This window comes from Rousettus aegyptiacus, unplaced genomic scaffold (genome assembly GCF_014176215.1).
Source record: "Rousettus aegyptiacus isolate mRouAeg1 unplaced genomic scaffold, mRouAeg1.p scaffold_m13_p_10, whole genome shotgun sequence".
Lineage (NCBI taxonomy): Eukaryota > Metazoa > Chordata > Mammalia > Chiroptera > Pteropodidae > Rousettus > Rousettus aegyptiacus.
Genome location: NW_023416285.1, coordinates 64,602,747 through 64,674,835, shown reverse-complemented (window position 1 = coordinate 64,674,835; position 72,089 = coordinate 64,602,747). Strand labels below are relative to the sequence as shown.

The 72,089-nt window shown below is 34.4% G+C and overlaps 1 protein-coding gene across 2 annotated transcripts; it reads right to left on the bottom strand.

The window, feature by feature from the left end:
• Positions 1 to 21,982: 21,982 nt before the first annotated feature.
• CHIC2 (cysteine rich hydrophobic domain 2) lies at positions 21,983 to 60,691 on the bottom strand. Of its 2 annotated transcripts, none has more exons than XM_016124284.2 (6): positions 60,289 to 60,691; positions 44,612 to 44,666; positions 44,310 to 44,465; positions 27,304 to 27,360; positions 27,078 to 27,137; positions 21,983 to 23,751 (listed from the first exon to the last, which is right to left on the bottom strand). In XM_016124284.2, exons 1-6 carry the CDS (start codon positions 60,405 to 60,407, stop codon positions 23,701 to 23,703), a joined length of 498 nt encoding a protein of 165 aa, XP_015979770.1. In that variant the 5' UTR covers positions 60,408 to 60,691; the 3' UTR covers positions 21,983 to 23,700. The 2 variants fall into 2 exon arrangements, with proteins under 2 accessions (XP_015979770.1, XP_015979771.1); XM_016124285.2 differs by having other exon boundaries at positions 44,394 to 44,465; positions 60,289 to 60,456.
• Positions 60,692 to 72,089: the final 11,398 nt, after the last annotated feature.

Here is a 72,089-nt window from a genome sequence, read left to right as displayed (position 1 = left end):
ATCCAGATATGGAATCACAGACATGTACTTCGGGGGCCTAGGTCCCCTAAGCAAATACCATCAAACAGTTCTCTGAATTTGTTGAAGCCTGTGAGCTTTAAATATAATGCAGATTGATGCAATTTGATTGTAATATAGCAATTTGAGTTCAGGAGCCAATGTTATGTTTAAAATGTAAGAATGTGGTTAGCATTTAGTGTTTAGTATTTAGAGGGATGACATGTCTTTAAAAGTGTGTGCCTGGCAAAACCAACCCGTCTTAACAAGAATCAGCAATGCACATAGGTGACCCCTTAAATGAGGCCGAATAGTTTATTTGTTCTGAGCCCCTGCAGTATTTGCTTAGGGAGCTCCAGCCCCCCAAAGAGGATGTCCTGGGGCTCCCTAGATAGTACTACCACACATCATTGTTTGGCGTAGGTACTTGGAAAGTATTCATTGTATTACGAATGACTGCCTTGAAATGGAATCTCTATCTTTTATTCCTTTTCCTCTTTCACCTGCTGAGGTCTCCTAAAACAAGTGCTATCTCTCCCTTGACTAGATGAAGGAAGCTGTTTCCCTAGGGACTAATCAGTGGCAAGAACAACCACACCTTCCTCTGACATCAACATGCAGGCCCCTGCCTGGAGTGCTGAGGAACTATAATTCTTAACGTTTCTCTCCAGCCAGGATTCACCTCCTGTTTTTTCATCTATGCATCAAGAAGAGTAGAGTGGGATTAAAGCTTGCTTTGTTTTATCCATCCCTGGGTTTGCAATGCACAGGCCTACCTCTGGAACTATAAACTCAACCTTTAGCTAGCCTAACACAGGTAGGCTCTGAAGAAGAAATGTAATGTGGAAACAGTCTCCTCCCCTCCCAATAGATGAGTGAGAAAATGAGACAGGAGTTTGGGCATTAAAGAGATACACACTGGGTGGCAAATGTAGCATTACCATAGGACCACTGAGGAAGAACACCCCCTAGTCTGGGGAATGAGGGTGGAGGTGGGGCCAGGAAAGACTTCCCTAAAAGTTATCACCAAAGATGCCTATTAAAGAATGGGTAACATTGAGCTAAGCAAAAAGGAAGAGAAGGGTGGTGAAAGCACCTTGAAGGACAAAAGCCATGTGTCAAACAAGTTTGAACAAATTGTTGAATCAAACCCAAATCCAAGTGGCAATGCAACTGGATTTGCAGATGGAAGCTTCAATAAAATCCCCAGGGCCTTTTTAGATTAAAACAAGTGTAGCTTATCATTATTTATAGAAAAGAACTAGAATAAAAAATTCCATTCCTTAGTTTTGGAGTTTTGCTCCATTCTTTACAATTGTGCTTACTTCCAGAAAGTGAATTCCATATTAGAAAGCTTCCCTAGGGAATATGTAATAATTGGACAAAGCTGGGCTGATATTTAACTACAAAGAAAGGATTTGCTAAGATAATGAATAGAGCAACTTAAGCAGGGAATGTGCCTAATCTACTGCAAGGACACACTTTTTTCGGTATTTTGAAAGTGTACTATATGACAATGATATTATGCATTGAATTAAAAATCAACCTCATTCAGTCAACAAAGCATTTTGCTTAACATCCACTGGGAAATACTTAGCCATTATAAAAATGAACTTGAATCACACAATTCAGTGTTTCATAAATTTTTACTTTTATTAAAATTTTGTATTAATTCAACCTGAACTCCTAATTTATCTGACCTGAGAGCTTTCACCAAATTTGATAGATGCTCAATTGCCTGTGATTGACTTCTGTTCTTCTTAGCCTTGCACATGGAAAGTTTCTAAATTCTTCTAATGTTATCAGTTTAAACAGAACTATAATATTCAAACAAAATAAGCTCTTTTACTACTATAAAATTTAGGCTCAGGCTCTTTACCCAATTATCTTATTTATTAGTAAAAAAAAAAAATTATTTTTAATGTTCAGAAAAAGGTATCAAGGAATCACAAAATGTTCACCTTGAAAGTAGCTTATAATTTTTCAAACTTAAAGTCCTCTTTTTATATTGAAATAACTGTCTAGAAAAATGAAACAATTTCCCTTAAATTCACAACTCTTTGTCAAAATATCAATAAAGGTGTACCTTCCATTGTCTGAAATTCTGAAATTTCAAAGTCTCCTAAAAACAAAAGTTGTTTGTTTTTAAGTTTAGTGCCAAAACTTATTAAACATCAAAACCTGACCTAAGCCTACATGAAACTGTGTATATCACTTAATATAATTATTCATACATTTTGCTGAAGCAATACCTATGTGTTTGATTATGAAAGCTTTCCAAGACCTCAGTGGAGATGTGAATGTACCACATAGCATTTCTAAAATCTGAAGAACTCTAGGTGATAAAACATACCTAGCATCAAATGTTTTAGATAAGGTATTACAAACTCCTAAAAACAGCTATCCGTTATTGGGCATTTGCTTTGAACCAGACTGTGTCCTGATTTTAAATGCATTTCCATAATCTTAATTTGACACAGTGCACTGACTCCACCTCCTGTCTCTCTAGCCCATTGTGTTTAGCACCCCAATTCCTCCAATCCTAAACCATGGGAATCTCAATCCATTGGTCCTTCTCCCCATTTTACTTGAGGTCCTATCTTCTTTCCTTACACAGTTTAAATTTTGTGATGAATTATCATGTTGTAATTACTGACTTCGGAACCCCTGAAATTCCTTGTCCCTTTCGCTTTGTGTCACATTCAGTTAGCGAAAACACAACCCTGACAAACCCCAACTCTCTGCTTATGTAAGAATGGTTGAATACCTCTGGTGAAAAACTCAACCATGCTGACTGGACTCATTTTGAATTCAGGATCGTTAACCCTTAAATGGGCTCTTAATGCTGCCTGATTCATAGTATGCTCCCCCAGCCCATTCATTCACTCTTTTGTTCTCTGACAAAACAAGTTCATACTTTCTTTTCTCTCCTTCCTCTTCGCTGATTACTTTACTTCCTACTTCTCTAAGAAATTTGAGAGAACCAGAAAAAGACTCCACAGGTTCCCATGTCTACCAACCAGCGAGTCCACTCACATTCTCTGCTGTTTTGCCCATTGCCATAGTCCATCTAGAGCTGATCCATCACCTACTCGAGTGCATCCCTCTAGCAAATTTTTCTCCTCTTTCCTGAATCATCAGTATTCACCAAACTGTATCATTCACACAACTGGATCATCAACACACAAATCTGCTATTATTTCTTCCGTAGCCACACTCCTCCCCTCACTGCCATCAGTGACCTGGTCAGACAGGCTCTCCATTTCACTCCAGGTTCTGGCAATAGCCTCAAGATCCTATACAGCCTACTCTGCAGTTGCTTCCCCACTCCAAGCCACACAAGCTTCTTTGTTCTTTGCTCTCAAACGTACTCCTACCCTCTGGCCTTTGTAGTGGCTGTTCCTTTTGCCTAGAACATTACGTCTCTGGATATGGCTTACTCTTTCACCAAGTTCAAATCCTTGCTCAAGCATCACCTTCTCAGTGAGGCCTACCCTGTCCAGTCCTGTCCGCCCTATAATCGAACTGTGACCCACTCTCACTCTCACTCTCCCATGCCACCCAACTCTGCCTCTGGAACACTAGTAGTACCCTACACTGTTTCCTTAGCAGATAGAACTTCTAACATATCATACACTTAATTATGTGTATGGGGTTCTTTTTGTTTGCCTCCTATCCCTCAACCCTTGCTAGACTACGAACATTACAAAGACAAGGATCTTTATTCTGTTCACTGATATGTCCCAAACACCTAGGACAAATGCCTGGTACACAAAATATGCCCATTGAGCATATAAAATATTTTACTTAAACTTCACAATAACCTCATTAGATTTTATATTATCCTTATTTTACATATGAATAAATGAAGCTGAGAGAGGTTTAAAAATGTACCCATGGTCAACAACTAGGAACAACTAGGAACCCAGTCTTTCTGACTCCATAATCTGCTTGCTAAATGGCCATATCATGCGGTCTCTTATATTGTGCCTGTCTCAGGGTTTGGAATAAACATGTTGAATTATCCATCACAAAAACAAAACAAAACAAAACAAAACAAAAACACCGCCATCCAGTGCCACACAGTGTCTTATTATATATCCCCTTGTAGCACATGACAATTTTGTAGTTTGGATCTAAGACCAAATGCTATTCAATTTACTTCCTTAATCTAGAAGACAACAGACTGAAAAGCCAACCAAAGGAATTGGTTTTCATTCATTTATCCACTCATTTAGTCAATGTGTTTTTATTGAACACCAGTGTCCTGAGGCTATACTGAGGACTGTTGGTTTGGATGAGGGCAGTAAGCCAAATTTCTCTCTTAAATCACCAGGAAGGGAAAAATGCCCCAATCATTTTTGGAACTAAATCTACAGATTAAAGATGATCTTTTCTTTGACTCCATCAGAACTAATAGCCCTCTCCTCAGTCAAGGAAGAGCCTCCAGCCTAGCCCCCGTCATGGGGCCTCCATGCCAAGAGAAGTAAAAAAGCAAGTCCAAGGGGGCCAGGTCCAATGCATCTGCTGTGACATGGCTGATGGCTTGCTAGTTCTGCATAACCTTGTGCCGGAATTTGGAAGTAATGTGTATAGTGCTCAATATGAAGCTCAGTTTGGCTTCAGGGACCATTTTAATTAAATTAATTATCTCTAGAAGAAACACTTAGAGCTGTTTAAGCCTAAACAATAGGTGCTTGTTCTCCTTTCTAATAGGAGTCCCATTGTGCACAGTTCTCTTGATGAGCTGAGGACAATACCACCAACAGATATGTAAGAAAGGCCTTCCCCTCATGCTTCCTCTCCCCTTCGTTTTTGCTCTCTTCACACATAGTGAACGGGTTTTCAGAGAAGAGGGATGCAGAGTCTGTGAGGCGAGATGAGACAAAAACATCTGGAATCTATGTAAATGTTCTACTGCTTCATTGACTTCCTAACTCATCCATGTCATTTGCTTCATTTGTGCATGCTGAATTATAGTGCTTTGCTCTGTCTGCATTTCCAGAAAAAAGGTTCCCATCTTTAGTGGCCCTTGTTGTCGCCCTATAGGAATAAGTGTCACCACTTTTCCATTATGTTCTCCCCTGCTCCATTTCATAGTTTCATTATTTTCAAGAATTCTAGATTGATTTTTTAAAAATAAATAATGTACACCTGTCTCATTGCAAAAAAAAAAAAAACAACAACAACAACAACAGCAACAAAAAACAATATTTGATCTGGCTCATTAGTTCCATTCTATCTGTTCTTTTTTTAAATTGCAGTGAAAGGAAGTTAGTCATACCTCCCCTACTTCAGTCTCATCCCCTGCTCCTCCCTGCCAGCCATCCCCCACCACCCTGTCACTAGAAAGAGGAGAGTTGGGGAAGGTGTCCCTTTACCTTCAAAATTCACTCTTCAGACCTATGTATGTCTATCAGGGTGTATCACTCCATAGTGGGAAGGCCTTGCTACCATGGGCTTTTATTTTCCTTTTCATTATAATTAAGAGAGAGAATGTTTAGCGCCTTTCTGTGCTGTGCTAAGCCCTCCTTCCGGAGCCTTTCCTCTGTGTTTGATTTACCATTAGCAGAACCATAAGATGCTTTTATTCTTTGGTGGCTCTCCGAGTGCCTGGTGAACATGGTACACAGCAGAGAACTCTAAAAGCAGTCACTACTGTACAGTGACTGATGTGGCAGCATTAAGTGCCATAGGGACTGGGTTTGCTGGAATGAGTGCAAAATAAGGATCAGAGCTTATCAGATTAGCTGCACAACATAATAGCGTGCAACTGGGGTTGGAAGGGATGGCTAAAGTGCAAGCTGCAGGCTAATCCGGTCCCAACCAGTTCTGACTAACTAGAGTTATTATTTAGCAAGTAGGACTTGGTTCGAGTAGAAGTGGCAACTCCACTATTCTTGCACTAAAGTGATAAGTAATAATGACACTCAGGATTACTTTAAATTTACTTTCGGTGTATTCTAATTCATTAATAATGGGCAAGTAATAGAGAAAAGAAGAAAAACGGGTTTATCTTCCATAGTTAAAAAAAAAAGTTTTGGAATTAAAATCTCATGACTTAAAATGTGTATCTTTTCTCTTTTTCTTTCTTTTCTTTTTTTTTTTTTTTTTCTAGAATGACCCTGTTCCCAACCTATTTGGCAAAATTTGTTCCATTGTTTGGAACACAGAGTAAAATTCCAAATCTTTTCAGCTTCAGTTGTTTACAAGTGGGAATCAAGTGCAAATAAATATTTTTAAAAGATTTTCTACTCTGCCTGGGCACCATTTTATTTTGTACCCTAATGACATTGACTAGAACATTATCCCCTTCTACAGGTAAGGAACAAGCAGAGACCTAGTAAAAATTAACAGCACAAGTGAGCATGGTAAAGATTAGATTACGACAACCCTTAATTCATGAATTGCTAAACTTTAATTTAGCCCATTAGCAACCTGTTCCCTAAGATTTAACTATCTTAGGATACAGAAGAGTTTCTGCATTTAAAAACAAATTTTGAATAAGGAAAAAAAAAAGATGAGTAAATAGTAGTCATACTCTGCACTTTTAAATGCTTAGTAAAGTTCACTCAGCATGCACGCATTCTTACATTAGGAAATACGTTTGGATTAAGACTTTCATTGTTTCAGTCACTTGAGAAAAAAACACCATTTCAAGAAAGTATTTTGTGGTTGGAAAAGAGTATTACTCTCCTGAGACTATTTTCTAAACTCTATTTTGGACAAACACAAAAAGGCAGGAATGTTTATGCTACTATTCTTTTCTGTGTTTTTCCTCACTGGACAGTCTGTGTGTGGTCTCAAATCATGACCTACCAGAGATTTACATATTTTCAAAGAAGACTCAAGCCTCTGTCTTATTTCTCTTCACATCACACGATATTGTATTACCTTTTATAAGCCACATCAGTACACTTGTTTATTTAAATTAAGGGTCAACCCAAATACTCAAGTGTAGGAGAGATTTTTATGAGTATCTCTATTGTTTGGTTTTGGCCTATATTGATAATTTACTGATGCGCTTCCTCACTAATGTTTATTCAAAAATACTATTATCCTTCTTTTCATTCTGAAGGGGATTAGAGACTAAAATTTTAACAGTGGCTGATGTAGGTGAACAGAGTTGCAAAGCTTCTCAAAGTGAGAAATGAGGTAATAAAGCCAAGGACACAAGGTCATGAGAAAAATAAGGCACGTTTTTCCTAGAGTCAAAGTTGTGGAGTAACACAACAAATATTTATTGAGGACTTATTATGTGTCAGGCAATGTTCTTGGTGCCAGGAATACAGTGTTCAGAATTAAATGGCCAGGAAAGGTCCACAACTTCATGGGGCTGATACTCTAATAGAACACATACCAAATGACAAAAATATGAATAAGATAAATACGGAGAGTGAAAAGTATAATTAAGAAAATAAAGGGGGGTGGGCGTGGAGAGGCTGGGTGAAAAAGGTGAAGGGATTAAGAAGTACAAATCGGTAGTTACAAAATAGTCACAGGGATGTGAAGTACAACATAGTAAGAGGCTATGCAATAATTCAGGTAAGAACTGACAGAAGATATTAGAAGCTTAGACAAAAGTGAAAGCAATGATATGAAGAAAAATTAATGTTCTGAGGATATATTTCTGGTAAGAGTATGGCGAGTATGGAAAATTGAGGGGATATGACAACTCCTGGTTTTTTGTCTTAAATAAATATCTGAGTGAAGTGAGGTGTGATATACTTTTGTGAGAAAGAATGAAGAAAGAACAGGGAGCAAACCAAGATTCCTGCTTTCAGTCAATTTAAGTGGAAATGCCTATTTGTTACTCAAGTAGATAAGTGTAAAGCTGGCATTTAGACAGCTAAATGTATAGCTCAGTGCAAAGGTCAGAGTTGACAACATGAAATTGAATATGAACTTGCATATGGAAAGTATCTAAACCATGGGATTAGAGGAACTAGGGTAGACAAAAAGAGCTGAAGTTAAGTCCTAGACCTGAGCCCTGGAGCACTCTAACATTTAAGAATTAAGGGAAAAAAGGAGTAAGAAGTTGGGAGAACATTCTGTTAGAGAAACTAAGAAAAAAGGGGTATGAAGAGGATGGAGTGGTCAATGGAGTAAATACTTTAGAATAACACAGAAGAGTGACTACTGATTTGGCAAAGTGAAGGTGTTTGGTAATCTTGACAAGAGCAGTTTCAGGGGAGGGGATAACCAAAACCTAGTAAGTGTCAACAGAGGAAAGTTGGAATGTGAGAAAGCTTTTAAGAAGCTTTCTCTGAAGTGCGAGGGGCATGGCAGAAGGGGATATGAGGTCCAGGGAGAGTTTTGTTTAAAGATAGGGGAAAAAAAATGTTTGTATGCTAATGGAAAGATCCAGTAATTAAAGAAGGTGCTAGACATTTGGAGAAGTGAAGGTATGACGAAGAATTGTGAAGAGTAAGAGAACAAACGTGTTTGTGAAATGCAGTAAGATATTTGGGTAGTACCTATTTGACATGAGTGGTAATGAACTAAAAATGAAATTAGCACTGGTTGGAGGTTTTTTTCCAGCCCCATTCAGCTGTTAGGTGCAAGCATAGAGTAGGGTGTAACTGTGTTCAAAACAAGTTGAGGTTCCCAGGTGACTAACAGGGAGAGTGGATGAGGGAGCTGATGAAATTCCGAAGCAGCAAGTGCTAATGACAGGCTTTGATATGTTGAATTCCCACTGCAATACAAGACGAGTGTTTATTAAACATTTGATGAATGACACAGATCCGGAATTAAGCTTTCTCATTTCCTAGAAGAGAAAGTTGCTTAACTTCAGCTTAAGTCAAAGCTTCCTTTGCAGGATGGAACTACCCTTTAAGTCCAGGATTTCATTATGACTTTTGTAAAGTGACAAAAATAGTACCTGGCATTGAGTTTCCACTTGATATATGTTAGTTTCAATTCTGCTTTCCAAGAACAATTTCTTTTTTCTTCCTTCTTCAGTTATTCAACAATCATTTCTTCAAAACTTAGGCTGTGCCAGGCACCAAGTACTAGGGATGAAGTAACCAGGCTAACGGAGACGTGCTTTCATGGTGTGTCAGGGCATACAGGTATTACGCAAATAACAAATATTTACACTTATAATAAACATTTAAGTTCGGTCTTGATAAATACTATAAAGATGGGCCAGTGTTATACTTACATAAAATGAAGATGTTAGAATGATTAGATTTTTAAACTGTCCTTCAATTAAATTTTTGTAAAAGTGTTCAAAAAAATCTGTTGTTAGAGGTTTAACATTCTAACATCCATTTTGAATATGAAAAATATTAACTCAAAGTAAAAGTAATAGATAAGAAAAATCTATTCACATAGAAAAAGAGTGAGAAGGTGCTGGCCAATAAGGTAGGAACAACACTGTTATAATTAATCTCAAAAGCAGACCAAACTGTCCACTATGCTGGGGCTAGAATGTACTTGAGAGTTGGGTTCAATATTATAATTCCTTAGAAAATATTTTTTTTTATGCTTTAACTTTAAATTAGGCATTGTGCTAAGTGATGAGAAAGAGAAAAGCAACCACTGGCATTTTGGAGCTGGCTTGTCACTACCAGCTAGGCCTTGGTGTTCTCCGGTTGAACATAAACTTAATCTCATAGAATAATAGCAGGCAAAGTCGCTCTGTGGCCCTGATAAAATGAGACAAACAGACAAGACCTTTTCATAATTTTGTCTAAGTACAAAAACAAAATCATGATGCAAAGCACAAAATACCAAATGTCTCCCTCTCCCATATAATACTGACTGCTGCTTCTTTACCAATTATAGCTTTTACTTTGCTTCATTCATTTCTCTCACCCAAAGACACCCTTCAATGTTACCCTACTTCCTGAGAAACTAAATTCAGAGCAAACTCTTGCTTCCTTGAATTCTTCCAAATCACCTGAGCCCAAAACCTACATTAAGGCCTTTTCGGGACCCTCTGATTTAAACACCCCCACATTCATGCCCCATTGTGTATGCTCTGATATCATCAAGCAATAAATCCGATTTTGTTCAGCTCCTTATCTGTTCCTAGTGGTCTATGGTTCTGTGGCATTGCCAGTGGAATGTATATATTGTTATTTAATCGTAATAGTACCTGAAACAGGTACTATTATAAATCTATTTTACAAATGAGGAAACAGAGGCACAGAGCTGTTAAGAAACATTTCCAAAGTCACATGGCTAGAAGTGGCAGGACCAGAATTAAATTTCAGTCAAATTAAATTGGACTGAGATTACCTGATAACGTCCCAGATAATTACCCAGAATTGTTAGGCTATTCTTTCAGTTGAACAAAAGGCAAAAACATTTTTCTACACCTCCATTCCTTCCACCTTACCTATTATTTGGTCTTATTGCAAAAAATAGTGAGTTCTTCAGTTAAGAAATTATGACTTGTTACTTTATAGGTTAAAACAAACTAACATTGGAGTTTATTTTGGCTTATTTTAGGGTCAGAATAAGCTTTATCAATGACATATCTGATCAGGTCCACTCACCTTCTAAAAATCCTTCAATAGCTTCAGGTTAAAATATCATCATAATACATGTCTCTTCTTTTTCTGGCTTTATGTATAATTTTTTAATTTAATAATTACTGTGTACCAGGCAATCTTCCCCTATTTTCCAGTCATGCGGAACACATTTTTGAATGCAACATTTTTAGCTCTGCCTTTGCACATGTCCATTGTTTCAACTAATCCTTCAAAATAACCTTAACTATCTCTTCATTGACCTTTCTACCTAATATAAAATTTATTGCTCCTTTGTAGCTCCACTGCACCAAGTGAGTCCCTTGATTATTGGCACTTATCGTGCCATGTTACATGCTTATTCCTCCAGCCTCAACTCTCTGGAAGAGAGATGTTATTTTCCTTAATAGCCTTTGCACTTGGCACAATGCCTAGAAATGGGCCATGCTAACACATATTCTTTGAATGCTTCCCTTCACCAAACCAGTTTAAAGTATGACTCTATTATAAAGTACAATTCGAACACCTCCAATTTCATTGGTAACATATTTCTAGCTGTTACCTAGCACTCAAATCTACATTAATCACTTAGTAAACTCAGCATTAGCTATGATGGTGGACAAGTGGTTTTCAGACTGATTTCCTAAGATCTATTGTGGATTGAAAGATAATTTATTAACTGGATTTTTTTTCTCACCCAGGAATAGAAGTTCAACAGGTATTTAGGTTACAACAGTAGTCTCTTGAAAGTAAACTGATATATTTTTTTAAGAAGACTTTATCTGTTGTTCCAGGTCACTATTTATCTTATTTGGGGGCACACTGTAAAAACAAATCTGTTTGATAACTAGTAGGAAAATAAATACTAATAACAAAACCCAAACCAAAGATATCTCACAACAGAATGATTACTTTGTTGAAGCAAACGGAAGAGGTTGGAAAACTAGCAACTATTCTCTTCTGTACCTTTTGAATTTTGCATTTATGAAAAAAAAAATTGACGAAGTATTCTTTCAAGCTAAAAATGTAGTTGTTGGAAGTAACAGAAAGTCATATAGCTAGTGTGAGATAATTAAGAGGCAACTTCTTTTATCTACTAAAATGTAATAGGTAATCCTATGAATAAAAGTATATTAACAGGGCAGCTTTTAAAAATACATTTTAAAAATTGAGCTGGATTCCTTTTTGTTTCAAGAAAAAGAATTAGCTAATCATCTATTTTAAAACTGTTAAGAATAAAAGTCAGGTCAGAGAAAACACATGCTTCAAGTGGCAGTAAAATGACAGTACAATTTCAGAATCTGTTTTCTTCTATTGAGAGATATCTTTGAAAGGCAATTTTGAAAGTAAACAGATTTGCTATAGTAGTAAACTCTGTCTTGTTTGAATTATATTTAGCATTCTCTTTATTTCTATGGGAATTGTTTTTAAAACTTTAACAATTATATCTAGCAATTTCAAAAAGTTCAAAGCCTTAAACCTTCACTTGTTAAAAAAAGTAAGATAACCATTTTTGTCAAAACAAACAAAAATACAACTGAAATTCTGAAATCTAAATGGTATTCCAAAGCAGGACTACTACTAACTTTCTATCTCTGGCCAATATTCTGAATTATTTAAAAACAAAAATAGTTTTTTATTCTTCTGCTTTAAGCTATTTAAATATTATGCAATTGATTTTAAACATTACCCAAAAGCACACTTTAAACAGATTTTAACATACTATTTAAGTACCTAGTTTACAACATTGCCAGCTCCAGTACAAGTTCTTAAATGAGAGAGAGATTCTGGTCCAAAGGCTTTTTAGTCAGTATAAAACAATTTTGGACATAACTTTCTGCAATTAAATAGTTAACATACTTTAAATTCATAAGGTACATAATTTTACTCCCAGAAAACATATTCAATTGTGGCCTAAAGCCATGTCATTATTTCTGATGCCAATAACCAAACTAGGGCCTTCCCTGTCATTTCTCAGGCACCTGCTTGTCAATTACTCTCAGCCTGCTGGACAGCCACCTCCCTTGAGCATAGAGTTCTTAGTTCCAACATTTCAATTCATTACATTAGTCCGCCACTATTTCCTCCACAACCCTTTCAAATTCTTTGTAACTTCACAGAACTTCCCAAAGTGTAACATGTTTGAAAGAACAGCAAGCTTGAGTTGAATGATTCTATCCTAATCTCGTGAATGTTAATCATCAAATATTACATTTTCATATTCCCAGTATCAAGATAGTTAATTTCTATCCATGTGGATGCAGAACTAGACTGACATAGCTGAGCAATGATGCTCAGAGTACTCTTCACTATCCCTAAAAATTTGTTATATAAGGGAACATTACATGGAGTGTATGTGTATGGATCTATAATGTAAAGCAGTTTACTGAAATATTACACATTACGGTTAGCTTATGCTTTAAAATAAAAAAGAGAAATTAATAATAAGGAAACAGGATATAGTTAGCATTACATTATTCACTGCTTGGAAAATGCAATGAGAACACACACACACAAATCTGTATTTGTAGACCTGCCTTTGTAATTTAAAATGTTAATGAAATGTAAATTTTTTCAGTACAAAATTCATGAATGTTCATCTCTAGGCTGCATTGTGTCCAACCTTGTTGGAGTCCTTTTTTAATTTTATTAGTACCAAAAGTCCCTCATTGTCCATTTTTCTTCCATCTCACCACTACCGAAGAAAATACATTTGGCAATCACAATAAGAATGGTGCCAGTAAAACGTAAAATAATTTTAATCTAGTAAACAACATACCCCTTGCATTTCTTTGTAATAAAATTAAGTTTTTGGGTTCCAAGCTATTCATCACGAAGAGAATGTGTTTAATCTGATGTGAAGTTGGCTACCCAGCAGTCTAGTCAGGCTGTAGAATGTTTAACTCAGGGTCTGGTAGGCTGCCAACCATTCTAAATGTTTTCACACGGACCAGCAATAATTTAATGTCTAAGTCACCGTTCTCAGGTTGGGCAGCAGATAAGAGCTAAAATTTCATTACTTCTGAAGATAACCATTTTGAGATTTTTTTGGGGGGAGGGGTCTAATAATTTACCTTTAGGTGTTTTAAGCATAGGCAACAGTCTTTCAGTGTATCAATTTTAATAATGGATTTCAAATAATCACTCTTAGGATATTTTTTTTCCAAATTGCTAAGTTTATGAAAAGGAAAGTTCTGTTTATAGTATTTATTGCAGGAAAGGCCCCACATTTTTGAACTAGAGGTCATATGCCTGGAGTTTCAGTCCTGGCACTGTCACTAACCATCTATGAGATTAGGCAAATGACAAACTTACTAGGTCATTTTAAAGTTAGAGTGGAAAGGGAAGATGTCTTATCATAATTGAGAATTTTTTTTTCAAAATACACATGGTCTCCTTCCCTCTCCTCCCAATTTTAGTGGTAGGGGTTTGGAGAGTACAGCCATGAGTCTCTGAAGAAGAAAAAAAAAAAAACTCTCCAGTCGATTCTAATGCACATCCCCACTGGACACCTCTAGGGTTTTTTCCGGCTCCTAGATTCCACCTTTTTTAAGTGGATGTGGACTATGGCTAAAGAACAAGATCCAGTGTTGACAGAACTGGGAAAGATCATGCTTTCTTATATACATACTTTCTTCAAAGCTCTTTTTCCCGGTGCAGCCTAATTGTTGATGGTTTTGACAGCAGTTAAAAATGTGGCATGCACTTATAAATTAATTACCTAACTCGTCTTTGCTCTAAGATATCTATCTTTGGAAAATAATTTTATGAGTGTTACGTTTGATGCTCAGAGTAAAACTATACTGCTTGTTTTATGCACATGAACAAAACAGGTTTGCCTACCCCTTCAAGAAAAAGGCTTTCCAAGTGTAAAAATTTTAAAGTTTAACATAACTTAAAAGTCAGCTTCAACAGATTAATTCAAATTTGGAGGGGGAATAAAAAGCTCTCAAAATATAGTATAAAAATATTTGTGTTTCCTACTACTTTTCACTTACTTCAAGCAGTAATGGCATTTTTCTTTAGCTGTTCTCTTCATTTGTACAATTCTTAACTTTAGGATTAAACCATCGAAGAATAGTATCATTAATATAGAAACCATTGCCAAACACGGCCAGAAATACCAGATTGAAAATATAAATTCAAACAGAGGAATGTAAAGTACAGAATGGGGAATACAGTTCATGATATTTTAATAACAATGTATAGTATCGGATGGATACTAGACTTAAAAGGGTGATCACTTTGTAAGTTGTATAAATGTCTAATCACAATGTTGTACACCTGAAACTAATATTATGTCAACTATAATTGAAAAATTAAAAAAAATTAAATATATATTTACATAAATACACCCCTGCATTTTTTGACTTTAGTTTTTAAGCTATAGATTATTAGTTTTAAAAGCTTTAAAAATATTACAGGAAAATAAAACACCCACAAGTACATGTAAACTAAAATTGGGGATATAAGACAAAAACTATTATCACATTTAGTTTGGAAACTGGGATTTTACCCATGAAGCACAGTGTTGACAAGTACAGATTTGGGGTGGGGAGCGCGGGGGATGATAATCTACTGAAAAGACACTTTAATTATATGAATTAAGAATTTTCTTTCCAGATTTTTAAATCCATTTCATATTTCCCACTGACAGTAGAATGCCTCTATTTATGCTTCTTGCCCAGATCGCTCAACATGAAGACCTGATAATTTAGACTTTATTTTGCTGAATTCATTAACAGAAAGTCATTTTTCATCTCCAAATAATAAAACTTTGAGATGTTACCCCAGTGATCCATTTTTAACTTCCTCAGACTTGTCTGGCAATTTTTCTTCATAGTTTCTATATTGACATTTCTATTTTAAAATGTCTAAAATTTCTTCAAGTTATATCTGTGTAGTATTTGTCTTCTGATTAGAAAGAAAACCCTATGCATCAACACAAGGCTATCTGAACAATGTAAATCACTAAAGGGGCATTACTGTGTCACAAAGGTATTCCCTAGCACCTTCCAGTAGTGTAACCTAAGCCAATCACTTTAGTTTAAACATGTCTACTCTCCAGTCTCTGGAGTCTAGAATATGATACAAAGTAAGGAACATAAAACTAAAATCTTCAAGTTAATCTAGTTAACATCCTTCTCACCTAGAGGAATACCAACAAAAATATTTGAATATGCTAGTCCTCACAACCAAAAGAACCAGTTCATCCATAGGGCTTCCTTTAAAGGACAACTTATGGTCGTAAGGTATAGAAAATCTAGCTAGCCTCAGTCATGCTAGGAAGGAAATTTCAAAAAGAGATTTAGGGGTAAGAGAGAACCATTTCCTTGGTACCTCAGAAAAAGTTTCTCGCTTTTTAAATGATCCTATATTACTCAATGAGGTAATCTATGGTGTGCTAGCCTAGGCTCCAAAAAGTGGGTGGTCTTTGCAGAGGGAGGTGCTCACTCACTCTACCTCTGGCCAGAGCCAGTTCCTGCAGCTGGACCAAAGGCAGCCCACAGACTACACTAGGCACATTTCTTCATTTCTCACTTGAGTGCCCTTTCTTTAGTTCCCTTTCAACTGCCCACTTTATATCGGCTTCATTACACCACCGCTCCATTTGTAATGTAAATTGGGAAACTCAGGGAAGTTTTTCTTTTGGCCTTGTCTACGGAAGAATACGGAGAGGTATTCAAAACGTATTAACACAAATCAATGGCACCAATAAAAGCAAAATCTCCTTAGCAACATAATCTTGATTGCAAAAGGAGAACTGAGAGCATTTAGCAGAACAGTGGCCCACATGGAATACGCATTTGTCTGGAAGAATCCAGCACAAAGCCTAAAAGAGAGATTTTGAAAAAATCCAAAATTAACTCACAGAGAACAGTTACTCTTTTTTTCAAAAGTACACAATTGGCTACATTAAATCTATCGTGTGCTTTTGGCTCAGCAACATTGTATCACACCGCTTTGCAAACTGAAATTACAACACCCTGCATGCTTCACATGAGTTACAGGGTGTTTTTTGTTTGTTTTGTTTTTTTGAGGTTTTTTTTCCTTCACTGATTTCTTTAGTAAAGCAAACAAAAAAGTCTCAAAAAATATTCATCTCACATACAATGCAAAGAAAATTGAATGGCTACCTAACAATATCTAAGGCTGTAGGTACAAAGGTTGGGCTATCTTTTAGGCTTTCTGTGGTGGATTCTAAGATAGTAACTACTTCAAGCAGTAATAGCATTTTTTGCTCAGGTCTTCATTTGTGAAAAAGGAAACTTAACACTGTTGAGAACTCCCGCTTTTTTCTTGTTAAGATGAAAAAAAGTGAAAAGAATAGAAATTTAGAAAATAAGGAATCAATTCTTTTAAAATTACAACATTGAGATGACTCAAAGAAACACACAATCCATAAAATTTCCCTTAGGTTTTAAATGTTCCAAATAGAGTCAATTGTCATTTTGTACTTTAACTAAAACAATCCAGGTAATGGAGGTAAAAGAATCTTTATCACTTACTACAAAGAGATGCCTTAGTGAACTGAGTTACAATTACTTTTATCTTAGAATTATGAGTGTGTGTGCACATGCACATATATTTTTCCCATAAATATGAAACTATTTTTTAAAGGTCTGCACTAGAATCTGGATCAAATAACAAAAACATAAAAATGTGTGTGTAACAAAGTCATTCAATAAAATGCAACGGATAAACTTTAAGTACTGCTAAATATGTGTATTTACAGGGGTAGTAATTAGAATTATTTCTAAAATCGATGCTATACTTAAACAGGATAATCAAGAACCGTATTTAAAAGCTGTACTGGCTTTTAAATTTTAGGGGTAGTATAAATAAGATCTTTGGAGGAAAAAAGGTAATTATGTAAGTTGTATTTTTTTCCTATTCTTTTTTTGCAGCTATAATGAAAGTTCATAAATGCATAAAATTTTCTCTAAACTTATTGCACATAGTTCCTAAATCCATATTCATAATGTCAATTCTTTTATTTCCAGGTATCTGTACAGTTCATGTCTATAGAAGAATATGTATGTGTATTGATTAATATGGTCATTTTAACAGACATTATTAGTTTGGTCAATTTCCTTTTAAGTGATTTGACCACTAAGTTCCTGACTCCCTTTTCCAACTTCACCAAAAAAATGGCTTATATTTTATTTAATATATTATAGTCTTTAAAGACCAAATGCTGTGAATTAGCTCATATTTTAGTTTTGAGCATGATGTTACAAAAGACTCTCTTAAAAACAACAAAAACTCAACTAGCAAACAAAGTTAAAAAAAAAAAATCTACTTCAAATTAGGTCTCTGTTCACTAGAAAAATCCTATCAATGAAGACTTAATTTTACAATACTAAATATATTACAATCAACACAGGACCAGAAACCAAGCCACTTTAAAAATAACCCATATTTCTTCATATTTATGAAGGCCAAATTTTTATCTAACAAAAAAATCTCATTTCAACAAAAACAGATATTTGGCAATAGCTTTAATTTCTTAATAATGAAAGAAAAATGTAATACATACGTTTAAAATTCAACTGCATATTTTACCAAAGTTTTTATTTTTTTTTAATGTTACTTGACATTACGTGGCTGAATGTAACTTGAATTATCTGAAAGTATAATTAACAGAGATCCTGATCTTGGAGCTATATAAGTGCTCATCAATTTTTATTTACTCATTTAATTTTGTTTTTGTTTTTTAATCAGAAGTTTCTGATGAATTATTTTATTTGAAAGCTCTTCCATTTTCATTAAGGACATAGGAACAAATTCCTATAATCTTTTATTTAGTATTTTTTGTCACAAACTATAAAAGATAAATGGAATACTTTATTCAAGGTAGCCTCCCACTATCTTCTCAAAAGACAATGATAGAAGAGGAAAACTCTAGAACATTTTAATTTTTCATTTAAAAAAATAATTTCCACTGTAATACGTAAAAATGTATATTTTAAAAAAAAGAGGAAAAAAAGCATAAAACTGTGTGCAATTCCTGGCCACTGAGTAACTTTCCTCCTGTAAAGCAAAGTGTAGGTAGGGTAACAATGCACTCATTTTTATTAGTCAGTAGATTTCAGCATACTGCTTTCCAATCATATCTACCTTGCTTCCACTGCCACTTTCATAATGCTAAACTCTTTTGAGAGGACAAAATGTCATTAGCCCCAACAAATGTAAAAAGAAACAGAGATTTTTAAGAGGGCTTTGATAACTTCAGTTAGAACAGATTCCTGTTTATAAAAACTTCATGGCAATATTGTAGTTGTAGTTACATAAATAAAAGCTGCTACTAGAAGAGAAAGGAGGTGGTCTCTTATTTACTACAAAAAGTTTCTTGAGGAAATAATCTTTTCTTCTAGAACATTTTAAGTCTATACAATATTTATGTCATGAAAGAATTGGAACCAGTCTTATTAAATTAAGAATCAGCAGGAGAGATAATAGGAAAGAAAAATCTGCACTTTAAAGGTACCCTCTGGTCCATTGAAGGAGGAGCCAAAATACTGGCACTTATGTTCTTCCGAAGACTGGCTGACATTACATTTAAAAAGACAAAAAAGGGATAGCTTCTCTGCCAAAATTCAGAATGCCTGGGGGCTGTGGTTAGTTTATTGAAATATTTCCTGAGATAAAGAGCTAAGAAAGCAATATACTATTCTTCATAAAGAGAAAAAAACAGTCAAGTCGCAAATTCAGATAGAGGACCATGTTTATGAAGTAGGGAAAATGTTAATTAAAAAAAGGCATGATTTTACTTATGTATCTGACATGAAACTATTTTAAAAGGTCTCATTAGAAAAAAACTTCTCAAGTATTACATTTAAAGTTTACCTGATTTTTAAACATGCAAAGCACTATTACAAGTACACAGAGGAAGTAGTCATCCTAACTTTAATTTTAAATGCAAAATTTGATAATAACTCATTTTTGCTGACATTGTAAAGTCAGAAAAGCTACTAAATTGTTACTACTAAACATCTAGCTACTTACTTTTATATAGGATGTAATAAATAACAGCAAAATGATTGAGAAATATGAGGTAGTCATAGTATCTTCCTTTTGTGGAAATGAAAAAGCAGAAGCCAAGTAACTTGATAATGTTGCAAAACATAGAAATTAATTCAAAATCAGTATTTTCTTTCTGAATTTGTTTTCAGTATTGTCTATTAAGGCTATGAACAATCTCTGTTGTTTCCACTTACCATTATGGAAGGTGGGGATATTGCTCCTTATTACAGAAACAAGTACAAAGAAACATGACTAATAATGTAAACAATATTTTGTGCTTGCTTCAGCAGCACATATACTAAAATTGGAACAATACAGACAATATTTAGGCTTCTCTTAAATTACTCAATTTAAAAACTAATCTCCTTCAAATCTCAAATTATATAAAAGGTATGTTCCTAAAAATAAAAAAGTTAGCTATTCTGTCTATGGAAAATTAAGTTTTTTAATGGGGTATTTAAACACAAACTATTATATAATAATTAATAGTTTGGTTTAGGATTGACCTTCAGCCTATTCTTTCCACCCTAATACTAGATGTAAATCAGCTTTCTTAAGAAATGGTGGTTTGAGAAGTCTCATACATAATTATGTAACTATGTAACTTTCGCTCACTGGAAAGTTTGGACTGATAGGGTCTGTTGAAAAGGAAAACACCAATTATACCAGTGCATAAACTAGAAATTTAAGAAACTCTCTTTTAAAAATGCAAGTGCCACTTTAGCAGAATTGAATGTCAACTATTTATCATGTAATGTAATCGACTCTCTTTAACTGGCCTAAACACCTACCTAAGAATGCGAAAGAATTAACATTATTAACTGTGAGCTTTGAGGAAGGAAGACAGAAAGGCAATTGTGTACTATGTCCATACCTGGAGAAGCCACTGGACATCGGGGGGGGGGGGGGGGCAGAAAAGGACCCACAGTGCTTCAGTATGATAAGAGAAGAAAAGAGGGTCCAGGACTAGATGGTGGATTCCGTTAAAGACCATTTTAAACACATTGTACTTCTGATTTAGTACTACTGAACAACAGTTAAATCAAAACAAATATTTACAGTGAAAATCTAGCATGCAGCTAAAGGTTATAATTGTGAAGCAGAATACCATAAAAGCTGAAACAGTGTGTGTACATAATGTTATATAAAACTAGTGTAGCACTCATGCAATTGTGGGTCCAACTGTACATACTACTATTTAATATTATTCTTTTATAACCAAAGGTTGACATAAAATGCTGCCAAAGTTTCATACAGTTGACCTGAGTCTACTAATATAAAGAAGCAATCGGAAGTTCTGTATAAGTAATACTGAAAACATACCATGGAGAAAGTTGTGGTTATTCTTGATTTAAAATTATTCAATTATAAAACTAGTTTTTATAATAAGAAAATCACAGCTTACTATTATTTAAGGTTTGAACACTTCTTGATTTTAGGCCTAAATTACATTTTTATATTTTAAATGAAATTTAGTCATTAAAGAGTCTTAATAAAGCATTTGATGACTAATATATAGGTAAGGTGACCCTCTTGTGAGGGCAGGGAAATACCTACCTTAGAAACTAAATGTGTCACTTAAGTTTTAATTTAATCATTAGGTTTTGGAGTATGTATTTTAACCCAGATATATAAAAAGTCACATAAAACATATAATAGGGTTTGCAATGTACATTATTTGATAAAAGAATGTTTCTACAAAGGAATGGTGGATTGATTGCAAAAAGTCAGTAATGTATACACAAAGATCATAAGTTATGTAAAATCTGTATGTTAGATATTCTGCCAATAACACTTTTTCTTGGATAGTTTTAAAAGTACCTATGGTTCATGTCTCACAAACTTTAAATCAGAAAACAGAAACTGAAAAACAATCGTGTTAAATATTTCCTTTAGACTAATGTTCACATAGCATAGGCATCTTTGACATTTCTAACATGGGCACTTAAAATTCATGATTCAAGAAAGGATAAGCCAGAGAGTATGTTATACTGGGGACTACTAATGAAAACCCAAACATAGACATCTCACCGTTCAAGGCATAGCTGGCTTAGGGTAATGCCACATATTAAGCATTCACAGTTCTTTTCTATATATATATTAGAAATAGAAGAGTGAACATTTCAAGAGAATCTTTAAGCAACTGACACACCTCTCAAAAAAATTAGAAAAGCTTGTAAAAACCCTGTACTTAATACTATCAATCATGAAAACATTCTGTTAAAATAGTCTTAAGGGAATAATTAAAAACTATAATTTACAGAAGACTAAAAACAAGAAAAAAATATGTCTGCATAGGTACAATTCTTCCTATAAAGCTAATCGTATGGTGCTCTAATTTATAAAATTTTAGATATGGAACACTTGTGTTGCATAGTCTACAGAGTCATATTTTTCTGCTCTTTCTGAATACTGAGGCAAATTTAGCATTCTCCATAGAATAATTTTCCACACTGAAACCACAGAGGAATACTAGATAGAGTTTTTGAACAGTATTACCTTTTAATTGCACTACTTTAAGGTGGTAGTCCACACCCTAAACACAAGGTAAATAAAGTGAGAGAAGTGTTTGAATTCTTTGTATTTTGAGCTCTTCGGAGGAAATGTTTTATAAATTCAAGTTGTTAAATGTTTGGGGTCAGGAAGCAATGGAAACAAATAATTCTCATACAAAAAAAAAAATCCTAGTTTTTAAGATAGCTCCTAATGTCCAATATAGGATATAAAATACTAGCATTCAACTGCTCAAATTTATATAGAATTACAGTACTTTGGAAAGTACAAAGAAATACTTTTAAAAAATACAGTTATATAAATTAATGAAACTGTTATTTAAAAGATTTAATACAAGGAAAAAAGGTAATGTATAGTGGTACCAATTCTTAATACAAATTAAGCATAGTTTATATCATTTCAAAAGTTATTCACATTATTGCTCGATACCACAGCTGTATGGAACAAGTTCTTGACACACATTGAAACTTGTATAATTTCAGGTTCATAAAAACAAAAATTTACACATAGGCCATTCAGAAATTTAGAAAGTTTTAAAATTCATGGAGATATGTACAACCAAAAGAAGAAGAAAAAATATGTATGTTTGCATATACTTAAACAAGCTGTTCTGATTTTAAACTTATGTCATACTCTCAATTAAAAAAGTACACCTAACTAACTGAAAGCAAACTAATAGATAAAAACAGTACTAAATAAGTCTGCCCTTTCTTAGTAACAATCTGATCCAAATATCAATGGAGTATTAAACATCAGCTTACTTTCAATTCTAGAACTTTTGCTTTCTTTCAAAAACTTTTAGCAACATATATCCGTCCTACAACTGTGTTAGATTGGGAGAAATATTTTCCTTAGAAATTTTTAAAGGATTATTTCCATACTTTGTATATAAGATTTGATAAACAATAAAAAATAACCCAAGTAAGGCCATTATCATCATCTTGATCAAAAATATACACCAATTGTAATGCTACTATATTTTATCATCCTGAGCTCTAGTAACCATTAGATGCATGCATACCATTCACTGATTTGTCTATTCTAAAAAAAAATAATTTAATCTTGCCTTGCTACCTTTGAAGACAGAAACACTTTCAAAACTTTATAGGTCTTCATAATGTTACAGATATTTCTGCTGTAAACAGAGTGTTAGAAATTGAATGAGAAAGAATATGTTAAATTCCAAAAAGCTAGTAAAGAAAACTTACTATTTTAAAATAACTGTTAAATTTAAAAAGGAAGAAAAATAATACAAAGAGTGTGCTTGCTAGAATAGATAAATACAGCCTTACAAAGGTGTTTCTCTATATTAAGGAATTAATAAATAAAGAAGTGTGCGTACTTTGGTGATAAAATAAAAAAGGCTAGCCAATTTTTATGCTAAGTTCAAATGTATTTTTTTGATAATACAAAAAAGTAATACTTGAAAATCAGAATACATAACAGAAAAGAGCACAATAACTTAAGTATTTAAACATTTGTATGAAATAACTGTTGCAGAGTTTGACAAAAATGCACACTTAGAACATGCGGTTATTTAAAAAAACAAAAACAAAAACAGGAAAAATAAAAACACCACACAATTCTGTAGAACCAATGTTATGTCACCACCAGAAGAGCACCAAGCAAGGCACCATTGGAAAGACAACATACTTGGAAAGTCTCTATAAATAAGTAAATGCTAATCCGGTCGAAAAATCGGTGTCTTTGGTAAAAATTCTATGAGGATGACCTGCAGAAGGAGAAAAAAACATTTTATAAAGATTTAAACAGATGTTTATCTTAACAAAACTTCAGTTATATTCCATTGCTAAAATAATTTTGATACTGTCTCTGATACACAGAAAGAATGCATGCATGAATGAATAGGAAAACGGAACTAACATTTACCAAGAAGTAACTACATACGGAGTGTTTCATACTATATGGATCTAACTAATACCGACAACTTCTGTGAGGTAAGTATTATCATCCTCATTTTACACATAAGAAAACTGATAATCCAAGGATTTTGGAGTCGCTATTTGAACAAAGAACTATCTTAACTCCAAAGCTTTACCCTTTCAACTGCATTATGTGGCTGCAGCTGATCCAATTATTTATTTTTTCAAGCTTCCTCCCTGTTTTCTAACTCAATTCCATGGGTCTTTAAGTTCTAGAATTGCTCTCATTTTACTGTACCAGGATCTCTAGATAAAGGGTATTGGTCATTTATTTCTTAATTTTTTAAAAGTTCTTTTCTTCTTAGGTTAGCAAAATTAAAGGTTAAAATTTATTCCAAAGAACCTTTTATCAAAAACTAAAGGAAAACCAACAAAGATAAAATATAGTAACAGAAAGACACAAGTTGACCAAAGCTAATTTTTATTCCAAACTTAAACTGTCTTAAATCACAATCAATTCTTTCCCTTATTCCAATTCTTTATAGAACAGATGCTAACCAAAAAAATTATTGGATTTGAATAGTTTCCAAGTTTGGTGAACTCTTCATTCTTTTTCAGAAACTGTCTGGATATGATCTCCAGGTTTGAATACTATTCTTTTAAATCATTTAGACCAGACATCTTCATTTTCACTCTTCATTTTTCTTGGCTTTTGATCTGCTTCAATAAACAAGGTAGCTGACCTAAAAATAGTCCTCTCCTAGTTTAGTTATACTGCACCAAGTTTTAGGTGCCACCTTTGCCACTCTCCTGACCTGTTATTTGCCTACAAAATATTCACTAGCTTTCTGTCTAGCTTCTTTATTTGAGCTAAAAACTGTTTCTCCACCCCCTCACCTATAAAATACAGAGATTGGATAAGTTGACAAGATTCTTTGCAGCTCTAAAAATTGATGATCAAATGTTTAAATTACTGAGTCAACATTCAATAAACACTTCTATATTTCAAACATGTCCTTAAGCAGTCTTTAGTTTCAGCTCTAGAGTGTAGAAATTACATTTTACGGCGTATACCGCATAATGCAAAATAAAGGCTACCTTTGCTCATATTTGTATTATTATTTGTTTTTAAAGAATATATCCCATGAACTCTTTTCCTTCAGAAGCCACACACAGAAACTGGCCATCTGTCTCATTTCCTCTAAATGATACTGCTCTACTACATTTGAATAAAAGAAAAGTTGGCATCAAGCTGGTATTTTTCTAGAGTGTCTCCAATATTCAAAATGTAATCAAGGAGAATTATTTTCCCTTAACAAATGAAATATCTGTATGTTAAAGAAAAAGTTTAGGTCAAAGAGAAATACATGGTAAAAATTCCCCAATTCATTAGGTAAAGAAGCATTCACTATATGATTCGCTATCTTAACTTTTTGAAAGTATTCTTTAGGAAGTTTTTAAAATTATATTATTTTCCCATTCAACTATCATAAAAATACATACTAAGAAATTTTAGAAAAAATACTTCTAGCAATTAAAAAATATTTTTACTACTCTTCTAAATATCTTCTATGATTGAATGAAAAATATAATGGCTTCAGTAGTAGTGCTTATCTAAAATTTCGTGATAAATGAAAGGAAACCTTTTTACAAACAAAGCATACAGTTCACAAGGTTTTCAAAGATTAGTAAGTTATTTTTAGTTAAAAAAACAATATCATAAGATAAAGATAAATATAATGAGCATTTTTATGAATAAATGACATTCATATAGTTCTATCTGAAAATAATAGTATTGGGAATAACATTTGTTTTCCTTTCCAATGTAAATTTAGAAATGTGCAAAAATAAATAAAACCTGTTTTAAGCTTCGTATTTGGGTTTCTAAATATAGCAAATATTTTTTCCACAAAATTCTTTAAGCCTCCTACATACCCATCACTCATGCCAAAATACATAAACTCTTATCACCTATGAGGAAAATAAGAGACTATCTTTTCATAGGTCAATCTCAAAACAAGTTATCTGAATGTATTTTCTAATTAGTATTTAAAAAAATATCTTCTCATCATAAATTAACATGTTGAATATAACAGAGAATGATAAATTTTACATTATTTGGGGTTCACTGAATAGACCTATTCTATGAGAAAAAAAGACATTTTTAAGATGACTTTTATATTCAAAGCTAGAAATGGGACTTGACTGTATGATAATGAAAGAGAAAATAGTACAGAGAAAAATGATTTTATGACAATTCCTAATCATTTAAGCACTATTTTAATCAATCTTTTACACACGCACACAGTCTATGATGACTAAATTGTTTCAAAGAATAGAATTTGTCAGAAATAGTGTGCATGGTACTTCACAAAGACTATGACTAACTTTCAACAAGTAATTCTTCCTTAGATCTTTTTCTTTTAACATACCCTTTCCTTATTGAAAATAAAACACTCAAGCTCAAGAGAGAATAAAAATTCATAATTTTCTATAGTATTCTGAATTTTCAAAAGGAGAAAAATTATTGAAGTAAATTAAGGAGTCAGTAAATTAAATACCATACTAAATAAGTTCTAAAATTCATTGTATACATGGGCCAACTTAGATACCTTTTAAAGAATAAACACACAGGATATGCAACATCTCATCTCCTGCTTATTTTTAAGATAATGTTTACAAAACAATATTCTAATAACACTTTTGATTAAAAATTCTTTAAGGACCACTGAGGTATGGGTAGCTAAAATTTATAAAGGCTAAAGGTTTCTTAAGCTCCAATGGCTTGGCTGAAAGGTTTTCTTCCATACTTGGAAGCTTGATTAGCATTATATAAAAAAGCCATATCTGACTTGCTGCGTAACCAAAGTTGTGGTTATTCTTTATACAGCATCTAAAATTTCACACTCCATCAACACATGTTCAGGCTATTTTATCTTGGCAATTAATTTATTATTTTTCAGAACACAGTGAAGCCTTGTTTTCAAGTCATTCATAACTTTATAAATCAGTCTTGCACATGAAACCATGCATCTGTGAACCGTAGAAAATCCTTGCACTCAGGAGATTAAGCTCCTGACACCTTTGCTGATTAATAATCATGGAAAGAATAAGATCAGAAGCAAAATAAATGATCATTTAATAGAGAAACTCACAAAACAGCCCTTTAACTTACATATTCCATCATGTTATTCGTTTCACATTTCCTTTTGCTCAGTCTCCAGTGCAAGCACAGCTAGACACGTAGGAGAGTAAAAGAAGAAAAATGAGCTCTATTTTACTGCAGCACACAGACTAACCCATTGGTCCACCTTTCATATTTTTAGTTCAACAAAAGCATCTGTTTCCATACTGTGCAATTCAGACCTCAACAGTACGAAGCTGCTCCCTGTGGTACTCACCTTGTGGTATAACCTATTGTTTTCCCATTCTAATAACTTCTCAATCGATCTCCGTGTCTGGAAGACAAATGAGAAAAAAGTTTATTCTTGACTGGTTTTAGAAAAACTTTGTTTTGCAGCTGCTTTTTGTATGAAAAGGAGAGAGGTATAAGACAGTGACAGAGTGCAGAGTGGTCTATAACACTATCAACAGTCTAGCACTAAACAGTAACCCAAAAAGAAATAGCCCTTTATTTTAATAATGATATGGTTTTGTTTTTTGCACTGTATTTTTTTAACTTTCAAACTTATTAGCCTCTGATTTAAAACTATCAACGTCTAAAAAGGTAATGCTATCTACCAAATGATAGAAATTTAAATTCCCATCTCTTTCAAAAATATTTTTGTAACACTTTAGTATGTCAGTATTAAATGCTAAACCAGAGGCAAAACTGCATTTAAACCAACAGAAATAATAGTAAAATCAAGCTTCAATACTGCTAATAAAGGAATCAACTGAGAAATGTATGTTTAAGGTCACTAGATTTTTGCAACATGAACTATGCGGCATAAAATGTTTCCTGCTTGGGAGGGAAAAATAAAGAGGAGGATAATTCATGATGCCAGGTGTTAGGATGAGACTGACACAGTTGCAGGTGCAAAAAGGAGAGTATTGCCACAAGAATCAACTGCAACTTGGTACAGCTGCAGCTTCCTTGCAAGGGAAGGAAAACAGCATCTAGCACTATTAATATGGCACAACTAAATAAGAATGAATATGAAAATCTGCATGTCAAGCAAGGAAGAGCTAGGTGAAAAATTGTTAGGATCAAACTTGTTTTGAATAGTTTGATGTTACATAATAAAATAGTATCTACTATAATATAATTACCTTTCAGCATGTTGAACATGCTAAAGACACACCACAATCAATGCAGATGCCAATTATAATTCATAACTACCCATGAATTGCCACTACTGCTTTATATTTTCCAAGTACATGTCATAAAAATCAAAACCAACTAACTCTCTGGATAATAACATGCCAATAACTAATTTACTATATTATTTTTTAAACAGATTTTTGGGCAAGAATTTTAAAGAAAAAAGTGCCCTTGTTAACAATGATCAGCAGACCTCACTTGTTTCTTTGTAAAGATAGCCTTTTAGAGGCAGCTCTCTTTTTAAATGAAAATAGGGCAGCAGTTATGGTCACACTTTTTGTTAATTTAGTTGCCAGTCAGCCCCAAATCAAAAGAAAATAAGGCTGCAGAGTGTAATTAACATTCAGTTCAGTCGTTTTGTCCCTTGTCTAGCCCCCAAGCTTTGTTAAAATTGCCATCTGAATGCTGAAGGCTGTAGAGAAATCGATTTGATTCTAATCGCACCATGAAAAGAACATGATCTAACTGCTTTCAGCCCTCCGTAAATCTGTACTAGGTCTTTAGCACAATGCAACTTCCAATTTAAAAAGCACTGAATGTCTCGTCAATGACTTTGTGAAGAAAAAAGAACAAGGAGCAGACATAAAAATTCCAATAGTTGTTTAAGCATTAAAGTTCATTTGCATCACAGCGAACCTGAAAAGGGCTGACCTCTCAAACCGCCTCTCAGGTCTATGAAGTTGTAGCCTTGACAAGCTCACATTGACAGAGCTCATTGACTCTGAAAGGCTACTCTATCAATGGTGAAAAATGGCAATAGGTTCTACTCTGAGCAGGCATCTGCCTGCCCACCCGCTGCTAAACCAATGGCAAAACCGATTCAAAACCTGAATCTACCTTGTAATCTTCCTTTCTAGGACCTTTTAATAATAGATTAAGATTACTATACAATTTGAGGTTTTATTTTTACTGACGGTTTATAAGTTGGGGGATGACGGTGAAAGAACTAAGGTGAGTAGAACAAGCTTTCCAAGTCTGTTGTTTTATATTAAAGTATAAAAACTAAAAGCTTAATATTACATTTCACATATATTCATTACTCAAAGAAACAAGTGTAGTTACCACCATCATCATTTCATCACAAATTTAAACCCATGCAATTATTATAACGAGAATGGATTTCATGAATGGATCTCGTGGTGTATATGCCACAAACACACAACTTAAAAACTTAAAATATTTACTTTAAAAATAAAGTAAATATTCAAATATATTTGAATAAAAGATAATTATAAAGTATGAACCTTAAACTCCAAAATATTTATGTAGAAATTCCGAACTTACTCATGGCCTCTAATTAGGAGTTTAATGATAGGTTTGGTATAATTGTATCTTACAATATTTAAGAATTCTAAGCCAAACAAACCCTGGTATGCCATATTCTGAATAAGCATCAAAATATAAAATATTTCTACACACTTGATAGTCTGGAATAAAAGCTGTAAATTAGCACAATCTAATCTTGCTATAAGACCTCTTTCCTGCTTGACAGGTGAAAAAAAAGCACTTGCACGTGCAGCTTAATTAATCATTGCACTTGACATCTCAATGATTTACAGTGAGGAGCAGGTGAGAACATACAAAACCAGAAAGAAACCCTTGATCTGAGTGGAACATTTCTAGCACACTAAGGTGACAAGTATATAGATTCTAGCGGTCATTAAAAAAAAAGAAAGAGAGAAAAAGAAAGAAAGAGATTGCGCCACAAATTATTTGTTAGTAACAACAAAAGCTCAAATTAAATGGAAAAAAAGCTTCAGCTACTAATACTCTGCAATTATTCTTAGTTAACAAAATCAAAATATATTTTCAAGATTAAATACAATACCAATTTGGCAGATACTGAAAAAAATATGACACTTCAGCACTTATAAAAGCTATTTAAAAGCCTTTAAACATAAGAAAGCACTTTATATTGGCAGTATTCTAAAAATAAAAGTTAAGAGTTTATATTCGCAAGTTTGTTAAGATAACTACTTCTAATGAAATATAAGATTCAACACTGCCAAACTCAATAATTACTACTGGGCAAGCAAACCTAAACCTATAGCTTTTTTAAAGTTTATATTGACCACCAGATTTACCATAAATTAAAGCAAACTAATATTCATCACAAAAAAATAACATGTACATAGAAAATATGAATTATCAAAAAAAAAAAAAAATCACTTTCAGTATTCCAGACCAGTGGATTTCTAAAAATAAGTCATCTTAATTTTCTTAAAAGAATTTGGTCCTTGTGAAAAGCACCAGATTGATAGTCATGGGAACTAAAAATCTTCTATTTAACTGAAAGAACAGGGGAAAGGGCAGTGCAGGCTTCAGTGCAAGCTTCCCTACAGTGGGCCTTAATCCTTTTCAGTGCTCACACCCTAGGGGTGAGAAAGCACAGGTTAGTGGTTCTTATGAATCCTCACTCCTTCTGCATAACATGATCAACAAGAAATCTAATTTTATCATGGATTCTTATCCTTAATCAAAAGGACCAAGACCACCAACTTATATCATGCAAGAAAAACAAGTTTTTATGACATGTCACTAACTTGGTCTAGAAGAGGACAGCGACCACTCACCATCCTGATCACAAAACTCATTTTAATTTTTTCCCACATATTTCCTCATTTCAACAGTTTGCTAATTATATTTTTCTCACTGGACTAGTTTTAACATAGCCATTATACAATGGTAAAGTAAAAAATAACAGATCAAAACATCATTTCAATTACTAAATAGACTTTTTAAATGGAATTAACTTGAAATAACTAGTAGTAACAGAAAAGACAGTAATTTTGGTATCAATTTCTATTGCCTTTGGTTCCTTTTAAATTTTTGGTAATACTGGAAATAACTCAAAACAGGAAAAATGCAAGAGAAGTAAAATGGCCTGGATAATTAATAAAATAGCTAATAATAATTAATCAATAATTAACATTAGGTAAGGCATACCCCTTATCAACTTCCAAAGAAGCATCTGAAGTAAGCTTAACATTAGTAAAATACATCCAAAAAAACCAAGAAATAGTTGTTACTGTAACTTAAAATAAGGGTTTTCCAAAAATGCAAATTTGACTTACTATGAAGAAGCATTTTTGTAATTGTTTATAAATCTTGTAACTTTCTAAGAAATAAGTTATTATTCCCTATAAACGAATTATGTGCCATGAGATACAAGTAAGTCTTTCTGGGAAATGAAGAATTTCAGAAAATATTGAATGTATTACTCCCTTATTTTGTTACTGCTCTTATGTACAGTATAGTCATTACCAATGAGTCAGTTATTCACAATCGTTTGAAAAAGTGGTTTTTCAAAGAAGTGGTTTTCTAAAGTTGCTAATAAAATAAATGGAAATCTCATGGATTTCAAAGTACTTAACGCCAAAGAAAAAATGTTAAATGCAGAAGCTATAAAAAATTCCTCTGAAATTTTCCCAGATATAGCATTCTTAAAAGACACTAAAATATATTAACAAAATGTATAAACAGAATATCTAAATAATAACTATAAAAGTTAAGCTATTTAAACTTACACCTAAAATTTATTTGAATAGGTTTTATTCATAACATCACAATGTCAAAGTGCAATTTCAAATGTTCTATTTATTATTTGAAACGTTTTAAGTTTAAACTCCAAAATTTATAATACAATCAGCTTTAACAAGAATAATGCTGTGAATGTATTTATAATCTTTTTAACTGTTTAGTATTTTTTAAATAAAAACTATACTTATCTTTTGACATCTGTGCAAATATAAATTACTAAAATAAACAAAAATGTTCCTGTCATTAGAAGAAATTCATGTAAAATTTTAAATAATTTTAACAAGAGAAAATTACTTGATTCACCTCTGTTCTAGACTCTTATGTTGCTGCAATTTGCAGAAAATTAAATGGCATATCTCAGTATTATGATACATAAAAAATTCGGATTCATCAAAAAGATAAACTAGAATATGATTAAATTCCCCTAAACAAACTTCCACATACTTAAAAGCTCCTTTTAAAATTGTCCTGTGAAGGATAACTTTAAGCAACATAAACTAAAACATCCACCATTAATAAACTAAAACATCCACCAAAGTTATCATCAGAACCTTTAAATACTGTTTGTTAAAAGTAATAGTTTTAGATGAAGATAAGCTAAAAACTGCAAACATTTTGTGTTATCAAAAAATTCTCTTAGTACAGAGCCATGATTTACTTATGGGTACTAATCTTAAATAAAGTGTGCTTAAGTACAATTTCATAAAGAGTTTACGACCTACAGTAGTGGTTCTTAACTTTGTTACTCTGAGTACTTTATGAATGATGAGAAAGGCACATATGCACAAATATATAAAATGTTGTACACAATTTTAAGGGGCTTATCTACTAATCTGATAAAATTTCAGAAAATACTGGTAACATCTCAAAAAACAAACTGAGTTCAACTGACAACAAAAAATCAGAAAAACTGTTCATAAGACAAATGAATTTCACTCAGCTAATAAAATCGAAAGTATTACTATCAAGGATTTTTTTTAAAACTACATAATTAAACAAAGAATAATCATCACTGGTTAGGACAGGGAAGGGCAGGGGGAAATTACCTACTGATTGATTATAATGGACAACTGGAGAAACAAAAATGGATAAGGAATAGCTAGCTATCTGTTGGATTCTCACTTTTGGTCTGACCCAGGTGTCTTCACTTGGTTACTTTATTTAATCTTCGCAATAAACCTATAAGGCAGCTGGTATTACTTTCATTCTATATATGAAAACTACAGCTTAAAGTGGTTAAGAAACTTAAAGTTACACTAGGAAATGGTGGAGCTAGTATTTGAAACTAAGATTGTACAGCTTTCAACATAATGTTCATTTCATTAAACTACAGAGCTATGAATTTGTAAAAAATCTGTAACTTGTTGAATGACATGTCTATGACATGCAAGCTATCTTAAGCCACCATGCTGTAGGACCTGAGCAACCAAATTTACTCTAATATTTGAGAAACAAAATTTACTCTAAAATTAAATTTTTCCAGCTCTAATATTCTGTGGTTCTGAGGCCTGGAAATATCCATTCTACCTTATTCTACAGTTTCAATAAGATTTATCCAAAATGTATTTTGTTTATACCTTGCCTTGTTCAATAACACATGACTTGAGATGTATTACTATTTTATAGATAAAGCACACGGGCTTCCATAAGTTAAATGGTTTGCCCAAAGTCACACAACCAGTTTGGGTTATGATAGGATTCAAGCTCAGATCTCCAAACTTTAAATGCAATGCTCTTTCCACTTCGATCAGCAAGTAAACTTTACTTGCATCTTAATTGACATCAATTTATAAATCCTTCCATCAAGGCACAAACATAAAATGAATACAATGTCTTTATAAAAGCTAACAATTTCAAATGTGAAATTTCAAACATTAAAAAACAAAATAAAAACAATCACATCATTCTTTCCCTCCAAAGATACAAAAAAACGGCATAATTCTTTACATAAAGTAAGGTAACTAGAGACTTCCATTTCTGGGTAGGATGTAGTAGCTAGTGTCAAGCCAACATTCTGATCACCACAAACAAATGGATAAATTGAAGAAAAAAAATTTACATTATTTTAAAAACATCACTAAACTCTGGAAGCAACAAGGACTAGATGAAATAAAATCCAGATAAGAGCCCGTCCTAAATTATTTGATTATTATTGGCCACTTTCTTTCTTTGCTGATTCTAAAAGTGGGCTGAGGATCAGACTGCACAACCAGTGGGACTCTACTGCGGAAAAGGAAAATCAATAGAATTTCTGCAGGTTGTGCAGGCTGGTTCAGTGGACTGGAAATTAGTTGTGCCCTAAAAGGCAAAGCCAGTTTTCCCTAGAGACATTACTGAGTTCTAGGACAACACAGAAGGGTGGGGACCAAGCCAGAAAAGCAGAGAAAAATTATTCAGTCTACCAGTGCTTAGGAGACAAAATTCTGCTAGGAGGAGGAGGATCTGAAGAAAACACAAAACTGGTCTCCCCTTCAAGGAATTTGAACCTGCATGAGATGGAAGATTAAAAAGCCAAACTCGAAATATGTTAAGGGTACAAATTTTAAGGTAGAGAAGATAAAAGACCAGAGGTAGACTGAATCTTAGTAAACCTGCATCCCAGCTCACCCCAGCTCAATCTCTTGTTACACCAAAGTAACCATTTCCCTCACACGACCTGCCTATTCGATAGGACCCAAGATTGTGGTATATTTCATCTGGAGCTTCTATCTCATGTTGTGTGTGATATCTAGTACAAAATAAAAAAAATTTAGGGGACAGGAAAATGTGACCAAGTGAAAAGGAAACAAACAAAAAAAAACACACAGAAACAGAACCACAGATATGTACATGTTAACTGAAAGGACATTAACTATGATTAATATGTTCAATAAAATAGAGGGAAAAGATGGGGAAAAAATCAGTGAAAAGAATTTCAGAAGAGAAACAGACTATAAAAATATCAAGTGGATATTCTAGAAACGAAAAATGTAATATCTGAAATTAATAACTCATTGGATGGGTTAACAGGAGACTGGAGACAAAAAAATAGGCAAATCTTTCTTACAAACCACAGGAATACTATGTTCCAAATATTCAGAGAGAACTGAATTTCAGCTAGCTCTTTGCAAAACAAGATTTCAAAAGAGTCTAACGCAGTGCTACTGCGCATACTTAAGGCTCAAAGTTTACACTTTGAGTATCATTTTATGATGAGAATTTAGTAACATTTTTTATTCCTATTAAAACCATACTGTCAGTGTCATTCACACTAATTACTAATTTATTTAGTTTATAAACGAATCAGTTTTCTAAGTTTCAAGCCTAAAGTATTCTTTAAAACAAAATAGCAAGAAATATATTTCTCTGGGTATAAAAAAACTTTTACATGAGATCCCTTTTACAGAGCACTTGAAATGAGATTTCAAGGAGGTTAACCCTAATTCTTTACCCTGCATTTGATAATATGAGAGATGCTCAGGAAGGGGCAAGAAACCACAAACTGAACACTCAAGGTTAGATATAGAAAATCCAACTCTACCTTCACTGAGAGTCTCAGTCCCCCCTACACTGTATTAACTCATAATATGGTATTCTCAGTCTCTTGTAAAAGGAAATACACAAGTTTCAAGGAATCATGTTTTGAATAGTAAGGTCCGTATCTTCTGAAATGTTATGAACTTACTATTCAAATACTGCAAAAGCCAAAGAATACACTTATTCAACAAGTATTTATTGAATGCAAAGCAGATGTGAGGCACTGTGAGAGGCACTGGGGATACAGTACTTAGCAAAACAGATAGATACAGAGAGATAATACTAAAATAATAATAATAATAGTAACTGCGATTAACTAAGAACCTACTATAGGAAAAATACTGTACTAAGTACTCTACACAGACTTGCTCTAATTCTTAAAACAACACTGCAAGGAAGAGATTAACTCCATCTTAGGTAAAAAGTGAGGTTTGGAGAGTGAATTCGTCAGTCACTGAAAGTGCTACTTTCCAAATCAGTTCTTTGCATCAAAGTGCAGCTACCACATACTGCAGCCTATTTCTTATACCTAAGTGAATGAGTCCCTGATATAGGACCAGATACAAATAAGAGTATAAAGGGAATGGAAATATATAGTATTTATAGCAAATCCATATAGAGAACACTCTATATGGAAAGCCGCACAATTCTGGTCATCATATATAAGATTAAAGCACTAAAAAAGGAGGTAAAACTAATAAGATTTAGAAGCTGATACATAAAAAATCTAAAATTTAGAGTTCTTCAGTCAGAAGAAATAACGACTGAGAGCACACATAAACAAAGTCTATAAAGTCACTAATGTTGGAATATGATATATATATGCAAAATCTCAGAAGACTGAAAACTAATAGTCACTACAGGATAGAAAACAACCCAAAACAAAATACTACAATACAACATACAGTAAAATTATAAAATTTGTTTCCTCAAAAAGTGAGCCAGGCTGAAAGCACATACAAATAAGTCATAGAGAGTTTACTTACTTGGACATCAATTTTCTAAACTAGAATACTATAATTAAGGTATAATCAAGACACAAAGTATGAACAAAAAATAAGCTTTTTGCAAAGTTAAATGTCATAAAATCTATTCAATGAATCTGAAGCATTTTATTCACTTGTAAGCTCCTCAGACTTTTACAATAACTTACTAAAAGACCATAGTTTATTTTAATTAGTTTCAAGTATACAGTACATTGGTTAGACATCTATATAGTTCATAAAATGATACCAATTGCTCCCTCCCTCCCCTGACCCTCTACCTAGCAAACATATTAATAGTAATTGCTCCCCATCCAGTGACCATCCATCAGCTACTGATTTGTACTTCTTTAACCGTTCACCCTATTTTCACAATCCCCCAACCGCCGCCCCCGTCCATCACCAAATTCTCCACTATATTTGTGAGCCTGTTTTTAATTCGTTTGTTCTTTTTATTCCTTAGATTCCATATATAAGAGAAATCATATACTGTTTATCTTTCTCTGTCTGAGTTAAATACCGACTAGGTCCGTCAGAGCAATATGTTTTTTCATCCCCTTCCTTTTAGTCTGTATCTTTTAATCTGAAGTGAATCTCTTGTAAGCAGCATGTAAAGTTCTTGTTTTTATCCCTTCATCCACTCCATCTTTTAGTTGGACCACTTAATTCTTTTCCATTTGAGGTACTTGTCAATAGGAAGGTAGTTACCTTTCTTTCTTCATGTTTTCAATACATTTCTTCTTAAAGAAGTCCCTCCAACATTTCCTGTAATACTGGCTTGGTAGTGATAAATTCCTTTAGCATATTTGTCTGGGAAGCTCTTTACCTGTCCTTCAACTCTAAATGACAGCTTTGAAGTATTCTTGGTTGTAGATCCTGGGTCTTCATTACATTGAATATTTTGTGCCACGCCCTTCTGTCCTGCATAGTTTCTTTTGAGAAATCAGCTGCCAGTCTTATGGGTGCTCCCTTGTAGGTAACTAACTGCTTTTCTCTTGCTGCTTTTAAGATTCTCTCTTTATATTTAAACTTTAGCATTTTAATTATGATGTGTGTTGGTGTGGGCCTCTTTGGGTTCCCGGTTTTGGGGACTCTCTCAGCTTCCTGGGGTTTTATGTCTATTTCCTTCACCAGGTTAGGGAAGTTTTGCATCATTATTTCTTCAAATAGTTCTTCAACATCTTGTTTCTCTTCAGGTAACCCTATGACATGGATATTTTTACCTGTAAGAGTATTCCATAAGCTCCTTAAATTATTATAGTTTTGGTATCTTTTTTCTTGTCAATCTAATTGAGTGTCTTTCTCATCCTCTGGATAGATCGTTTGTTCCTCTTCTTTATTCACTTTGTTTATTCCTTTGTTTGTTCCCCTTAATATACGTCTCATCCCAGATAATGTGTTCATTTTAGACTGGTTCCCTTTTATAATTTCCATTTCCAATTTTATGTTTTTTATCTCTTTGTTGAAGTTCTCTACACTTTCCAAAAGTTTATTGAGCATCTTTATAACCAGTGTTTTGAACTATGCAAAGATTACTTGACTCCATTATATCTGGATCTCTGTTCTGTTCTCTCCTAGAGCTTCTACTTCTCTGTCTTTCCATTTTAGCTGCCTTTCTGTGTCTGTTTCTATGTACTAAGCAAAATTCCTAAGTCTCTCGATCTTATTAGTGTGGATTTGTGAAGTAGGTGTCCAGTGGCACAGTACTGAGAGGGGTTCAGCTGCAGGCCAAATTTAGCCCAAATTTAGCCCAAGGCTCTGCCTCTCTGGGGCAACCTGTTAAGATTCAGTTAGCAATCCACAGATGCTGTGCTTATAGTTTCCTCAAAAGGCCACACCAGAGACCAAGGCCAGCTGCTTCCAGTATGAGTCTAGGTGCTTCTCAGCAAGGAACACCTGACTCACTGAGGATATACCTGGTTATGGCTTGAGTGGGGCCACAAGTGGAATCCTCTGGGCAGAGCGACTTGTTATCCAGTTTGATGAAGTCTGGGCTATGGCAGCTCTGAGTCCACGCACTGGGAGGGGGGAAACGTATTCTAACACTGTCTCTCTATAAGTCCCTGGTGCCCCCTTCATGCAGCTGAATAGGCACTGGTGCTCAGCGTGAGCAGGTCTGTTACCACAAATATCCGGTCCCAGATGTGGCCCCTTAATGAAGGGTCTGCTGCTGCAGCCTCCATCTCACTCAGCCACTTAAGACCAGGCAGCCCGGCGTCCTCGCCCTGTCCTACCTTCTGCCATTGCACGGTGTTTTCTTGGACTTCTCCCTAGTTGTGTGGCTTGTTCATCTAGACCCCAGGTGAATTTTCCTTGATGCTTGCTCTTTATTTCCATCACAACATTGATTTGGTGGCCAGAGAGATAAACAGAGCCTCTATCATCTGCGCCATTTTTTTTCACTCCTCTAGAGTTTCCTGTTCTATTGTTTTCCAAGCATTTCTCACTATTTCTAATTATCTCATTGCTTTTTATCTTTTAATGTCCACAAGAGGAACCACATAACCTTTAAATGGCATTTAAAAGAGTACCAAGTCCACAGTGTGGCTTCAGAAATATTGAATCAATAAATAACTTCCAGCAAACAGCACACTAGCAGCATAAAGAAATGGCAGCTAAACAAGCATTTCATTAGACAAATATGCTTATCTTCCAAAAGTATCAACTTTATTGATTTCCAAGTTTCCATTAAAACAAATATGTAATAAAATAAAAAATTCAAATGGGTATTTGAGATATAAGACTCCAAATATATTTTGTGATTGTAGGTGGCCACTTCATATTTCTAGACCATAAAGGCACATATTTATTATTTTCAGATATGAAAGCTACTCCATGAAAAATATGACAAGCACTTACAAACTACCTCTGCACTCAACTAGCCAATTCTCCAAATAGACTACATGCTCTTTGAGTAATGCATTAATATACATCTTTCTATCCCTAGCACCTACCATGTTACTTATGTCAAGAATACTTCTAAAAAAAGAGGACATTCAGACTTTAATTTTAAGCAAAGATGAAGTAAAATGTACCAGGTTTACCTCTGAGCTGAAACACACAAAAGAAAAAAAAAGAGAAAGAGAGACAGACAGACAGACAAAAACATATGAAACTGTTTTCAAGACAACATAAAGGGAAATGAAAGACAATGACTTCCTTCTTTCCTTCCTTCCTTCCTTCCTTCCTTCCTTCCTATGTTTTAGTCTGACTTTTACTATTTCCTTTGTTCTTACTTAGGTTTAATACATCTTCTACACAAACTCTTCTGAAAAACTGAACAGGAGCAAATACTTCCCAATTCATTTTATGAAGCTACCATTACCCTGAAACCAAAATCAGGCATTACAAGAAAAGGCTACAGAAAAATGAACAGATGTAAAACTCTAAACAAACTTTTAGTTTATCAAAATTCAACAAAAATATAAAAATAAAAATAGACAAGATCAAGTGGGCTCATCCCTGGAATGCAAGGTTGGTTTAACAACCAAAAATTCAATAATGTAATTCGACATATCTCTAAACTAAAAAGAAAAACCATACAACTAATGCTGCTGAAGCAGAAAAGGCATTTGACAAAATCCAGTATCTTTTACTGATTAAAAAAACAAAAAACTCCACAAATGAGGAGACTAAAACTTCCTCAAGCTGATGAAGAACAAATACAAAATCCCTACAATTAACGATACAGAATGATGAAAGTATGAATGCATCCACAAGATCGGGAGCAAGACAAGGATATCTGTTCTCACTACCTCTAATCAATGCTGTCTGGAGATCCTAGTCAGTGCAAAGAAAGCATCCAGATTAAAACAAAAGAAATAATGTCTTCACTTCAGATGATATGATTGTCTATGAAGAATTTTAATATTCTACAAAAAAAGTTAATGAAACTAACAGGTGGGCTGAGCAAAGCTATATCCTAACAAGTAAAAAATAATTGAAAATTTAAAAGTATATACCATTTAAAATAGCATAAAAAGAACACATGAATAAATCTAACAAAAGACATGTATATGTAAGACATGTATACTAAAAACTACAAACGTTGCTCAAAAAAATTTTTAAAGACAAGAAAATGGAGAGAGACTCTTTCATGGGTCAGAAGATTAAGTATTTTTAAGATGCCAATTTCCCCAAATTAATTCATAGGTCAATGCCATCCAAACTGAAATCTCAACAGGGCATTTTTTTAAAAATAGTAATTGACAAGCTAATTCTAAAATTCATATCGCATACAAATAACCTAGAAAAGCAAATCAACTTTGAAAAATGAGTACAACATTGGAGAACACTACTAAATTTTAAGATAATTATAATGCTATAATATTCAAGATGGTGTGGTACTGGCATCAAGATACACTAATAGATCAATGGAACAAAACAGAGCCAAGAAATAGATGTACACATTTATTGACAACTGATCTCCAACGAAGGTACAAAGGCAATTCAGTGAAGAAACACAGAAAAACATCTTTGTACGTAGGTTTCCTAAGCCTAGAGTTACTAGGTTAACACTAACAGCATAATCCATAAAAGAACAAATGGAAAAGTTGGACTTTATTAAATTTAAAAGCTTCTGCTCTTAAAAAGACTGTTAGGGGATGAAAAGACAAATTACTAATTGGGAGAAATCTCTGCAAAGCATATATTTATCCAGACTATATAAAAAGAATTCTCAAAACTCAGTAAGAAACAACTGCATAAAAAAGCAGGTAAAAGTTAGAAAAGACACTTCGCCAAAGATATATAAATGGTAAATAAGCATGAAAAGATGCTCGACATCATTAATTATTAGGCAAATGCAAACTAAAGCCATAATGATAATATTACACACGTATCAGAATGACTAAAACAAGAAATACTAACCATACTAAATGCTGACAAGGATGTAGAAGGCAGAACAAACTCTATTATACACTGCTGTTGGGAATGTAAAATAGTATCATCTTTTAAAAAAAGTTAAACATGTGTACCATACGATCAAGCCACTGCTTTGTTAGAAATTTTTAATCAAAAGAGAATGTAAGTCTATAACTAGACTTGAACAAGAATATTCATAGCAGCTTTATTTATACAGACCAAAACTGGAAACAACACAAATGTCTATCAACAGTTGAATGTATAAACAAATGTTGTATTGCTATATAACAGAACATATTCATCATTACAAGGAAATAAACTATTGATCTAACAAGATAGATAAACCTCAAAATAATGAGTAAAAGAACACACAAAAAAATACATACTGTATGATTCCATTTATACAAAACTCCAGAAAATGCAAACTAACCTACAGTACCAGAAAGTAGATGTGCAGTTGCCTGGAAGGGGTGAAGGAATTACAAAGGGACACAAGGAAATTTATGGGTGTGATGAACATGTTCACTATGTTGATGTATATATGCATTACATGTGACAAAGCTCATCAAATAATACACTTTAAATATGTGCAATTTACTGGATGTCAATTACATCTCAATAAAGTTGCTAAAATATAAATAAAAATTTTAAAGATGTTATTAGCAAGATATACTTTATTCAAGGACATAAAACTTAACATATAAAAAGGTATTTTTACACCATACCTCTCCATTTGTCTTCTGATTTTTTTTATCAGTGTTTTGTAGTTTTTGCACAGCATACAGATCATGCATGTATTTCGTTAGCTTTATATGTATGTATTCCTTTGTGTTTATTAACAGTATTTTACGTTTTTGATGTCCAATTATTCAAACTCACTTATTAAATCCCAGGAATGTTTCTGTAGATTCCATGGGATTTTCTATGTAAACAACTACGTTGTCTGAGAAGAAAGGCGGTTTTATTTCTTGGTTTCTAATCTGCATACCTTTTATTTTTTTCTTTTTCACTGAATAGAATTTCCAGTAAAATGTTAATAGGAGTGATGAGGGTAAACTCTTTGCTTTAGCCCTGATTTTCTCTATTGTTTTTCTGTTTTATTTCATATGCATTAATAAAGAAATATTTATAAGTCATGTATTTGAGGGATTTTACTATTTTGATAACTGATTTCTTTTATAATCTAGTATTTTATTTTACATATTTAAAATTTTATACATTAAATCTTTTAAAATACAAATAAAACATTATTCCAAGAAATGGTTCATAGGCTTCCCCATCCTACCAAAGGGGTCCATGACAAATAAAAGGTTAAAAATTCCTGCTACAAATTATCTTGCCCCCATCTTACAAAGTACCCTTTTCAGGACCTCAAATACCCTTCATACATGCATGAAGTGTCACTCTCTCCATAATTATATAATAGTTTACATCCAAGACAGGCAAATGCACAGCTTTTTTTTTAAGGCAGTAATTACACTGGTTTACACTCATTAAATAGTACAGTTCATATAAAATTAAATATATCAAATAACCATTCCATCTAGTCATACATACACTTGCACACACTCCCCACAAAGAGAGACCTTAAACTGAATACCAATACACAATGTTAAATAAAATGTACTATTTAAAACTACAGAAGGGAAAAGGCTAAAAGAATAAATCTACCTTATGTCTCAAATTTTAAAAAATTAATGAAAGCATCTGAAAAATGATCTTAAGTTACTAAATATGTGCAAAGAAGTTTACTTTGTTTTCTAAATACTACCCTGTATACACATTGTAATATCTTGTTTACTCACTTAAAAAGGAAAAAACAGAGGACCTCAAAACCTCAACAATGAAAAAACTAGATCTCAAAGAACAGGATAATAATAGAAAACTCCTAGATTAACAAAATTTTATAAATTTGGATTAAAAATCAATAAATTACTAACAAAGTGAGAATAAGCAATCATTTAAACAATGGAAACACCCAAAAAATAAGGAGTGAGGGGATCTAAAGTACAAGAGCTACAAATTCAACTATGGGTCCAGGAACAGATCGTAATTTAAAAATAAAACAAAAATTCTGTGAGCTGAAAATGACCTGATGAGAACTATGAAGGAAAAAAATATTTTTGGAGAAAAGTAAATGTTACAGCTATTACAGTAAATATTAAAAAGTAATTCTATTACAAAGGCATTATCTCCCTCCTATCAATAAAATGTACTAGTCACAAATTATTTCAGTAGAGATATACCTCTTATTTTATATAAAACAGAAATCAAAGGACAAACGGTATTTGCTTTTCTATATTTCCTTTCATTATTTGATGACAAAAAGAAATGTAGCCAGACAAAACCATTCATTCAATTTTAACTTAACAGTATTTCACTTATATATACATAATTACCATAATTTTAAAAACATTAACAAAAATGTAATACATTCATCAATTTATACTAACTTGTCATATCTCTACCAACATCTTGAGAATTTTTTTATTTAAGCAGTCAAAATTACAACTCTTTAGATCATTTTTTCTGATTACAGAATCACTATGTACTCATCACAGGAAACATGTAAAATACAAATAAAGAAAAGAAAAAAGAAAGAAAACAGAATTCCCCACAATCTTACCAATTAGAAATGTGTTCTTTATTTCTTCTATGGGTACTACCTTACATATTAGTAATATTGCTATTAATCAATATTTATTAAAAACTTACTTTGAGCTAATTAAGAGCTTTATAAACACTATTTCATTTTATCCTTATAATCCAATTAAAGTAAGTAAGTGAATATTGCCAGTGTCATTTCACAAATATGTCAAGAGTTTAAAGAGCTTAGGAAACATGCCTAGGGTTATAAAGATAAGTGGTACAATTGACCTAGTATTCTAGATCACTATACTATGTCACCATCAATGTGTATATGTAGAGAATGCTGTATTCTACTCTATTGTAATTTCCTATGATATAAAAATTATAAATATATTTTTAAATAGCTATTTAATATAACCATTCCAGCATGTGGAATACCATAATTTATTTAATCACTCACCTACTGGATCAGATTATTTTTGTATAGTATTCAGATAGCGTGACTCATTCAATACAAAATATAAAAACTAGCTAAATGTAAGACTTGCTTATCTACCTCTAAATTTAAATTAAAATATATAATTCAACTTACTCTTTTACTGAGGCAAATAACTGGCCACATACTGCAACCTAATGTGCAGCAGCAACAAAGGCAGCCACAAAGAAGCCAACGTACATTAACAGGAAGATTCTTCTTAAGACAACTGTTAACTCTGTTGATGCTGGCTTTAAATTCTTCAGGAGCTACCTAAAGAAAAATTTTAAAAATTATAACACTGCAATATTAATGTCAATAAACATGTACCATTAGTATAAACATTTTTCTAATTTGTTAGGAAAAGACTTAAGTTTTGAGGCATATACAAAGTACCTAAATAATTAATAGATACTCACTTTTCCAGTTAATGAAGAAGGAAATTCTGATTCAAATTTGTTGCTCAGTCCAAATCTATTTTAAAAAAAGAGAAATGTATTATATGTCATTATTGGGGAAAAAAATAGACCATTTAACGTAATCGAAGATAACAACTAGAGTGCAACTTCATATATAGAATAACAATGGAAGTCTGAGGCACAAAAATATAATTAACAATTTATGAAATGTAACAAGCAATTTTAGCAGGTGAATCAAAGTTTTCATATAATAAGAGAGTGAGAATGTTTTCTTTGGGGAAGACTTTATGAGCCAAGTATTAATGTAATGGAAAATAATGCAATGTCCAATTTTGTCATCGTCAGCATTAATAAGGTTCTTCCAACTAATGGAAAGTTAAAACAACCTATTTTATTTTTCCCTCTTACAAGTTTACAAGTCTATCAGTATTTTCAGAAAAGTCATTTAAATCACAAATTTGAGTACCTTCTGTGTGTCACTTCATGATCACAAGGTCCTATAACAGAACGTTTACATAACTTTAAAAACATTAAAGAAAGCATGTACAAGGCAAATTTTTACTTTTATCTAACTTGAAGTAATTTTGAAAGTTTGTATCATATACCTGGTAAAGCTCTGCAGAGGAACTGTAACTTTACACCTAAATCTAAATGGCATCGTGAAATAGGCTTATTTTATTCATATCCTACCTACTCCTGTATCACTGTCACCTCATTCCTACAATCTATAGCCAAAACTCTCAAAATGTAAGCCACCCCAATCTTTTATCCTGAACTCTCATCTTCATCCAATTCATAATCTCCTTTTCCTGATAGATCCTTTCCTTTCCATACTCTTTTTAATATTAAACTTTGGACCCTTTAATCTGTTTATCTAATACCTAGATAACACCTTATATCTCTCTTAAAAAAATTTTTTTTTCTTCATTTTAACCAAAAAACCTGTTTATATTATACTCTTTCCCTAGAAATCTCTAGCCACAGCTCATTCCTTAGAGTCCCTCTTCCGGACTCCTAATTTCCTGCATTTCCATAATACTTGACTACATTTTCTCTTGTACAGTCCTTATGATACTATATCCTACCTAATTATTTTAACAAGCCTAACTCCATACCCTAATAAACAATGAATTGTTCATGAGTAGGTATGGTATCTTAAATCTTTATACCCCAAATATGTGGCCCAATGCCTGATATTTAGTAAATATTTACTGAATAAATTAATCAATTTCCTAACCAATAAAAAACTGTCTAATTTCACTAAATTCTCATTGCAAACCTCTACACCATTGTTTCCTCTTCTTCTGATGTCCATGACTTCTGGTTATACCACATTGTCATTTTCAGATCTCTCCCTCTATGTTGGAGGTTCACAAAACCAACCTCAGGTCAATGATTCACTAGGACTCCCAGAATTCAGCACATAGTTGTACTCACAGCTAAATATATTACAGGAAAAGGATACAAAGCAGAAGCAGCAAAGGGAAAAGGCACATGGCACGAAGTCCAGAAGCAGCAAAGGGAAAAGGCACATGGCACGAAGTCCAGAGGAAACCAGGAGCAAGCTTGCAAGAGTCTCTTCTCAGTAAGACATACAGGATGTGCTTAATTCCCTCGGTAACTAGTTTTGACAACACAGATAGTGTTGCCTACCAGGAAAGCACAAGAAAGCTCATTACTCAGTGCCCCAGACTTTGGTCATGTGAGCACCCTCTACCTTAGCATGTTCTAAAATTCCAGACTCCCGTAAGGAAAGCAGGTGTTCAGTATTAACCACACTGTTTGTACAGTTTAGGCACAGTGAGACATTCTTATCACTTCTGGGAATACTGGGAACTGTCCCAAATTCCAAATTCCCAGATACCAGCCAAGAGCCAACACTGCAAGCAAGGCTTTCTAAGGATAGCAGTCTCAAGCATGCTTTAACTCTTTTCTGCACACCCTGACACTCTCTAAGGACACAGCCGTCCATGTCACAGTTTTTTCCTCTACCATGACTCATCTTCATCCCAGTTAGTTCAATATTCAGCCCCTATCTGGTTACCTGACCTCATCAATTCTGAGAAAATTCACCTTTGTTGAATTCACCAATCCATTCACTGTAATATAGTCTGGATATTTTCATCACTTGGAACTATATCACCTCTTAAATTCTGAACTATAAAATTCACCTCTTACCACTACCAACAATCATTTCATTTTACCTACCCTAACCAAATTTGTTTTTTCATTCTGGTTGTAACTTACTACTTATCATTCCTCCTTGCTTTTCCACTCGGTTATCAGCTCCCTATGACTCCACTTCCTTATTTGCCAGAACTACAGTCAATTGTCCTGACCACACTCCAACACCTTTTATTTTCTGCACATCTAGAGTGTCTCTTGTCAATCGAATTCAATTGAAATGTTACTTTCTTCATTTCAATTCCCACTACCTGGAGCTATAGGAGAAAAATCATAGAACTATTATAAACTATTATCTAACTTCAGTTATATTATTATAATAAGCTTTACTCATTCTCAATCAGCTCCCTTTTTCATACTCCATAGTTGTTTCTCCTCTGTGTTCAACTTTACCCTCAGAACCCACATTTTTCGCAGATAACCATATTAACTCCAACCGGAGAAAAAAGAGCATTGAACATAACCTGCTTTGCCTTCTCTCCCTTTCATGTTTAGATATACCTATGTCATGAGTATCTGTACCATCTATCTCAATGGAGGCATGCTTCCCAAAGCTAATCATTTACTTTTAGTTGCATCTCCTTCAGTCTCCTCTGCAATCTATTGTACTTCTCTCTCTCTTCTGGCTCCTTATGCATAGCCAACAAACCTGCATAAGTCCACCAAACCTGAGAATCTGAACACCTATATTCTTTTCTCTCAAATATATGATGGCATTCAATTCTTTTCCTTCCTCATCCAATGTTTTGAAAGAGTCTTCTACAGTCACTACCTTTCTCTCACCTCCCATGTATGATTCGAACTACTACAGTCCATGCTTTAATATACATTTCTTTACTGATGAGACCACTCTCAACAATAGCTGAAAATAGTTCTTTTCTGCAAGTTCTCATTTGTATGGCATGCTTTCTCCTAGCAGAGCTTAAGAATGTCTTATTTGACACAGGCTACAGCACATACCTCCTTTTCTATGCCTTTCATTTCTGCTCAAGCCTTTTTGTAATTCTAGACCAACCAAAGTAATACTGTCAGATAGTTTTACCAAGACCATCTTATGGATAAGAAAAACCACACTTCGTGTTTGTTAATATTAACTGCAAAATATTACCTTTAATGGTTTTGATGTGACATAAGTTACTTAGTTTTGATACTATAGTTCTGTTTGGAGTAGGGGGTGTATGTTTGTATTTTTAAGTCTTGGCAGGAGGTGAAGTTTGTTAGCAATGAAAATAGATATATTTTCAGCTTAACAGCATTATAAATTACTTTTATCTATGATACTCCTTCAAGTTTAAAGTTTTTAAATATGGTAAAAATAATTCACTTTATTTAAAGTTGAAGTACAATTGGCCTTGAACAGTATTGGAAAGGCCAAATTTCATCTTATAAAATGATGATTTGATACATCTGAAAGAAGCACAATAGGTAAGAAACTGAACTCCCTTCTAACCTAACAACCTAACATTAATAATCCAAAAGACTGGAAGTAGCACTTAATTTTAAAAGGTATGATTCACGTTTGGTGGCATCTTATTTTGGTTATCTACAAATACAAGTAAAACTAAAAAAGTATATATGTTGTTAACAAGGTCTTAAAATGGAAAATATCATGCACTGTCAGTGAAACTATAAATTATTATAAAAATTCCCAAAATCAATTTGGCACTTAAAATATTTATACCTTTGTCACAGTAATTTCTCTTTTAAGAATCTAGCCTAAAAAATAATCTGAAATGTGGGTAAAAACATGTGTCGACAAGTTCCCTGAAACTATAGAAAAATAAAATTGCATTATATGAATGTTAAGTAAATTATACTCTGTATAACAGAATATTAAACAACTATTAAAAATGAAGTTTTCAAACTAGTAACATGGGAAGTACATATATTAAAAAGAAAATGCAAAACAGTACATATGCCATAATCTCAACTGTAAAGAAAAAAGCTTCCAAAATAATAGTCTTCAAGAGCACAATTTGATAGTATATAAAGTCTTAAAAAAAATTAATACCCTTAAACCCAGTAAGTCTACTTCTTAGAAATATATAACAGTGGCACAGATATATTAATGACTAATCAAATATTCTGCAGTGTTATTTTCATAAGGGAGTATTAAAGACATTTATTGTTCCTTAAAATAGGATCTATTTTTCAGTACGTGTGTAGCAAGTAGTTGATAATAGAAGTATTTTATAATGTACATCGTATATTTTTTTCTATTTGAATCTTTTCTTTGGTATTACCTAGGTATTTTATTCTAAGTACATAGGAAGTTTTGGGTTCACTAATCGGTAGTTTTCCTGCACGCATTTCAACTTTTTCTATAGTTCAAGTGCATATAATTCTGTCCTTTTTACTTCCATTTTTAATTCTTCTATGTTCCTTGTATTACCTCATATTAATGTAATACCTCTTAGAATTCACTAATGCATTGCTATTTTAAGTTAAAATGTATTTTGAACTCATGGTAAATTTTGCCTTTTAGATATTAGATACAAAATTGCAAGAATCTGTTTCACCTTGTGTCCTTATGTGATTATTTCCCTTGCTTCTGAGTTGTAGTGCTATTTTTAACAGTGAAAGTTTTCAAACAGAAATATCCTACAGTTACATTACTCACAATACATCAATTTGAAAGGATACTACACAGCTCAAAACCGTGTGTATTACAGAATAGTAGTTACTCTGAGTACTTGACTAGCAGCTCCCTTTGCTCTGGCAAATTAGACCAAAGATAGGCATCTGCTTTAAGAACAGCTAATCCCCAGGCTGGTTTAGCAACATATGGTAGAGCAGGGCCCAACAGCCCTACTCAACTTGTACATTAACTAACTCAATACGATCCTCTTTCTTGAGGTATCTGAAAATAAGAGACAATAGCTGGTAGCATGAAGCTTAAGCTGGAGCCAAGATACAGTAAAATAAGTAGAAGTCAAGGATAAACTGAAGCCAAGAGTAAGCAGAAACTATAAGCTAAAGGGAAAAAGTGATTGCCAGTTCCAGCAGAAGGTGGAACTAAAAGTAGGCAAGTCACTATGACAGACCACTAGATCAGGAAGCAAAGGACACATGCTGCTGAGAAAAATGACAGAATAATTTCATCACCAGAAATGCACTATATTATTCCAGTCTTCTTGAACACAGGCCATACAATGGCAAAGTTTCCTGTCTTCCTTAATCTCCATGCATTCTTACAATGAACTCCCACTGCTCAAGGACGCCTAAGTGGTTCTGTTCCATGAAATCTAATAGAGCCTAATATATCATACATTTTAAGAACCCACATATGGAGAAAAACAGAAAAAGTTAATCCATCAAAATATTAATAGTGGTTAACCCTAGGCAATAAGATTATGGGTGACATTTCATTTTGTATATTTTGTTTTCCAAAATTTCTGCAACGACTTATATTACTATATTACACTAAAGATTTCTAGAAAAAAATTAATAAGGATTAGAAATAATTGCACCAAAATATTAAATAACCTTTGCTTCTTGATGATTATATATAGTTTATTTTCTGTTTCACTTGATAGTACTATTTCCTGATTTTTAATCATCTTTACATTTTTCATTATAATTAGGAAAAGGAGTAAACCTGAAGAAAAACTGGATAAAGGGGTTTTGTTTTGACTTAAATCACACTAAGGAAATATATGTGCAATTATATGTCTAGGTTTCAAGATAATTCTACTAGTTTTAGAGTATATTTTAAAGTATTTACAAGGATATTAAAAAAATGTTTAAGTATATATTAAGTGTACTTTAAAAAATTTAGAAATTCAAAAGGAAAAATTCTAATTTCACAGCAGTAAAATCTCAGAATCTGAGCTAGAAATGGTCCTTAGTCCAAACATTTCATTTTACAGATGCAGAAACGGATGCATTAGAGGTAAGTAACTTGTGTCTCATAGCTAATTACAATGTAGGTACAAAGCTAGAGCCTAACTTTCTTGAACTCAAGCCCAGGACAATTTCTACTACAGGACAATGCTTCCAATAACTTTCTTTATAAGCATAGAAACCATTTATGTCCTTGAATGAGAAACTTCTAAATAGAGAAATTATTTCAGAACTGAAAAGAAAAAATTCTTTCCATCAAATAGAAATTATAGAATTAAAATACATATGAAATGTTAACATTTTCAGATGGAACTAGAAAAAAATGTTTTTAAGCTTCTCACCTTTGTAACTAAAATCCCAAAATATGTAGGGTTTTGTTACAAATGTCTGTGTTGATGAACAATAAGTTTGTTGCTTTGGTTCAGTAAAAGAATCAATTAGGCAAACGGATTCTGAAGCCAGACTGCCTGAGATGTAATCTCAACACTGCCATTTACTAGATGGGTCACTTACACACCAAGGATAACAATTGGCCTAACTCACTGAGTTCATATACATAAAGCACAAATAGTGCATGGCAAAAATCCTGTATATTTTAACTGCTTTTATTATTATAAAACAACATAAATGTCTGCTGTGTTTTTATTATGGTGATCTAATAAAGTAGGCATTATCATCCTTTAATATCCTCTATGAACAATTTAATCAATTAGAGAATGTCTAGATCTCAATGACTTCATGAATATCATCTTCAAACAGCTTGGCAAATTGAACAGCCAATGATCAAATTGGCTAATGTTAACTGTGAAAAAATTTTCCAACTTTTTGCCAACCTCTTCAAGGTCAGGGGGTGGTACAGAGGAAATGGTACAGACAGAGGTGCTAGATTCAGAAAAGCCAGGCAATATTAGAGTTTGTAGCTAACACGGGCAAGCATTAGGCTAGGCAAGTGAGACAAAGGTTGAAAAGCACAAAGGTGTTACTGTGGTGAAGACGTAAGAGCAACACAATAGAAAGAATGCTTGAATTATAATCCTGGTTCAGATCTGCCATCGACTGAGAAGGGGAAGGCTGCAGTTGAAGCTGGTTTAGGGGGAAGATTATAAATTCAGTTGTGGATATTTTGGATTCCGAGACACTCGACCGGTACACATCTATAGACTCATAAAATTTAATCTTCCTATAGATATAAGACCTATAAACATATGAACTAGCAATTTCAGATTCACATTGAACACATGGGTTAATACAGATGGCAACAGCACATTTCCTATACTGAACTCTGAGCTCAATGAAATCAGCTTTTTAGCTATTTTAGGCGATAAAGTTATAATTACAGAATTTAAATTTTTTAATGCATAAAAATCACATTTGAAATGAATCTGGCTGCCTTAATATACATCTGAATATCAGTGTGGTTCAAGGAGAAAGAGCTAGAACTGCAAGCATACTGTTGACCCAGGAGATACAGAACCCCTGGAGTTGGGAGACATATATATATATATATATATATATATATATATATATCGGTCTCAGAATAAGTCTAAAAATTTTAACTATGTGACAAAATCTGAACCTTTGGGTTTATCTGGCTCTATGAAAGTACAATCTCATTCACAAACCAGTGAAATCAAAGGCTTAATTATTTAAATCATGTATTACCATCCACACTACCATAAACCTCATCACTATACATATTCTAGCATTAGAATTTTACTAATTTTCAGTTTTTAAAATTATATTTTTAAGTCTTCAGAGATAATGACATATGTTGTTAAACAGTGAAGTTATATAAATGTACTGATTAAACTTCATGGCATTAACTTCTGATGACAGAGATTCAAATGATCTAATTCAAGTACTTTCTATTATCTGTACCATACTAAAAGCAAAAAAACTTTGTGTATCTAATTTATACATATTTTAGAATGTCCTTCAACCTTATATTTATTATGAGCAATATAATGATGATAAGTTATGTTCATTTAAGAATACATGGTAAACTAGTGTATGATACAGATTACCAAAAATATTAATTTCAAGTAATATTTATAATTGAATAGTTTAGGAAGGTAGGGGAAAAAAAGGCTAGGTACATAGGAACTCCTTCGCTGAACTAACAACTAAGGATTCCACTGTAACTATAATGCATGATTAAAGACAACAAGAAGCTCTTGCAGGAAGCACATGTGTTAAATACACACATTCACTAACCAACTAATAATAACAAAGGTAGGTTACCCCAAAGTCCAACCAACTCTACCCATAAGTAAACTTAATTTAGTAGATAGTAGGATGGAAAAAAGCTTAAGAAAAAAATCATTTTTCCAGGATTTTGTGAGAAAATTTTAGCTCTTGTGTGCCTAATTCAGTTTAAAATGTAAAGATGTAAAAAAACATAATCTTTTCCTCAAATTTAATGAACAGATCATTGTGAAACCCCACACATCTTTTGGCTAAACGATACCACTTTACAAAGGTCTTCACTTCAAAATCTATCTCATGGGAAAGCCCTTCTTCACTTCCAGCACATGTAGTTCTCTTGGCATACCAGTCACCCGGTGGCAAAACAGGAAACGCAGGTATGTCATCAAGACAGTCTCCAGTCAACAGTAAGGGCAGCCATACTTCTTTGACCTCACCTTCCACAAAGCCAAAACAAAACAACACTAAAATGACAACGACAACAAAAAAAACACAACTGAGTAATGAGGTGGCAAAAGTGGCCACTACTATTTTTCCATATCATAGGAAAGTTGTGAAACTTGATGGCTTATAGCCAGAACTGTAATATCTTCTTTATCTAAAGACCATCACCCTAGATCACACCACTATAATCTCTCATCTAGACTGTTCCAACAGCTTCCTAACTACTTTTCCCAGTTTCAGTCTATTCCTCTATAAGCTTTTCTGGGCCCTACTAAGCTCACCAACCTCCTTTCAAGGCACTATCCCCTTTGTTCATTATATTCTAGCCACAATACAGAAGTAGCCTTTGTTTCTCAGGCAAGGCACACTTATTGTGCTGTTCTCCAGATCCGGGGTGCTCTTTACAGGACTCTCATCCTTTCTAAATGTTACCCTCCTCAGAGAGGTTCTTCCTAATGACATTATTTTCAATCACAGCTCTCTATTGGTCTCCTTCAAAGACATTTTCTCAGACATAATTTGTCTATTAGCTATAAGCTCCATGAGAGCAGAGGAACTGTGAGTTTCATTCATTACTATATAGTCATAGCCTCGCATAATACCTATCATAAGATTCAATACTTACTTATTAAATTACTTATCAGGTAACCTCAATAAGACAGCTAAAAATAAAGGATTAAGCAAAAAGTATTCTGAGAAAACAAATATCTTAAAATCCAACGGTTAAAATTTAAGCATCTAAATTCAACAGTCAGAACCAACTTCTATTACTTTATAAACAGTTCAAATAAGGTTAGTTGCCTCATTTCCTAAAGTTGATCCATTAGAAAGAAAAGAAGATAAACAGAAAGCAAAAACCCACACATGTGAAATTCAAAAGTGACTTTTAGAGAAGACCTTCAAACCCTAAAATACCTTAACAGCTTTCAAGAATATCACTGTGTAACTACTTGGTAATATCTGTTTCTGATTAAATGTTTCCTCTATTTAATCAGATAATTCTGATGTATGTTCAGGATCTTGTTTTAAAGTAGAAAAACGTATATCATCTTTTAGACTGATTTCCAAGAAAACAGTAAAGATTAACCAAAAAATGTGTATGGATAAACATCAAAATATGTGATAATAATCTGCTGAATACTTTCTGTGTCCAGATCATTAGATAAATTACTTATGACGTTCACACCTAATCTCTTAGGTAGATATTATCCCTTTTGCAAATGAGAAAACTAAAGTTCAGAAAAGCTAATGGTTAGTTAGGAAGTATGTAAGAATTGAAACCAATTCTGCTTGACATCAAAGACCACGCTCTTTTTACAGTACCATACGCTGCTTTCCAAATGTGTCTGATATGAGAATCACTTAAGCTCTTATCAATAAAAGTTCCTAGGCTCTTCCTCTAAATATTCTGGTTGGGGATGTCTGGGGTAAGAACCTAAAATGTATATATTTTTAAATGCCCTAGTGATTCTCATAATTAGGCAAGTTTAAGAAATCTTACATTGGGATGAGGCTAGATGGCATGAACATGAAAACACTGGTGTAAGATCTGATTTTACAAATAAATTCTGAAAAGAAATTATGAAAACTCACGCACAAAAAAATCTTACACAGAAGATACTAGAGTAAGGATATACTAAGAGAATCTGTGGCTACATGTTAGACTTTAAGCTTAATTTTACTGAGAATAAAATCTTAGTTTTAGAGATTAGAATGCTAAACCAAACATAGATACTAAATAAACTTAAAAGATTCCCCTCCGAGTATATAGTAGGTTTAATATCCCGGCCTTTAACCTGTTAGGAATATAAACTCAAGCTGGAATTTAAGAGCAGATCTCATATTAAAAATATTATTCTTCTTTGGGTGGTAAACAGATGTCAAATTACAATGTACACCTGAAAATTATATATTTTATTAACCAATGTTACCCCAATAAACTTTTAAAATAATAAAAAATAAAAAATATTATTTAGACTATTATTTAAATATTATTTTGAATAATCGTATTTGGTTATTTACCATTATAAACAATTTCATATAATTTACTTTTCACCATTTAGCCCCTGTATTCCATTTAGTCGGGCATATAAAATTTTAAGTACTAGTCAATTTCACATCTGTTGGTAGGCAGAAATCCAACACTGAACTGTCTGGACCGAAACACCATGCAAATTTCAAATCTAAATATGGTAAAATTCTAAAACTTCAGTTTATTACCATATTTCTCATTTTATCAAGAGAGTTTTCCTATTGAGAAGTTTTGGTAGTTGGCCCAATTAAAAGGGTTAGTATTTTATTCTTTGTATTGTCAAAGATATATTCAATGCTATACTATAAATCAAACTAATTTCCTTTCAAATTACAAGGAATAACAAAAATCTCTGGGGGAAAAAACTGTCTACCTTAATTTGACAATTTCCTCACAGTTATCAAATTTTGTTTAAAAATAAAGAGGAGCCATTTATCTTTTGAATGTTATTTTATAAGAGTTCTACTGTAAAATATTATTTGCCTTCATTATTAGGAGGTACAGAAAGAGAAGAAACAGTTATTCCTTTGGCAATTCTGACATCCAATGATGTATGCAATAACTTCATCTATTTAGACTCTAAATCGTAGAGGACATTTCAGGATCTATAATATTCCAGGCAGCGTATTATGTAGTGAAGAAATGAAGACCAATAAGCACAATCCTAAAGAACTCCACAGCCTCGTGGAGAAATATCAATGAGGTCTACAAGAATTTCAAAACAAAAAGGTTGAGCTTTTAAAATGGAATGTCATATTTTATGCTGGGTGAAAGGCATGACGTTAAAAACTGTTTAACTGAAGTGACTCTGTTAATTGAGCAAATCATGTTCAGGTCTCTTTGCTGCAAACTACACCTAATAGCAGTCTTGAAATACCGATACACTTTAAAACAGACAATTTGTTATTGAATCTACCATTAGAAAGGTCAGTAAAAACTAAGGTGTTCTTGTGATGTCTCCTATGCAAAGATCCTATTGTACTATAAAGTAGTTGCCAAATATTTTTTTCAAGTCACATTTCTAAACCTTTCAATTTTCCACAGCATATCTGAGACGAAGACAAGCAAAGAGGGTGATGTCCCACAGCCAGTGATAAAAACTGGTGAAGAATGAGGAATTATTTGTGTCAAGATTATACTTTAGAAGAGAGTACATGAAGACATAATTTAATGAATTAGAAAAAGAATAATATTAGAAACAAACCTCAGCAAAATAACTTGGCTCTATGACAAGGCTTAAGTTATAAGCCAAAGATTATACGTGCCCTAGGAAAGTCCCAAGTTTGATTCTGATATAGGAGGGCATGAAGTGAGACAGGAGTAAATATTGTCAGTTATAATTATCAATTAGCTAGGAAATACTGGCCTAAAACTAGTTTTAAATTCTAATTTGAGATGAATACATCCTTTAGCGCTATCATCACTGTGAAAAATCAGACTTCAACAAATCATTATATTTTGTACAAATTTGAGAGTTAAAAATTCCATAATCTTAAAATATTAACCAATCTGGCCAATACTACCTAATAAGTTAATTATCTTTTTCCTCAGCTTCATTACATAATAAAATGTGAAACACCCCCTTCCCACCACCATGCACAAACAGGAAATCTTTTAACTGAAGTGTGAGCTCTAGAGCCTTTTAAATTAGATGTACATAAATATTTTGTAGTAATAGGAACATATCCTCTCCCTCTCTTCCTTCAAATACCACTTTTTCTCAAAATATGCTTCTGCACCAGATTTCTCTCCCTATTGCACCTGCCATCTTGTTCCATGTCACTACATGCAAATCTAACAATGAAAAAAATTATTATATACTCATCCAAAAGAATATCAGGAAAGAATTATGGAAGTACAAAGTATAAGTCTGATTTGGAGTCAGTATTAAAATTTTTGTATTAAAAACCCCAATAAAATAGACTTTGCTTAGGCAAACTATAACTTTTACATCCTTATGTTCCAAAAATCTGATTATGCCCCCAAACTAATCAAGTCCTGACTATGTAGTAGAAAATGGAAAGTAACGTACTTTTTCACATCACTAAAATTATATGCCAAATTATATCATGTGAGAATATAGTGACTTCTAAAGTAAGAATACTATAATATGATATATTAAAGTAGAGGGAAAAAGGAGAAATATTATAAAGGTCTACTCAAAAGTGAAATCTGAAAAATACAAATGGATAAATCTATATCCATAAATTCAGACTGATCTGGATTACAGATGATTCAGTTTACACCATCACTTACTTTCAAATTGGTAAGGGAAGACTGCTCTGAACAGCTCCTTAGCTAAAAAAAGAAAAAAAGTGGGGGTGCAGAGGTAGTGATTAGCTTAACCAGTCTTACTATAACTGTTTTAACAGCTCTTCTGATTTATATTTAAAGGCAAGAAAAACTGACCATGCTCAACAGTTACAGTAACTGGTAAGCACTAATTTCAAAAACCTTTATAGGTGCTAACTGGACTACCTATTAGCATGGTATGCCTGTGAATCATGTGTGACAGTCGTATCAAAAATAAAAAAAAAGGTTTGTATTACTATTACTATACTTATTTATGTCACCACAAAACAAGCGTAGGTTTTCAATGCAGTCTTATAATTCTCACTGAAATACTTCACATAGTAATTTAACCTACATAAAGTTTAAAAATAGAAAAGAAAAAAAAAAAAAAGACTAAAGTGAATCACTGCCAGGTTTGAAAATGGCAGTTCCTATTTCTTAGTACTGTGCTTTACACCTATGTCTCTCAAAGTGGAATAGTGTATGTGTGGAGGATAATTAACAAAGGCTAATATTTACTGAGCGGAGTAACACACAGTGTGATGAATTCTTTGCATGTACGGTCTCATTTAATCCTCATTAAACTTAAATTAGGGACTATAACTATCCCTATCTTAACTAAAGAGGCACAGATTAATAATTTACCCAAGAAATGGCAGACTACATTTCAACCTAGAACCTAATGTCAAGGTTAACAGGAAGAGAGGGAAGTGTTTGAGGGAAATCATAGAAATATTAACTCTCAATGTGGAAAGGAATACTGTTTACTGGTGGCATATAGTTAGTTCCTCTTTATATTACTCTGGAATAGTAGTTTGTAATCCTAGCTACAAGAAAGAATCACCACTGGGACTTTTTAAAAATATCATCTACACCTGAGACCCTCACTCAGCTACTTGGCCTTCAATTGGACTGGCCTGAGCCCAAGGCAGGGGTATTTTTTTTAAAGCTCCCCAGGTAATTCTAATGGGGAGCTAAAACTGAGAACCACTAATAATTCTCTCCCACCCTGCAAACCTGTCTAAGTAGCCAACTACACTCAAATTCACTGATCACCTATTTAGTTCTGAGCACTATTTGCCTATTATATTTTCAATTTAACCCAACAAAGTACTTACCTTTTCTTTTCCTTAAACAGCAGAAACATTACAACTATAGCTGCACCTTTTCAAATAAAATTTTGCCTGCTTCTCTTTGACATGAATATTGTAGGGGAAATTTGGGCAGATAACATGAAAAAGTTTGAAAATCCCTTCTTTAAGCACCCATATACCCCTTAGGTTTAAAACAATGTGAAAAGTTCCTAAGTCAAACTGAAAATTAAAGGGCAGGCTATGAGACTAAAATAGTTATGTGATACGTTAAAAGATTTAATATCTATGATATTTATAATTCTTAATTCTGCTGATAACTGGTATGGTGGTGATAAATTCCATTGTCTTTTCATGGCGCTGTGACAGCTATTATGCAGTGTTTTTACCCTGTTAAGTCATCTGAATATAAACTAATAGATGCTAAAGAAATCCAAGCATTATATAAGCATACCCAAATAACAATATGTCTCGTCACATCACATCAAGTATTGAGTAATGTAAGGATCCTGTTGACAATCTCACATGAAAAGTCTTGCTGTTTCAGTAAGTTATTCATTGCACATCCCACTCACCCTATACCAAAATATAATAAAAACTGTTAGTCACAGACTTGCTGGCCCTTTTATTTTACTAAAAAGGTGAAGTGTGGAGTTATCTGACAAGAATTAAAGTTTGATTTATGATTTAAACAGGAGCTCTAAAATGAAAAAGTGTATAAATGGTTCAAGTTGTACGAAATTTTGCACTTCTCAGAGAAACTTTACAAAACTTCCTGCTTCCGGACAGCTCATTATTTGGTTCAAGTCTTCACATTCCTCTATTAGTCATGACCTTTCAGAAGGCTCTTCTTCCTTATTGTTTGAATATCGTACTTTTAAATGTTGCTAAATGGACTTACAGGATCACTTATCAAATGAAGAAGCCACCCCACAGTTCATGCCCAAAGGAGGGGCTTAGAGAACCCTCAGTGACCTGAGCAGTGTGTCCATCATGAAGATTAAAAATGTATGTTCATCTATATTTTTATCGTATACAATTACAGGAATTTGCATTTGTTCTGCAGAAACTGACTCTGCAAGAAACTAAGACCTGTGAGTATGTGTGAAACACATACACAACTGCAGTGAACTACCCATTTCCGATTGTCATTGGAGTCTCACAAGGCCCAGGTCTGACTTCTAAGCCATATGTCACTAGGCTCAAAAGCCCAGACGAGGAGAAAGAACCAAAGCGTAACTGGATGATAAAACAAGGGGGAGGGACCTCATAAATACGTGTACTTCCACCCGAAGCTTGAAAGGCAGACACTGAAGAAAAACCTTCGCTCTGGGATCCCTCATATCGCCCCAGGCCTGCAGGGCTTGCTAAAAGGGGTGTGTGGGGAAGGAGAGCAAAGAGTCTGTCCCCGTTTTCAAGACCTAAACAAATGAAAATAAAGCAAGTTCTCACTTCCTGTTCGTCTACTTTTCCCGAAGGCCCCCAACACAACACGGACAGCGAGGAAAGAGGGCTCTCGAGGAGTAACGGGTGCCCACCCAGCCCTGAACCTCCCGTCCTCGCCCTCGCCCTCCTCCGGGCCTTACACGGTGACGTGACCGGAGCCGCGGACCACCACCGGGTCCGGCGAGTACTTGAGCAGCTGCTCCTCCAGGGCCCGCTCCTCGTCCTCCTCCTCCTCATAGATCTCGTCGAAATCCGCCATCCTGAGCCTCCGAGGCCCCCTGCCCAAAGGGGCCTGACTCCAGGGGCTTGGGCCGCGCGCAGTACGGTGTGGCGAGGCGGCGGAGGCTGAGGGGAGTCGCTGCCGCGGGCTAGAGGCCGCGGAGTTGGTTCTTGGCTGTCTTGGCTCCGGCTACAGAGGAGATGGGGTCCGGACCGTCTCCGCCATTACCGTCAGCAATAACAACAACACAACGTCAACATCCGCCCAAGGGCCGACACCTTCACCAGCACCTCCGCCGCCGCCGCAACTCAGGCAACCACAGCAACAGCCAGAGCCACCCGCAGCGGGAGCAGCCGGCTAGAGCATCGCGAGACTTCCCGGGAGTGCGGGCGGGTGCGTGGGCGCGTGGGCGCGCATACGTGAGGCCTTGCGCGCTCCCAGGCTGCCTTCCTTCCTCCACTTCCACCCGCCGCGCCCGAAGCGCGGCCCCGCCCTCCAGCTGGTGAGCCGCGGACCAGCCAGGGGGTGGCTCTGGGGTCTAGGTGCGCTAACCTCCACTCTGCGAACAGAGCTCGAAATGTTCAGTGGGGCACATAGTTAAAGTATTCTCTAACCCAAACAACTGAAAATGAAAAGTCAGGTTAGAATAGAGAATTTATTGTTCGTTTGATTGCCAATTTACCTAATAATCGAATCTCGCTTTTTCTCAGTATTTTAGTCTGTGATCAGAACCAGAGGCTGTACTTCCCCAATTTCAGGAACCTCACAGACACTCTCCAAATAGTTTTGTCCACTATAATACAGATTTTTTCAAAATATATCCAAATTCAAGCATGTTGTCCCATCATCCTTTTAAATATAGTCCAATATATGAGGCCAGCTATGCTGATGCCTTTCTTTTCCTCACAAGAAAACTCACGGTAGTCATGCCATGAATCAAAGCTGACAAATTCTCTGGTTTTCAAATTGGAAGATGCACTTTCCTCCACCAACTCCCTCATCAACCATAACCTCTTCCATTAAGACCTTAGGAAATCTCTTTCTTCCTCTCACAAGAAAAGGGAAGAGAAGGGAAGGGTAGGGAAAGGGAGAGGAGGGAAGGAAGAGTTTAATAGATTACTCTTACCTGCCTAGACCACTGGTAAAGGTCTAAGGGTCACCTTGGGTATTGGTTTCATAGTCAAGAAGCTGCCCAGGCATACAAATATTTCAGGGGCAAGAGTGGGCTCCCAAGAGTCCTAAATATTGAGCATATATTGTGCGGGTAGAAAAGGTTAGTCATGCTGGACCCAGCACTGGTTAGACTATTCTCACACCCTAGTAAATCACTTTAGATGGGTCATTGTGGAAGTCGAGAAAGTACAAAGGAGGGCAATGAGGACATTGAGAAATTCCAAACAATCACCTACCAGAAATGGTTGAAGAAAATGAGCATAGTTAGCTAAGAAAAGATAATAGAAGAACATAGTAAATGTATTAGACTTACAGACTTACAGATGTCCCCAGAGGACATCTATTCATTTATTCATTTAACAAATGTTTACTGAGCTCCAATTATGTGGCAGGCACTGTGCAAGTGTGTGTGTGCGTGCGCACACACGTGCATGTGCATGCACATATTTGTATGTGTAAATGAGATACAGTCCCTGCCTTCCAATAGCTTATTTATCACAAAGGCAAGCACTTGTAATTCTGTCCAGTGCTCCCAGAAAAGTATACAGAGGCTACTAATGAAGCCCACAGAGGGCAGCTTGGTTTGGTAGCTAACAATGAGATCTGGAGACTGACCGCCTTTATTCTCAGGTCTATGTGTAAAATGAGGATATAGTAGTGCCTACCCCACTGGGCTATTCTGCAGATTAAATGGATTAATACATGCAAAATGCTTAGGAGAGCCTGGCACACAGTAAATATAGGGTGGTAATAGGGGATCTCTAAGGCCTCATCCAGCTAATCAATTCTATGAAGATCAGCACAGGTTTTTTTTGTTTTGTTTTTGTTTTTGTTTTTGTTTTTGTTTTTGCATTATGTGATGATTAAGCATATACAGATCATTTAATATTCCCCAAGAACCTTGTGAGGTAATCAAGAAGGATGTAATTTATTCCTTAGTTTTAGAGATCCTATGTGACTTTACCATGGCCAAATGGCTATTGAATACTCAAACTCAAAGCTTTAAACTCCAGTGTACCAAGTAAGCCAAACTCCTGAATTTTCTCTTGGCAGGAACCAGGAGACCAGTGACTACACTCAGTTGAAGGAGCAGCTGCAAATGGCAGGGTGAGAAAAGGGAACAAGAGGACAGAAGGCCAGTCTGTTCCAGGCAAGCCCGCACACCTTTCTGTAGTAACAGTGGCCAAGATAAGGGACTGGTGCTCCAAAGTATCTAAATTATCACATAACTAACAATTTCTCAGGGGCAGAGGAAGTCACTCATAGCTCCTTAAATCTCCAGCATCTTTCACAATTCGTGCTTCAGAGAAGACACTCAGTAAATGTTAACTGAATTGAGTTGTATTGTTACTAGTGCTATTTCCAGGACATCATGAGTTAATTAGGCTTCGAGGACTGCAAGAATCTTAGCCTTATCTTAACACTGGTTTTGTATGGGGGAAATGTTCTACTCTAAGATATATTCAACAGAGAGATCTTTGTAACTCCCACTTTGTAATTCTCAATGTAAGGTGGGGGCTGCTTTATTTTTGCTCTTCCTCTTTTGCTCTTTTCTTCTGTTCTAAAAAAGACTGTCAGAGCCAGCAAAGGGTGTGGGACCTGGGAACATGGCCCAGAGGGTGAGGGAAGATGTTGACATCAGAATTCCAAACTCCACCCCAACCCTCCAGACTCCAGTTTCCTGTCAAACTCCTTCCCCTAGTTTCCTAGGGATGAACCCCCGCTCTCAGTATCTTTCTCCTCAGTGTTCAGGTTCTCAACTACTCTCTGCAGAATGGACTGCTGTCCATTTCAGTTTCCCTCTACATTCCTGCTTCACACTCTTACATATATACATTCAGACCAAATGACTCCAAACCAAACAGGATAATGTTTGGGGTCTCCTGAGGCAGCAACTCTTCAGTTGTTTTTAAGGCAAATATTCCTAGGTTTGAAAACATCCAAGTTCTGTCACTACCTGAGAGGCCTAGAGCAGATTCAACTTTCTAAGCTTCTTTTTCTTCATCCTGAATTGAAACCTATGTCATAGGGTTATCAAGGGTCAAATGAGGTAATGTGTGTGCTATGCGTGTGCTGAATCAAGATTTCCCCAAATTCATACATGGAAACCCTACACCCTAATGTGATAATATTCAGATATAGGGCTTTTGGGAGGTAATCAGGTTCAGATGAGATCATGAAGGTGTGGTCCTCAGGATGGGTTTAGTTGCCTTATAAAAAGAGACCAGAGAGTTTGCTCTCCCCACCTTCCTCCCTTTGGTGTGAGGGCACAGGAAGAAGACTGTCACCTGCAAGCCAGGGAGCTAACTCTTACCAGGAACCAAATTAGGCAGCACTTTGATCTTGGACTTGCAATCTCCAGAGCTGTGAGAAATAAATTTCCATTGTTTAAGCCACCCAGTCTACGGTATTTTGTTATGGCAGCCTGAGCTGACTAAGACAGCATGTAAACCCTCATTTTTTCACTCATTCATTCATAAAAAAAAAAAAAAGTGCATTGAATTTTCCCATGTTCCATATTTTGTGCTTTAGTAAATAAAACACAATCCCTGCCTTCATGAACCATAAAATCCATTAGGGAGGGCTAGCAGATAATTATAGACATAATTAACTATTAGAATTGTGATCAGTCCTGTGGAGAAGTACAGGGGACCATGAGAGCAGTTAACTGATCTAACTCACTCTGAGAAATCAGGAATCTTTTTCTAAAGAAATTACATTCAAGTTGATGAGCTAAGCAAAAGTAGGAGGGTGGAGAAATATAAGAGATGAGAGAATTCTAGGCGCTGGGAACAGCATGTTTATTTTAGTTCGTTCGGGCTGCTATACCAGAATACCATAGACTGTGTGGCTGATAAACAACAGAAATTTATTTCTCTGCCCTCATGACCTAATCATCTACCAAAGCACCCACTTTCTAATACCATCACACTGAGGGTTAAGATTTCAACATACGAATTTTGGGGGAACATAAACAACAATGTTTAAAGATCCAGAGGGAGAAAAAAGCATGGCCCAAATCAGATACAAACCAAAGCCAATGTGGTTGGACTGCAGTGAGGAAGGCAGAGCCAAACTTTGATGCAGTCAAAGAGGTTGGTGGAAACTTAAAGGCTTGGTAAGGAGTTTGAAGTTCATCCTAAAAATAAAAAAGATACACTGAGGATGTGAATCTCAACAGTAACATTATCAGATGTGCATTTAAAACCCCCCAAATAGGAGACCAATAGTCCAACCTATCCACTGCTTCTGAGAGGCACACATCCCACCCGCCTTCGAGGATTTGTGATAAATCATATTTCCCCCACTCTCAGCACATGTGATTAGGTTAAGCTGATGACATCCCCAATGCCAAGAGTGGGTATATGACCAAGGACTGGAAATCAGAGAGAATGGAATATCCTGGGGCACAGCAACTAGTTTAAATGGATACATGATTGAGACAGAGCCAAAGAGATTCAATAACAGGACTTTTAATGGAACTATTGGGGGGTGTGGAATCTATGTTTCTGTGAATCTACAAGGCACCATATTGCTCTTGTAGTGGTAGAAACTGACTGAGAATGATGCCAACACTGAGGAAGGCAGGGACAAGGGATAAAGCAAACATGACTTCATCCTGATGATCATGTTTGAGTCTCCTGAGTTCAGCCACACTAAAGATCTCCCAGGAAAGGGTAACATATTCAGTTTGTGGAACGTGAGACACCCAGTGAAGATGCCAAGTAGAACACAGATGGATAGAGATATTAGATAGATAGATGGAGAGATATGTGGTGGGTCGATGGATAGATAAGACAAGGAGAAAGGGGTAAAGGGGACAGATTCAAAAGAGAAGGCTTGGCAGAAAATAAATACATTTGAGATTCATCAGCTCACAGATGGTAAAGGTAGCCATAGAAGTGACCAAGATGGCTCAAAAGCTAAGAGTGAGAAGATAGAAGGATCTAGGATGAAGGAATTTCAGTGACTAGAGATGAGGGAAGAATGAGAGAATGACAAAAGAAACTGAGAGGGAGTAACCAGTGATGAGAGGCAAACTAAGAGAGTGTATTGTTACTACAAGAAGGAGATAGTAATCGTCCATGTGAAATGCTGCAGAGATGCTATAAGGTAGCAATCAACCAGTGCCCACTCTATGTAGAAGAATAACAAATCCTGGGGAGGGACTCCATTTCTACAATCAGCAATTTGGCAGACAGAGCCAACCCAGAACTTCTTGACTCTGGAAACTCATAGAAATCCTAGATCAAATATAACCATTTAAAAATACAGAAATAAAGGGGAACATAACTCCCCACTTATGTGTGAACTATAGAGAATTCCTTCCAAAGAATACAACATGGAAAAGGTAGGACAACTAACTTTACCACCCAACAACACCTGACAAACACTACTGCAGCCAGGTAATCAAGCTGAACAGCAACAACCATAAATCATGTTGATAGTGTATACCTTTGTTATGCTAGGATGAAATGGCACTTAACATTTCTGATCTTCCTACCCAAAATCCATAACCCGCTCTAATCATGAGAAAAACATTACACAAATTCCAATGATGAGACATCCTACAAAATACCTGAATAGTATTTCTGAAAACTGTCAATGTCATTGAAAATAAGGAAAGTCTGAGAAATTGTCACAGCCAAGAAAAGCCTAAGAAGACATGACAATTAAGTGTAATGTGGTATCCTGGATGGGATTCTGGAACAGAAAAAAGAAATTAGTTAAAAAAATTTTTTTTTAAAATCTAAGGAAATCTGAATAAACTATGGACTAGTTAATAATAAATCATCAACAGTGGCTCATTAATTTTAGCAAATACTCTAAGAGATTAATAGAGAAAATTGTGTGTGGGAGTATAGGGAATTCTCTGTATGATCTTCTCAATTTTTATTAAAGTTAAAACTTCTCTAAAAATAATAAACTCTATTTTAAAAAAATAGTAATATAGTAAGTACTAAATTCAAAAGAGAGGAGAAACTTTTTAGTGCCAGAAGTAAAGTTTGAATGATAGACTCATAGACTACACCCTGGAGCTAGGAAGACTATTGCATCAGAAGTAGGTCCCAATAGCTAAAGGCAGGAGTTTTAACACTCATGCTGTGATAGGAAAGTTGTTCATGGGTAGGTTCAAGGCAGGATCACAGCGTCCAACCAGGAAGGGCTGCAAGACAGAAATCAGGAAAAACTCTGCCCATGGGCCCAAGGAAGCAATATGGCCGTATTTTCTCCTGGAATTCTAAGTTGGGGAAATTAAAGTCTTTGGTGAAAAATTAAAGCCTCGGGTCTGTACCTGCTAGACTTTCATGTCTAAATTTACACCAAACTCGTAATATAGGAATGGCCAACCTAAAAAATTAGTTGAGAGAAGGATCATATCTAGCATATGATTTCTGAAAAAGGTAAATGGGATGGAATCACACAGAACTTGATAATCAATCACACAGAATGTGTTACACTATTCTATTCTCTAAGAAGAGTGACAGGGACAATAATATTAATAATAATAAAGTATGGTTTTTTATGTTCTTGAACCTAATTTATCTGTATGGGGTAGATGTAGTTTTAGAAAACGTGGCCTCAGTAGCAGAAATATTCAGTGCCAGCCATGAGAACCATCTTCTTAGATGTGAGGACGAATTTTAAATTGCATCAGGAACATTTTAAATTGTCTTAAGAAATTCAAACTTCTTAGTCCTCTGGGAAAACAAATAAAATATCTTATTTGGTCTTTACTCCTGGGTATAGTTTCAAAAAATAAATTAACCCCTTGACTACCATTGATCATTTTAAAAACCTTTTTTAACCTAAAATTTACACGATGTGTCCCAACCTTAGACTTCACCATGTTCACCAGATAAGTAATGGACTAGCACTGCTGCCCCAGTGCCATAGGATTAAGGAAAGATTGTGTGCAATACAAGGCTTTTGAGGGGCAACAGAGATCATATTCTGCTTCTACAGTCATCTCAGCAACTGTGGTGACTGAGGAAATGAGAAAGAAGGTGATCCAAACTAGACTGGGAACTTCCTGAGAGTAGAATCTACTTTACTTGGGAAAAGAAACAAATGTTTGTGTTAATGTATATAAACATTTGGGCTCCATTCTAAGCACTTTGCACATATCAACCTATTTAGCTTCACAAATATCCCTATAACATAGGTACTATTTTCATCCCTATTTTACACATACGCAGACAGAGGCAAAAAGAAAGTAGGTAACTTGGCCTGAAGCCACACAAATAGCAAACAGTAGAACAAGGATTTGCGCCTGAACAGCATATTTCCTCACCCATGATCCTACCACTGTGATCTACAAACTTAAACACCAGCTGAGAAAGATTCAGATTACTTCCTCTATCTTAGTACCTACAGCAGTCCCTGGCATGTAGTTTGTGCTTTATAAATATTAAATAGATGGCTACATGTATGAAAACATCCTGTTTTCATTTTTTCCATGATCATTTTACACTGTATATATATATTTAGTTCAATGTTTATCTCCAAGCATTTTTATAATAAATTTGTAAAATCCATGTTGATTCTCTTAGATTACCCTAGAATATTATCTATGGCAGCTCAACCAATTTAAACCAATGCTGTAAATATGGCATATAAGTTGCACTGGGTTTTCCCCACTGCCATCTTTTAAATTCGCAAATGTCTGGAGACTACTAAAATCATAGGCTCATAAAACCAGAATGGAGCCCAGAAGTCATCTAGCCCACACTGGCTTCCAAAACAATGCTTCTGTCTAAATCATGTGGTGCTTCTTTATCTACCGAACATCTCCAATAATTACATTAAATATCCATGGTATATTGAGAATACACAAAAATATTATGTTCTTCCATAAATCCTAAAGACTATATTCTTTAAGCTCTAAGACTGTATCTTGGCTATTTTTTTTTTTTTAATTCCAAGCCCTTAAATGTTGCCTGGAATTCAAGAGTCATTTAATACATCTTCGTCTGTTAATTCTTATTCCAAACTTTGAGGAGACACAAAACAAGTTTACTATTTCTTCTATGTAGCAGTCCTTCAAATAAGTGAAGGTACTTCACCTGAAATCTTTTTTCCTTCATTAAACAAAGCCATTTATATCCATCATTTGTCATCCAAGAAGGTAGTTTCAAGTTTCTGACTTTGCAGAGGCTGTATCTGACTCCTATCGGCTTTGTTTGGTCAATAGCCTTTTTATTCTTTGGGACTCAGATTCAGAGATAGTATGATTTGGCTAGTGTGATAGCCAGCCTCCAAGATGACCCCCTAATGAGCCCCATCATCTGCTATTCATGCCCTTTATAATTCCCTTTTGCACTGAATACAGCTGATCTGTATGACCAATAGGATTTGTGAAAGTGACAGTATGTGACTTCTGAGGCTAGGTTACATAGCATCCACATTATTCTCTTACATCACTCACCCTGGCGGAATTCAGCTGTCATGTTATGAGGATGCTCAAAGAAAGGAACTGAGGTCTCTTGCTATTTATGTGAGCAAGCCATCCAAAAAGCAGGTTCTCTATTCCCAGTCAAGCCTTCAAATGACTCCAGCCCCAACTAACACCTTAACTGGAATGTTCTGAGAAACCTTGTGCCAGACCATCCAGCTAAGCCACTCACCAAATTCTAATCCACAGAAACTGTGATGAATAGTATGTTTATTGTTGTTTTAATCCACTAAGTTTTAAGATAATTGGTTATATAGCAATAGATGACTATTATAGATAGGTCAGAAGAAAAAGAGACTAGCACTTCCTTCCTGACCCCAAGTATCATAAGAAACAGTAGAAAGACAAAGAAAGATATATTGATCAAACTATTAATTTTTAGTTTTCCGTGTGGAGTATGTGTGTGTATGAATATGTAAAAGTTTCTTTAATATCTTTTTTAGTTGTTTTATGTCTCTATAGCACTATAATAGTGCTATACTTATATAGACATTTAATACATCGCTTATAAAATATTGGGCTTCACCAATATTTGAAGGGCACAACCAATTTTTGTTCCTGAATGGATGTGGTGAAAATCTATACTTTATTCTTTTGGAATTCTCACTGGGAGTCAATGCCCTTCTTATTCACCAATGCTAAGATTTTCCTATACTTCTTCGAACATGGTATAAAAATGAGCTCGATTTAATAATTATAATCATGCTGGACTTTCACACAATTAAGTTTAGGCAGTACCTGGCTTCAATGGGAACTTGGAAGAGAACTTTCCCTCTGCTCTCTCTCTTACTGATCAATCTTATACCAACACCAATACACTGGCCTTGCTATGGTGTGTTTTTACTCATATTTATTTTTTTAATATTTTCTTTCTTAATATCTGCTTTTTATAGTCATACTTTTGAAATTTCTTTTCTACTTTCATCACCTCATAAGTTGCAACCTCTTCTTAAAACCTGAGTTACTTTTATAGAGAACTAAAAATTTTAAAGAACAAATTCTCTCAAGTAAGTTAACTTTAGGACTTCAATATCCAGGGTATTATGTTTCTCCTAGTGACATTAAGCACTTCGGGAGATGCATGAATAATTTCAAGCTTTGGAGATCACCTAATAACTCTGTATTTGATATATTTAAAGATACCAATGTGTCCTTTGAAGATGTAATACACTGTGATATAATCTGGAGGGTCAGAAAATTAAGTATACCGGAAGAATAATTTAGGCCTGGAGGAATGAAACAGTTTTAAGTGAACTTCTTCAGAAATCTTGCTATTATCTTTTTTGTTGTAGTTAATTGCACCATTTGGAAGACATTTAGATATGATAATATGTAAAAGAATGCAATGTCTTTATTCAGAAAAATAAGGGGGAAATGAGGCAAAGAAGACCATCTATAAGTAGAAATAATATTTATTATCAGTGTTTACATAGTGCTTAACATTTTACAAAATATTTTCATTTATAATATCTCATCTCACCCTCACGAACACTTCAATGAAATAAACGGAGGGCTATTATTCCCATTCTATAAACTTCAGAGGAAACTGAAATAAAATGTCTTACTCAAGTTCAAATGGCTCCTAGAAGGAGATACAATGAAGATCTAAGACTCTTTTTATTTCTGTGAGTAAGTTTCTAGTACAAGGAAGAGAAGACAAATAAAAAGGGAAAAAAATATAAACTTAATGAGAAAATGAGGCTGTTTTTGCACAGTATGATGAGAAATTGCTGAGTCTTTATAAAAAGAGCTCATTTACTTCCTCCAACACCTAATCTCAGGATGATATTTAAGAAATGGGAAACTGGGTTGGCTTAATACTTGTTATCCTCATCTGTGCAGTAGAGCTAATTATAGTACTCATTGGGTAGAGCTTTTGGGAGGATTAAATGAGATAATATATGTAAAGAATGATAAGTACTCAGTAAGTGTTAGTTGTTATTATTGATGATAATGTTGTTATTTCCATCAGGGTGGATTAGAATACTAGAATAAAGAGTAGTAGATATGCATTTGCATGCTGCATTGTAATCAACCTACTCCAATTATCTTCCTTCAATTCTCTTATCTAGAGAATGGAGACAATATTCCTTTCTAACTACCTTTTTCACAGAAATAACTCATCATGTTGGATCACATTCTGAGCACCTACAAAATCCTTTAGAAGTACAAGAAGATGCTACTACCATTTCTCTCTTCCAGTCTTTCTCTCTCCTTAACATTTTAAGCAAAGCCACACTGTGGGGCAGTGGGAAGGGTTTATGAGTAGTCATGCATTCAGACCCACACAATTCTTTGAAACTTAAGAATTCAGTGGCTGAACAGTCAACTTGACCTTATTGTTTTCTAAAATTCAAACAAACAGCTCACATTATCTACAGGAGGTTCATTGAGGTGGCTATGCATATATCACCTAAGGAATGGACAGATTGTTTTGCCATGGATTAGCATAGTGACTAGCCTGTAAGAGATTTGTTCATGGGAGATGCTTCCTCCAAATGTCCTTGCAGAGCTGCTGTGGCTGCTGCTCACCTTAGAAGTGGTCCTACCTTGGACCAGAGATCCCACTCTGCCCATGGTTTGTTAGGTCCCTGTAACTTCATTCACATAGCAGCCCTTCTGCCACCCCACTGCCAACCATGAAGACTTGTTGTTTAAGGGCATGTCTTGTGAGCAGGTGACCATTCTTGTTAGCATCACAGAGCAGCTGATCATTCATGGTTAGAGCATGACTACTGACTAAATCGGGGTCAGTTTGGACCCATCTACACCCTGTGACATCAGCATGTGTTTCCATCCTGTCCTGCCTGATTTGAGATGCTTTAAGAAGGATATAACTTGGCAAATAAATCCCACATTTAAACCTCTTTAGATAATAATCTCAGATTATCTACGAGTGATGCCAATCAACCCATGAATACAATGTTTCTCGCATGTTTATCCTATAATTAGTGCCCATGAATAAAGATTTTTTCAGGCTATTGAAATGAGTTTACAAACTTTAGGTAGTTCAGGACCCTATTGGTACATACATATCGTGTCATTTTTATAAATTCCATTGCCAAATGGTCAGATATTACCTTTTGTTCTAT

Coding starts and splice junctions, on each gene's coding strand:
- CHIC2 (XM_016124284.2), bottom strand. CDS start 60,407: ATGGCGGATTTCGACGAGATCTATGAGGAGGAGGAGGACGAGGAGCGG. Junction 44,667..60,288: donor GGCTCCGGTCACGTCACCGT/GTAAGGCCCGGA, acceptor TTTTTAAAATAG/ATTTGGACTGAGCAACAAAT. Junction 23,752..27,077: donor CGAATAACATGATGGAATAT/GTAAGTTAAAGG, acceptor CTCCTTCTGCAG/GTCATCCTCATAGAATTTTT.